Source organism: Alosa pseudoharengus, unplaced genomic scaffold, assembly GCF_046254945.1.
Source record: "Alosa pseudoharengus isolate Yale_2024_CS ecotype anadromous, Long Island Sound unplaced genomic scaffold, YU_APseudo_1.1 YU_APseudo_1.1_scf_18, whole genome shotgun sequence".
Classification (NCBI taxonomy): domain Eukaryota; kingdom Metazoa; phylum Chordata; class Actinopteri; order Clupeiformes; family Clupeidae; genus Alosa; species Alosa pseudoharengus.
The window spans coordinates 14,237,775-14,309,863 of NW_027468650.1; the positions used below are offsets into that span (position 1 = coordinate 14,237,775).

General features: G+C 40.1%; 2 protein-coding genes and 1 pseudogene across 2 annotated transcripts in view; all 3 read right to left on the reverse strand.

Moving 5' to 3' along the window:
• The window catches only part of LOC143130962 (myosin-7-like), a 17,121-nt gene extending 15,490 nt beyond the window's left edge, over nt 1-1,631 (reverse strand). The window contains exons 1-3 of the mRNA XM_076290295.1: nt 1,573-1,631; nt 1,247-1,293; nt 1-140 (exon numbers count right to left, since the gene is read on the reverse strand). The exon at nt 1-140 is cut by the window's left edge and continues 69 nt beyond it. Coding sequence (XP_076146410.1) covers nt 1-132 — 132 coding nt within the window. The 5' untranslated portion in view covers nt 133-140; nt 1,247-1,293; nt 1,573-1,631. The remainder of the gene's footprint in view (nt 141-1,246; nt 1,294-1,572) is intronic.
• A 7,371-nt stretch (nt 1,632-9,002) lies between these two features.
• On the reverse strand, nt 9,003-22,625 carry LOC143131855 (myosin-7-like; annotated as a pseudogene).
• A 13,100-nt stretch (nt 22,626-35,725) lies between these two features.
• Nucleotides 35,726-54,489, reverse strand: LOC143130972 (myosin-7-like). The gene is made up of 39 exons (XM_076290304.1): nt 54,473-54,489; nt 54,164-54,210; nt 51,350-51,558; nt 50,971-51,114; nt 50,675-50,831; nt 50,480-50,507; nt 50,288-50,390; nt 49,665-49,757; nt 49,509-49,572; nt 49,323-49,421; nt 49,106-49,209; nt 48,877-49,015; nt 48,668-48,786; nt 48,258-48,407; nt 48,009-48,179; nt 47,597-47,906; nt 47,434-47,501; nt 45,592-45,797; nt 45,374-45,497; nt 45,137-45,273; nt 44,686-44,941; nt 41,725-41,967; nt 41,443-41,619; nt 41,212-41,357; nt 41,021-41,111; nt 40,523-40,912; nt 40,283-40,409; nt 40,061-40,179; nt 39,779-39,975; nt 39,504-39,687; nt 39,252-39,417; nt 39,042-39,166; nt 38,610-38,918; nt 37,279-37,482; nt 36,880-37,176; nt 36,659-36,763; nt 36,478-36,573; nt 36,205-36,339; nt 35,726-35,898 (listed from the first exon to the last, which is right to left on the reverse strand). Exons 3-39 carry the CDS (start codon nt 51,548-51,550, stop codon nt 35,878-35,880), a joined length of 5,805 nt encoding a protein of 1,934 aa, XP_076146419.1. The 5' UTR covers nt 51,551-51,558; nt 54,164-54,210; nt 54,473-54,489; the 3' UTR covers nt 35,726-35,877.
• Nucleotides 54,490-72,089: the final 17,600 nt, after the last annotated feature.

Below are 72,089 nucleotides of genomic sequence, written 5' to 3' on the forward strand. Positions count from 1 at the left end.
AACCTCAGGGTCCACCACAAAGCAGGCCTTCTTAATGTCAAAGGGGCGAGTCTGGGCCTCCAGACGCTCCATGTCCGACTTCCTCAGAAAAGGAGCCGCCGCCCCAAACTCTGCCATCAACGCATCACCCATGATGAAGACTGCAATGTAAATTACATGAACTAATTAATTCCTGCACAGATAAAACATGAGACTTGGATGAATGAAAAACATGTTATAGCAACATGTAGAGCACTGACAAGACAAAAAGTTCAATTGTATACTAAGACTAGCATGTGACAGACAGACCATAAGTCCTAGGGCCTTATCGTACACCCAGCACAAAAATCGTACACAAAAATTGTTCTTATTCTACACTCAATTCATTGATGAATTGTTCGCCATGCGCTCCACTTAAATTAAACATTGCGCACAGGTGTATGTCAATTAATGATCCGAAAATGACCCACAATTGGTGAAGTTTGCCTGGTTTGAAATAAGATATTATAGTAAAAGTATGGTCATAATTGTTAAAATGGTAAAAACAAAATATACGTTGGGGCCACTATTGGACAAATCTTCAAGAACAATTTGATTTCCTCATTGTTATGCTGATGATGGCCAGATTTACTTGGCCCTATCCCCTAATGACTATGGTCCTCTTGAATCTCTTCCTCAGTGCAGTGTATTAAATTAACAAATGGATGTCTCATCATTTTTAAAATGGTCTCAAAACATAGAATAAACTCAAGTAATTATATTTTGTAAAAAGGAGGAAAGACTTAAGGTTGTCACTCTCTTTGACAGTGATCAAACACATGAAATCAATAACTAAATCAGATTTTTGCCACTTCAAAAACATTGCCAAACTGAGAGTTCTGATGTCAAAACATGATTTAGAAAAACTCATTCATGCATTTATCTCCAGCAGGGTTGATTACTGCAATGGCCTTTCAAAAAAGACCATCAAACTGTTTCAGGTGATGGAAATTCATTAGCTAGGTTTCTGAACTAAAAAATGGCCACATTATTCCAATACCTACAGTCTGTCCCTGCACTGGCTTCAAGTAGGCAACATAATTGCTTGTTTATAAACATCTAAATAGAGCTGGACAAAATAACCTATCAGACATGGTTCAGCAGTACAAACCATTCAGACTTCTTCAGGTTTCTGGAGAAATACTGTTGTATGCTTATGTGAAGCACATTGAATTGTCCCTGTGTATGAAGTGCCCTATATAAATAAGCTTCAGTCTGTAAATCTCACCTTGTTTGGGTCAAGCCTCGGTTGGTCTATTTCGCAGATGTCACTTGCTGTAAGTGAACAGACAAGAAGCAATCAGATCACCCAGTGTTACAGCAGCAGCACTGCAGGTACACTTTGAGTCCTTGAACAGAATGCTAACTGAGCAGATCCTGTAGTCAGACATGCCTCTGTATCCACTATATGTCTGTCTCTGACTGTACTCAGCCACTCAAATATCTGTCCATCATTCTATCTTGCTATTCTCTATCTATCTATCTATCTATCTATCTATCTATCTATCTATCCATCTGTTTGCTTCTCTCAGTAGCAGCAGATTGAATACTTACCTCTAGGTTGGTCTTTGCTGTATCTGCTGTCAAGGCCATGGTTGATTCACCCTTTTTGTAGGGGATGGTCCATCCCAATATGGACAGAGCATCAACTGACTCCCACCACACCAGAGTTTTGTTAAAGGAAAACTGGCCAAAAGGGTGGAGGCATGTAGCAACAATAGGCTTCTCTAGACAGGAGGGAGCTGGCACATGCAGGCACAGTGGGAGAGATTGGCAGAGCATCATCAGCACCTGAACCTGGTCCCTTATTTGGAGTTTGCTATTGTGAGATGCCCCTCTGACCTTGTCTTTGACTCTGTCTTTCAGTGTCCTCCTTGACGTCTCCCTGGCCATGTAGAAAATTCCAACCTGCTGATCCTTGTGCACTTCATTTTTACTGTCTACAACTTTGATGCTGTCTCTGGTCTGCTGTCCTTTCAGTACATCAAAGACATAGCATCGCCTATGAGCTAGACTTTATTAAATATATTTTATTTGATGCCATTTTAGAAAGCAGAAATTCATTTGGATCTCTCTTTTGTGGAGTTGTTATTATTAAACTATACATTGTATTTGTTCAGTGTGTTCTTGGAAATAACTTGCCATTGTGTAGAGGGCTAAGGACAATGGATGCTGACATAAAGTGATGCTTGATTTTTAGCTCTCAAACTTTTATTTGTGAATAGGAAATCATTATCTCTTGAGAACTAATTACGAACAAAAATCTGGCCTCACACCCTTAAACTTCTGCAAGTTTGGAAACTGGTCCAACAACAACAACCACAGCTGTCTTTTCAGTAGACCAAGCACTGCACTACTGTCATTGCATTGTTTCCTTGAGGACAAAGATAACCCTGTGAACTTCATCTCTCAGGTTCCTCCATCAACCGTAGATAGCCTTTGGATCATTCGTTAATGTTCCTTACCACCCTTATGAATTTGTACAGCAGCTGCTCTTTGGACTCAGAGGCCTGAGTGCACACACAACTGCTGATACTGTGTGTTATACAGATGGCACTGAAACACATACAACAATTATTTGAAAAATGAGTTAAGAAAACCTAATCCCTATTTTATTTGAAAATGAGATGAAGGAGAGTTTGGTCATTTTTAACTGATTCGCACACAAGGTGCTTACAGATCTACAAATGTAAGAGCTTTGTGCTTTTTTTCAAATGTAATATTACGATTATAAATGAAATGCAATCGGGCACACATGGAAAACATCCATTATACTACTGAAAACATTAGGGCCCTGTCTTGCCGATCTAAAACGCATGGTCACTAGCGATAAGCTTAAATACATTTAGGGGTGTGTCCAGACCACATTCAGGGTGGTTTTGTTAGGGGGCTTGGCGCAAAAATGAGGTTCTTATGTTTCTTAATCAGTTATGGGTGTGTTTTGGGCATAACATCCTTTAAATCAATAAAAATGACATCTGTCATTCCCTTTAACAGCAAGCAGCATAACTTTCAACAGCGCATCGGTATTTTGGTAGTCAGTGGCGCATTTGAAGGAATACACTTGCTCGTGAGATTGTATGAAACAGGTATACCACTAAACCATGCTTGACTAAAACCTGTTTGTGATTAGCAAAGTACAGTTATTATTATACTATACAGTTAATTACTTCACTATTGACTAACAAGGGGTTACCATCGAAAAAAGCAACCCTTACCCCAGTAATGCTCTACTGACTGACTAAAAAACCTATGGACATTTATCCTGCCGAGGAATTGCTGCTTACACCTCGTGACAGTGCGTCTTCAGCTGTGCTTCATATGCGCCTTTCGCTAGAGACTACTTTTTTATAGTGTAAGACAGGTAAAAGCTTTATGTCGGGATGAGAATAAGCTTTACACCGGATTTCTGATTGTCAAAATAGGGCCCTAAGTCTACTAGGTAGCTGGCTGCTGACTTCTCTAACCATATCCATTTAGAAACACTAGTTCAGCTGTTTGCACAAAAGAAGTCAAGGAGGTGTTGAGCCATAGGCATCTGAGTCTTACATTATCACTTGACTTGGGGTCAAGAAAACTGTCAAGACATGTTTACACACCAAAGAAAGTGTGAAGCCACAGTCAAGGTTCTGATAATGTGAGTGTGATGGCCTAAGAGTGAGAGCGATTTTTCTTCACCCACTGAGACATTTGAGGTCACAGGATACGCAACCTCTATTCTCCCAAATCCTTATTTAGATAGCTGTGGGATGTTAGACATGCCATTCCATCTCTTGTGTGACCCTTATGAGGATCAGTCAGCTGCCAAGAGTCCTTGAGCCATCACCACTACTGGTTGGGAGGTCATCACAACATCTTCCCTTGGAGGATTGATATCATTGGCATGAGAGGACTTGCTGTGGCAGGTGGCTACACAGACTCCCGTGACACCCTGCTCCAGCCCACTGGGATTAGATGTCTGGACTCTGAATGCATCATATAGTTTCCTTAAAGCAGCACTAAAGAAGATTTGCTCTCAGGGTCTCCCTAGTTGAGCAGTTCAATAATAAACAAGCTCAATATGTGTCAAAGTATGAGCATATCTGGCCATGGAGACTCTTAGGTATCTGTTGCTAAGAAGTGACTTTCAAGACTTAGTGCTGTCTAGTTTACCATGCACAGGCATGTTTCCTTCCCTTTGTCCTTGAGTACAAAGATAAACCTGTGAAATTCTTGCTAAATGTCAATGAGACAAATATTTAAATCCAATCTGCAACAGATGGTTTTGCACATCAAGGCATAGATGCATTTTTATTCTCCCTTTTATTCTTCTCGGCTTGTATAAAACCAGAATAGGGTTACATAATGGCATGCCATGGTCAATCTGAAGTTAAGAAAAAGTTTAAAGATCACAGCACTCCTCTGTCCATCACCTCCCACAGACATGGAGATGGGTATGGGTCTTCTCTGACCTGCCTCCATCCTGAGTGGATGTGTGTTTGTGTGTTGAGCTGTCTTGTGAAGTTAAGCACAACAGGTGTTACCTTGTGATCTTACAGAGTCTCAGTGGAGCAGTGCCAACAGACTCCTCCTCTGTGACCAGAGCCAGAGCATTCATTTCAGTACACAGGCATTTCAGTGTAGGATCAACCTAAGACAAGCACAAGGATGTGGAAAGATGTTATTGTTTTTACCCTGTACCCAGTGTTGGGAGTAATGAGTTACAAAAGTAATGTAATTACTGTAATATATTGCTGTTTCCGGTAACGCGGTAATGTAAGGCATTTCAAAAAAAAAATTGGGTAATATTTACTCGGTACAAACTTCAGTAACGCGCGTTACAATGCATTTTAACCCAAAGTCAAGCGCTTGTTTTGTTTTGATACATATTCACAAACACCACCGTGAGAACAACAGACGAGAAAAAATCCGCGCAAAATAGTAGAACGTATCTCCTGATACTGGTTGAAGATGACTGTGGCTGCAGCAGACTCAAAGTCGGACTCTATTTGAGGGATGGACATAAGCCTACGGTCATTATTTTTAGCTTGTCAGAGACAAGGATATGAAGAACATAATAGTTAGTGCACTTTGTGTGCGAAACCGAAAGATCTCACTATGCCTCGCGAAATAGCACAAGTCATTTAATGAAACATCTAAAGTGGTGCCACACTAATCTTTTTTATTCTTGATAAAACACAAACTATGTTCTTCTAGTGCATGACGGCTTTGAGCTGTGAACTTGAATTAAAGAGAATAAAGGGATAGAAATGCAGAAAAAGATTGTGTAGCCTGGCAGTGCCACCGCTCCCACCACGCGCATCACGCACTTTGGGTTCTCTCAATCTCCACCACGTAGTAGGCCTACTAGTAGAATGGAATTGGTGGGTCTTCAATAATTCGTTTCCCAAGCATTTAGGCTACATGAAGCACATGATATGCCAAGTCGACAAAAAATCCATTCAGATAGCTAGGTGGATACCAGGCTCATAATTCACTTTTATTTGCAAAACGAAATGTGAAGCAACATGTCATTGCATACTTTCCAAAGCAATAAAGGCTGCTTAAAACAACTTAACATTGTGCATATTATTGTTAATATTGTGCTATCAATGTAACTCAACAAACAAGGCTTGTAAACAAGAGCTGGCAAAAGGGCATTATGAGAACGTAAAGATCAATGCTCTTAAAGTGACCGTGCACCATTTATAAGAAAACAGCATTTCTTCAGAAATTAATGTTAAAAAACACACAGTAATGGTCTGTATAATAGGCCTTTTATTTTACTTTAGGTGTTTGAGTTACCATTTAAATGTCACTCACTCAAAGCCACTCACTTAGGCCACCGAAATGGCCAGTAGGCCACCATCTTGACATGTCTTTATTAAGCTTTGATTTACAATAGGCTCTCTATTGAGCAGGCCTAGGCCTTAAAGTTACAGTATTTATATCACAATTTACCAGACTTTGACCTTTTGTCGGTTTTTAACAAAATTTTGACTATGATTGTTCCTTGTTTTGCATCATGAGCACTGCGCCTATTGCATTCTTACTGTATGTTGTTAGCCTTAAGCCTAGCTCAGTCATTATGCTATACCACATCTCCCTCCATTGGAAGAGCAATGAGCTGCATTGAGCGTAATAAACTGCATTTAGAATGGCAAATCCATATTTCTAGATATTTTGGTGAAAGTAACTTAAAAGTAATGCAATAGTAGTGTAATGCCTTACAATTCAGAGACAGTAATATTATAATGTAACAAATTACTTTGAAATGACAGTAATAAGTAATGTATAGTACATTACGATTTTGAAGTAACTTGCCCAACACTGCCTGTACCAGATGGGTTCCCTTAATTTCCGGCCAGTGTAGTAGAAGTAGTGATAAAAAAATCACCTTAAATCATTAAAAATGCCTTAACTTACTATGTTTTTATACTGTTTTTAAATAATATTTTCTCTATTTCTATTTTTGTCATGCAGAAGAACCTTGTGGATGAGACTTTTTACAGCTTTGACAGCAAAACGGAAAGAGCCCAAATGGAAAATATCTCTGGTCCTTGAGGTGGACCCTCACAGTTCAGTGCCAATACAACAGGAGATCTCAAGGTGTAAAAGTAAGCATACTTTACTATGTTGAGTGTATCCTGTGATATAGAATTGTGATATCTTGATTTGACTTTGTTAATGATGTAATTTGTTTTATATTTATAGATTATGTCTTCAGTGTTTTCAAAATAGTATAACTATTTCTAAAGACCTTTCAACCTTTTATCACTTCAGTAGAGTTAGGATATCTCCTAACATTGTGATAGTTACTCCCAAGCAGACTTGGGATCCCCTTAAAATTGTGATATTTACACTACTGTGACAATTACTCCAAGTAAAGTATATAATTTCATGTAAAACTATTATGCTTGAATCAGTGGTTCAGTGTGAAAGATATACAGGGTAACACTTTATTTTAATGTGTCGCTGTTACAGTGTACCTACCTAATTAGGTACAGTGGTACAACCTGTGTAACAACATGTACTATCAGGTACTATCATTGTACTTGCATTATGTATTTGTGGGTACCTACATATAGTTGTTACATTGTAATACTGAGTGCTTTTACAAAACTTTGCCAATTTGCCTAAATTTTCATCAGAGGCAAAGAGCTGACCTAAGACCTGCTGGATGGGGTAAATCGGGTCATGATAGATTTGATATCTGGTCATGATAGATTTGATATACAAAGCATGCTTAGCTCCAGTCAAGGCCTCATTGTCTTCAGTGTACATGTAACAGCTGTGCTGCTACAACCTTGTTACTCTTTGATACAGTGGAATAAACTGGAACAGGTCTTGTCTTGGAACAGGTCTACTAATTCACATGTACTGTGTGGTGTAACAGCAGACACGTTTCAACACATCAATTACAGGATGCATATCATTGACAGGATGTATATATGTAGATGTAAGTACTTAACTGGTACACTTTATTTTTATGGGTTTATTCCACTGTATCAAAAGAGTAATAAATGTGTACCAACACAGTTGATACATGTACTACAGTATGTAGGGTAATGGCAGACATGTTCCAAGACACCAATGACACAACATACATGTAATATGTAATTGTAAGTACTTAACTGGTACACTTCATTTTAATGGGTTTATGCCACTGTATCAAAGAGCAATAAGTGTGTACCAACACAGTTGATATATGTACTATGTAGTGAATTAGTAGACTTGTTCCAAGACATCGAAGACATAACATACATGTCATATATACATGTAAGTAATTAACTGGTACACTTAATAGGTTTATTCCACTGTATCAAAGAGTAACAAGGTTGTAGCAGCACAGCTGTTACATGTACACTGAAGACAATGAGGCCTTGACTGGAGCTAAGAATGCTTTGTATATCAGATCTATCATGACCAGATTTACCCCATCCAGCAGGTCTCAGGTCAGCTCTTTGCCTCTGATGAAAATTTAGGCAAATTGGCAAAGTTTTGTAAAAGCACTCAGTATTACAATGTAACAATTATATGTAGGTACCCACAAATACATAATGCAAGTACAATGATAGTACCTGATAGTACATGTTGTTACACAGGTTGTACCACTGTACCTAATTAGGTAGCTACACTGTAACAGCGACACATTAAAATAAAGTGTTACCCAAGACTGCAATAGAACAGATTGATGAATTGATTATGATTTATCTATCTATGATAATACATCAGTAGTTCAGGTATTTCAGGGGTTGTCTACCAGTTGTCTGCACTGCAGTGCTCTGGTGGTCTGTGAAGGCATTGCAGGTGGTCCCTGACCATGTGTCCAACACTGCAGCTTTGCTGTGTGCAGGACATCACTATATGCACCTCACACCCCATAACAGTGGTCTGCAGGTTGCTTCTTACTCATGATGGCAGTTGAAAACACTTTTTTAAAATGTTATTTAATTTGGGACACTTGCACAGTTGAGTAGCTTAAGTTAGTGTTAACTGACATAAATTAATGAACCTCAAAATATTTTCAAAGAAGCAGGAGGGGGATCAAGTTTGGTTGATGTTAAGTGGCTGCAGCTTCAAGCTGGAAGAGATAATGTTTGGGGTTGATTGTTTCTTTGCCACTTGTTCCCGGTGAATGTAGTACTTTGTGCTGATTAAGTGCCATTTCAAGTCATGTACCTGTTTCAAGTCATCTGCCTAACCCTGTTAATCTGCTGGATGGGCGTATCAAATACTGCTGATTTGGTCCAAGCAGGCATGACTGTCAGTTTAATGGTGTTCATTATGGGCCAATTCTATTCATAGCATCATAAGAGAAGAAAGCCTCAGTTTAGTTTTTCCCCTTCTTCTATGTAGGCCTGTTATGAATGTATAGGTGGGGTCCTTGATGAATGTTACATGCAAGTATCTCATGAACATACAAACAACAGAAACACTTTTTAAGTAGTGAAAACTAAGACACAGCAAACAAGAACTTTTCAGACATGTCCATCATGAGAGCTTCACTCTTCATCGTGTCCTTTCTGTGATACAGCAAAAAAATATTGTCAGCAATACTGTATGTGACTAAATATTGGCAAGGGTCAAATGAACTACTATTAATCTATCAGCCACTTTCACATTTTACCAGCATTTGGTAAATTACATTTTTTGAACCCTGATGATTATGAATGATTTTAAACACTATTTGAGAGCCTAGTACTGCTAAACACTGCAAGTATAGTACAATGTATTATAATAATATACTGTATAACATATACCATATAATGATATACGGTATATCATTGTCATAACCAGTATATATATATATAACCAGTATATATATATATATATATATATATATATATATATATATATATATATATATGTTATGACAATGATATTTATGTGTTTATATTCAGTACAGTGGCAACTGTTGCTCTCACCTTGCCACCTGCATCACGGCTCTTGGCTCTCATCTTGTTGACCTGAGACTCAGCTATATCAGCTCTCTCCTCAGCCTCATCCAATTCATGCTGCAGCTTGCGGAACTTGCCCAGGTTGCTATTGGCCTGCTCTTTCTGACATGTGCACACAAATGAAGTGTATTTAGTTTATTGTTTATGTGCATGTTCGCAGGTAATGGATTAAAATGCGTTGAAAATGGATAAAACAAGGAAGAAAAGAAAAAGAAATTAATGAAATGAAAATGTTCACTTACAGCCTCCTCTGCTGCTCTCTTGTAGGACTTGACCTTCAGCTGCAGTTTGTCCAGCAGATCCTGAAGACGATGCAGATTCTTCTTGTCTTCCTCAGTCTACAGATGGGAGAGGTGGGTGAATTTTGTGTTAGCACTTAGCATTGTGTATTATAAATACAAAGTATTTTTGGTATGATATAATTCAGGGTTGGGTAAAATTTTTCTCCAGAGGGCCATAGAGTGTAGTTGTCACTACCGTTATTTAGTATGTATTTGATTAACATTTTTGCATGTTCTGGTTCTTTACCTTCATATAGCAATCAAATTAAAATGCAGCCTCAACTTTTAGCTTATTTACCATGCAGTCATTTTTCATTTTTATGTAGCCTGTATCACAGCTATGTGCAGTGTATCACAGCATGCTTTGCATTGAAATGTCAGTTAAGTTGTATTTGAGGATATCAATACGTTCTTGGGGAATTGGGGAATCTAACACTAATCACAAAACACTTTTTTCTTACACATCTATTTAAATGTCACTGATTGTTTTTCATAGACCTCTGAAGTTTGCCTACAAAAAAGAACCAAAATGGCCATCTTTGCCCATAATAGAGAATGGAGATCCAGTTGTTAATTGAAGCTAACTACCTATGGCAAGTTCCATTGCAAGTTAGCTCTGGGGTAGCAAAAATGTGTGCCGCCTTCACGTACCGGAGATCACAGTATCCACTCGAAGGCAGAGGACAAAAGTGTGTTCAGGAAAACGTCTGCATTTCAGACTTTTTCATCCCCGCGAGAGTTTAAAAGATGCAATAATTCAAAATCCCCGTGTTATTTTCCTATAGGAAAAATCGCCAGATACCGGATGTCAAAGATGGCTGCTTTTTTGTAGGCGAACTTCAGAGGTCTATTGCAAGCCATGTGCTATCGTTAAACCTGTCATTTAGGATAGTGAAGAATAGAAATGTTTATTTAGCATGATTTCAATCGTACAGTAGACCTCTGTCGGATTGAAGTTTAGCAATAGGTTGCATTTGCATACTTGCATACAGAATACAGTGTCACAGGGTATTGTTTTGGGGTTTTTCCCTGAAGGTGCCCTGGGGATTAAAATAGTGTGTGAGCTGGGTCCATGTTTTGCCCATGTCTGATACCTGATAGGTAAGCTCCTTGATGCGGCGCTCATATTTACGGATTCCTTTTACAGAATCACCGGCCTTCCGTTGCTCCATTTCCACCTCACTTTCCAGCTCTCTCACCTAAATGTTGACAATTAAAGCAAATCTTTAACAAATGGTGATATATCTACCTGTAATTATATTTAATTGAGCACTGATTATTAGAGAAAGCTCTTTAGCAAAAACGCAGCATTTACCCTGGACTCCAATTTCTGGATCTGCTTCTTGCCACCCTTCATGGCGATTTGTTCAGCTTCATCCAGAGGTGCTGCAGGTCCTTGATGGTCTGTTCCATGTTCTTCTTCATGCGCTCCAGGTGAGAACTGGTGTCCTGCTCCTTCTTCAGCTCCTCTGCCATCATGGCAGCATCAGTGATGGCCTTCTTGGCCTTTTCCTCAGCATTCCTGCACTCCTGCACAGCCTCCTCTACTTCATTCTGCAGCTGGGATGTATCACCCTCCAGCTTCTTCTTCTGGTTCAGCAGGCTGGTGTTCTATGTTGGAAAACAGAAATGTTCTGTGAAATGATCTGTGTCATATTATGAATAAATCTGAAAAAAAAAACTATATGTAAGATTTTACCTGAGAGTGCAGCAGCTGCACTCTCTCACTGACGTCCAGCAGCTCCTGTTCAGCCAGTTTCCGGCCTCTCTCAGTCTGCTCCACCAGGGACCTCAGCTCATCCAATTCAGCCTGCAGCAGATTGTTGCGTCTCTCCACAATAGCAATGTTCTCTTTGAGATCATCGTTACCACGTAGAGCGTCATCCAGTTGCAGTTGAGCATCCTGCAATGTACACATTTTAGAAATGTAAACATTTATTTTCTAGATTGCTAACATACAGCCTAATCTTGTTTCAATTAACTTTATTAACTGTTGTTTGAGTTTATTCAGCTAGCAATCCAAAAAGCTTGTTAACCTGAAGCAGAAATAAAAGACTGCACTTTTCAGATATGATTGTTGCATATGGTGTACTCTACTATTTAGATTTTTTAAAGAAACCTTTGATTAGCTGCACAAGTTTTTGAATGGAGAAGATGGAAAAATATATGAGGGAAATCTTTAGCAGGGAATGGGCAAAAAGTGATCCGCCCATCTAGATCTTCTTTCAGGGAGATCTAGTCTGGAACACCATAGATCATAACCGTTTCCCTCAGTCAAGAAAAATGTCAGGCCAGTCAGCTACGAGAGGGGAAGACAAAACCGAAACGTATTGTGATAAACAGAAGCAGCAACACCTACAAACATAAAAAAAAATGCAGTTGGAGAAATACAGAAATGTATTTACAGCAAAGGTAGACCCACATACATTGTTTCCTAACTGTCGAACAATGTTCTGTTTCCTAAAAGGCGAAAGTGATCTTTTGACACTCAATAGGAGCTCTGAGCTGCATTGTTTTACCTTCAAATGTCCATGGAGACCCTTGAGCTGCTTCTGGGCCTCAGATGCCTGCCTGTTGGCCTGGCTGAGCTGGATCTCCATCTCATTGAGGTCTCCCTCCATCTTCTTCTTCAGCCTGAGAGCCTCATTCCTGCTGCGAGTCTCAGACTCCAGGGAGCTCTGCAGGGTATCCACCACTCTCTGCTGGTTCCTCTTGGCCTGCTCCATCTCCTCATCCTTCTCAGTAAGTTTACGCTCAATGTCAGCTTTCACCTGATTGAACTCCAGCTGAGCTCCAGCTGAGCTCTGAGGATCTTACCCTCTTCATGTTCAAGGGAACCCTGTAGAGGAACATTATATAATCTACTTAGTTATATATTTCTGTAAACACAAGCACCCTATGCTATCTACGAATAAGGGAAACTCATTTTCTGATTTTGATCTTTAGAAATGTACCTCAGCTTCCTCTAGGGCAGTCTGGATCTCTGCCTTCTCTTGTTCAAGTGTCTTCCTGACCTTCTCAAGCTCATGAATGCTCTTTCCAGTCTCACCAAGTTGCTCGGTGAGATCAGAAATTTCCTCTGGAAAGCAGACCAAGATGTTAGTTGTATGAATTCAATTTAACAATCATATATGTTTTGTCTATTGAAAGGATCAAACAGACCTTGAAGATTTTTGTTCTCCCTTTTCATGGTCTCAAGGTGATCCAAAGATTCCTCATAGGAGTTCTTGAGTTTGAAGAGCTCAGTGCCAAGAGATCTGGACTCTTTCTGGGAGCTCTCCAGCTCAGTCTGGGACTCCTCATACTTCTGCTTCCACTCAGCCAAGACCTGTTAAAGCGAAAATCTTTAAGTGTATGTTTGAAAACCGTGTTAAGGCAGATTGGCAATGGTGTTTTGACCATTTGTTTTCTTACCTTATTAAAGTTCCTTTGTCTCTTGTCTAGAGCAGCAGCAGCAGCATTGGATCTCTCCACATCTACCATGAGATCTTCAATCTCATTCTGCAGTCTATGCTTAGTTTTCTCCAGGGAGTAGCATTTGGCATTGACAGCCTCCACAGCTTCCTCTGCATCTTGCAGACGCTGAGCAAGTTTTTTCCTGAGGAAAAATAAATTGAAAGTGAGTGATAAATGTACATGCCCAATTATTGATTTTAAACCATTCCTACAGTCAGTTCAGGGGTCCTCACTTGGCATCTTCCAGCTCTTCAGTCCTCTGGATGGCATCAGTTTCGTACTTGGTTCTCCACTCAGAGTTGGCCTTGGAGAGACTGCGCTGTAGCTCAGCCTTGACCTCCTGCTCCTCCTCATACTGCTCCCTCAGGAGGTCAGAGTCGTGGCGAGCAGACTGCACTGCATGGGCTAGTGCATTCTTGGCCTCTGGATAGGATCAGACACAAGTCCATTAGATATGTCATGGCTGTAGAGTAAAAATTGAAAGACTTTTCTGCAAGTCAGTTATGAATACCTTCACTTCCTCCTCAAGTTGCCTTTTGAGATCCTCAATCTGTTGTGTGTAGGACTGTTTGCCTCTTGTCAGTTGAGAAACAAGTGAGTCTTTCTCTTCCAGTTGTCTTGTAAGCTCACCTTGATGAACAGAATATTAATTTGTCAATGATAATGCTTCTTTTCTTCTTTTTTATGTATCAAATGACTAGTTCATACGGGAAACTCTGCTGGGAGTGACGCTGCTAATTGGTCGTGATGTTAACCAATCAGTCTCGTTTCTATTGCCGGGGTATTTTATATATCCGCGGTCCGATGTCAGACTCACAAAGTCATGAGATGACAGCTCTATATTGCTTCCTCCTCCCCAGCTCCACCTGTCTAGATCTGCTTAGGATAGGGGGGTCTTTTTGATTCCGACCTATGCTTGTTATATGTTCTCACGCAGCAGCATTCTTCGGCAAAAATTGTATTACTCCTTCAGCTTCTTTTATACAGCTCTGCAGCAGCAGTATCTTGAGCAGATCTAGGCCTCCATGACCAAGCATACCTTGTACTTACTTACATCAATAAATGCATTCACTTTCTATCTGTGAGTTTCTCGTCTGAAATTAATAAGTTGTTTTACCATTTTGACTTACCATTTTCAGTTTGAAGCTTGGCTTTCTGCATGGTGAAGTCATTGATAGAGCGCTGGCCTTCCTCAGCCTTTGTTCTGTATTCACTCATCTGGTCCTCCATTGTTCTGCACATCTTCTCCAAGTTTGTCTGACAAAATAATACAGAATGTTGTTCTCATGTACTATTACTAAACTGTTGTCAGTATAGAAAATTCAGTGGCTCCCACTGTACAGGTTCTTACTTCAGCCATTTTGTACAAACCTTTGTCTTGGCGACTTGCTCCATGTTGGAGACAACATCGTCCAACTCCAGACGGAGCTCACTCTTCTCCTTCTCAAGCTTTTGTTTCACTCTCTGAAGGTTGTCAATCTGCTCCCCAAGGTCAGCCACACTGTCTGCATGTTTCTTCCTCAATGTGGACGCAGTAGCCTCATGTTGCAGAGTGGACTCTTCGAGGTCTCTGCGCAGCTTCTGGAACTCAGCCTCCCTCTTCTTGTTCATCTCAATCTGGGCAGCAGTGGCACCTCCAGCCTCCTCCAGCCTCTCACTGATCTCCTCCAGCTCTCTGGCCAGGTCTGCCCTCTGCTTCTCTACTTTGGCTCGGGCAGCTCTCTCAGCCTCCAGCTCTTCCTCCAGCTCCTCAATGCGAGCCTAAGGAAAGTAAAATAGTAAGAATTATTATGACCGCCGCGCAGCGAAGCGGCGGTTATATAGGTTTAGTCAGATTTTTTTTTTTTTTTTTTTTCTTTTTCACATGCCCAAATTTCCGTCAATGTGTCCCGGGACACTGAAAGACCGGGGTACATGAAACTTGGTGGGCATGTAACCCCACATGGATAGCATGGAACCATCGTTTTTCGTTTTGATCTGTAGCCCCCCCGCTGGACTGGACCCCCCGAAAGGAGGGTAGGGCAGACACAGTTTTCTGTGAATATCTCGAAAACCGTAGGGTTTAGGAGGACCATTTTTTTTTGTATGTTGATCTCAAGGGGCCATGTCAACCCATTCCATAACCACTCATTTCATGTATAGCGCCACCTAGTTAAACACAAAAAAGTAAAAATGAGGTGTTGTAATTGAAGGTATCTGTGACCTAACATAGTCAAAACTGCACGAAATTGGAAGTGTAGGATCATTATGACACCCTCTGTATGCACGCCAAATTTTGTGGAATTCCGTTCATGGAGGGCCACACAATAAATGAATTTATGTTACTATACACCAACTGGCCTGTAGGTGGCCGGAGACAGTTTTCTGTGAATATCTCGAGAACCGTAGGGCCTAGGAGGTCCACCTTTTTTATGTATGTTGGTCTTAAGGGGGCATGTCAACCCATCCCATTACCACTTATTTCATGTATAGCGCCACCTAGGGAGGGTAGGGCAGACACAGTTCTCTGTGAATATCTTGAGAACTGTAGGGACTAGGATGACCATTTTTTTCCGTATGTTTGCCTCCAGGGGTCATGTTAACCCATTCCATGTGCACACATGTGCACAAACAGATACACACACACACACACATACATTCACAGTAATCCTACGTATGACACATACTCACACAGTAGACATATGTACGCTTGCATGCACAGGCACATACGCAGGCACACGCAGGCACACACACACACACACACCCACACACACACACACACTCACACACACTCACACCCACACATATAACATAAACATAACACAAACAATCAAGAATTTCTCAGAATTATGAACAGGCAAGATGGAGGTGGGGTTGTATAAAATTAATTTTACATGTGAAATCTATGAACTAATCATGTTTTGGTACTTGTTGTCTAGCAGATACCAGTGAGAATTGAGTGTGGATAATGCAATTTAGTGAGACAGTTAGAATCATATAGGCCTTTCAGCGTGATTTCTTTTTGTGGAAAAAATGTGCTGGACTGGGCGGCGGTCATATTTTGTACCGCTCTGCGGTACATCTAGTTTTAACTTTTTTTGTGAGAAATATACATTTATATTTTTCAACATTTTTTTTATGTTTTCTTTCCTGTTGATTTTTATTTTTCATTTACCTGCAGCTCCTTCAGTTTCTTCTGGAGCTGGGCAGCCATAGCTTGTTCATCTTCAATCTTGCTATTAAGTTGACTAATTTCAAAGTCTTTCCTGTGTTGAAACAGGCCAGTGAATATGACAATGGAATATATCTTTTCTCAGTATAATTATTATTTATTATGATGAGTGTCAGATTAGTGCACATACTTCTTCAGTCGCTCCTCAAGTTGCTGTTTGTCATTTTCCAAATCCATAAGTCCTTCCTGGGTCACCCTCAAGCTTCCTCTTAGCCCTCTCAAGATCCATCCTGAGTTTCTTTTCCTGTTCCAGGGACCCTTCCAGCTATTTAGGATGAAAAGGAATTGTGTAAGTGTCTTAACTCATTTCATGAAGTGAGACATATGTACCTGTTTGTATTGCCTACATCATCAACTTGCTGTTCCAGCTTGGTTTTGGCCTTAGTCAGAGTGTTGACTTTGTCTTCCTCACTCTGAAGGTCATCCAGCATTTGCTGGTGAGCCTCCTGCAGTGCTTTCTTCTCCTTGGTCAGCTTGGCAATGATTTCATCAAGAGCTGCCATCTCCTCAGTCAGGTTTTTAACCTAAAAGTAAAGTAGACCATTGACAAATGGTTACTTTATTACAGTACTTGACTTGACTACTTGAACCTTTTCCTTGGTGATTAGTACAATGTTCAGTTGTGCTTACCTTATTCTCAGTGGCATGTTTCTCTTTCTCAACTTCATCAATGTCCTTCTTGAGTTCAGAGCACTCATCCTCCAACTTCCTCTTCTTTGCAGTCAGCTCTGAATTCATCTCCTCTTCATCTTCCAGTCTCTCAGTCAGCTCCTTGGATTTGGCCTCGAGCTGAATCTTGTTCTTGATCAGACCTTCACATCGCTCCTCAGCATCACACAGATTGTCTTGCTCCTAGGATGAAGAAAATATTGTGCATTGATAGATTGAAGCTACAAATAAAAGTAGATATTACTGCTATATCTGACATATTACATGTGCTTTTGAATGTTAGTTACATTTACATTGGTACATCCTCAATGCAATTTGTCCTTCAATGACTCATAGATAGTTTCTGGTTATATCGTAGAATATACTCACAGTCTGGCATTGATGTTGGAGGTCATTCTTCTCTTGGAGAACAGAGACCATTTTCTCCTCCAGCTCTTTTCTACGGGCCTCAGATTTTGCATAGGCCTCCTTCAGCTTCAGGAATTCTTCCTTCATGTTGGCCATTTCTTTCTCAGCCTCAGCAGATTTCAGCAGAGGCTTGATCTTGAAGAACATCTTCATCCAGGGCCAATTCTTGACCCCCATGAATGCACGGACGTTCCACTGGATCACCAGTAGTGAGTCCCTATAATGTAATTAGTGCTTATATTGTTTTTTTCTCTGATGCTTCTTTTTAAGAGTATTTAACAACACAGTGAATCTGCCATTTCAAGTACTATCAAGTCAAATCATACTATCAAATCAAAAGTTTCACAAATTTGAAGACAGGTTTTATTTTCATGATGTGGAACACGATACCATTCTATGTTAAGAGACATGAAAACATATTATACATTCAAATCCGATCTAAAGAGGTGCATCTGGCCTGTTAACATCTGTCCATGGATAACAGATGCAAAATAGCTGTTTTGGCTAATTTTGGCGCATTTACATTATTATGTTCATTAATGTGCAAATAAATAAACCTCAAATAAATAAATTAAATAAAAAAATGTGGTATGTTTTTTTAATTAATATTGTAATGTAGAATAAGACAATATTAAAATAAATTTAAAACATATGTCTATTAGCATAATGTTGCCAAAATTGTATTGGTGTATTGATGTACAACTGCATGAGCACCTAGTATCACTGCTATTCTATGCCCTTTTTATTATTTTTAGAGGTTACTCTCACCTGCGTTCTACAATTTTCTGGAACTCAATCCTGGCAAGAAGTCCACGACTTCTAGCCTGGATACCAGTGATGATGAGAGCAAGACGGTCGTCTCTCATCTCCTCAAGGACACCCAGGAGACCAGCTTTGAAGAACACCTGATAAGAGTCAAAACAGGTAACGTATAACAGTCTATTATACATACAATTATAGCTGAAATCCTCATCTACCAAAACATATGACATACCGGAGTCTACCTGCCAATACAAGATCTTAGTTGAAACCCCTTAATACCTTAGTGTGCCCAAGCCTGTACTGCTCATGGTCAATGTCCAAGGAGCCCAGCAGTTTCTCTGCTGCCTTCTTGTTGTCAATGAACTGGCCCTCAGGAATGGCATTGGGGTTCAGGATACGGTATCTAAAATTCAAGAAATATCATTGTTGTATTGTTGTATTGCTAATTCGGCATGGCATCTACCTTAAAGGAACCATACTGTATGTAAGAAATGTATTTCAATTAATCATAAAATGGCCCTGATATGTCACTAGACATTAAGAAATCATGTTCATTTCAAATACTTATATCACTGACAACAGTAGTCCGGCCAGGATATTGTCATTTAAAAAGTGAAGTTGCAGCCCTCAACTGATGTTTATGTTGTGTTTTGTCATGTCATGTTGTTTTTTGGCCTGATGTGCCACCCTCCACCTATCTACTAATCACAAAGTCAGTAGTGTTTCGGCATCCGGGTTGGCAACCTCGAGTCAGGTGGAGGGGGAGGAGGTACACGGCTCTACAGTCATTTGAAAGTGATTGCAGTACCAGTTTTGGCCAGAATCTTACAGGTTCTTTTAAAGGAGAATCATTGCATTTTTAGGGAAAATGTGCCATATTGAGTTAGCTGTTATGTTTTTCTTCTGACCAATGCTGCCACTTCCGGTCAAGTTTGTTCTAGTTGATTGTCGAAAACAACACACATGTCAGTAAAAGCAATAAAAGCAATGGGCAATAAATGTTATACCTGAACTAACTACAGCAGTATTGTTGGTTACTATGTTTCTATTTAACAACAAGGAAATAATCCATGCATAGATAGACCAGTGTCTATTGAGATGAGAGCGTCTGCATGTGTGACGATTGTTGCCGGAAGTACCACCATTGTTTGGAAGAAAGACAGGGGTATGTGACAGATGGCATTGACACTAGTATTATATACTGTACTGTAGTTTCCTAATATTTACCCAGGTAAACAGGCACTAACTTTAGCTTTGAAACATCGCTATTTTACTTAGCCTGCTGTCATCCATCTAGCTAAAAGCCACCTCCGTCATATGCTACAATGCTGCCATGTTCTGAACGTCTGCATTTTACACCTTGGATGCAATGTGACAGTTCATTTAAACTTCACAACGAGTTCGGCGAATTAATATGTGTGATTAACAAGTGTGATACGGCCAAAAAAATTGATCTACTTCATAGGTGTGCAAATAACATATGGTTAATGGTCGTTCTAAATTACGTAGGACAATGGGAAATTCAACCAAGCAATGGAATAAAAATACTTCTAACAACAAAATGCTAGAATTCTCTCTTCAAAGCAATGTTGTCCCCACCTCTGTTTAAAATCTCCGGATTTCAGGATCCTGTTGGGGAAGCCCTTTCTGCAGATCCTGATGCCTTCTAGCACACCGTTACAGCGCAGCTGGTGCATGACCAGAGGATTCTCCATGGCCCCAGGAGTCTTGGTCTCGTTGGGGATGATGCAGCGAACAATTTCCTGCCAGCTTCCTGTGACAAATCAAATATTTAATTCAGTAATTACATCCCTTAACGTATCTCTGTATGAGTATTTGAGAAAGTGAAAGCAGGCCTACTCACATCAGTAGCAATCAGCTCATCAGCATCACAAATAGAGGCTACTTGTGTCTCTCCTTGGGAGATGAACGCGTAGTCATAGGGGTTGGAGGTGATCAACAACATCTCTGCAGAAAGCCAGACCACAGGTCAAATAATGCTGCTGTAACTGAGATAAGGAAACACCTTAAGTAAGCACTTATTACACAGTGACTGGAGATATACAGTATGTGCATTTCTCACCCAACAGCTCTGGTTTCCTTTGGGATAGGATCTGGTAGAAGATGTGGTAGTCTCTCTCAGCCTTGAGCTGATAAGTGACACGGGACTTCTCCAGCAGATCTGGGGAATTGAAGAGTAATTATAACTTTCAAGCCATACCTTCAGTCTTCACAGATAATCGAATTTATATGAAAGGAATACTTACAAGTCTCAATATCTGCTGAGGACAGCTTGCCACTCACACCGAAATGGATACGGATGAATTTACCCTAGCATGAGTGACACATACAAATTAAACATTGCAGTGACAGAAGAGTGGACTCTGAGTTGATAACGAGTTGAAAATCAATAGAAGACTTACAAATCGGGAGGAGTTGTCATTTCTGATGGTCTTGGCGTTACCAAAAGCCTCCAGAGCAGGGTTACACTGGATGATTTGATCTTCCAGGGTGCCCTGGGAAAACACAATATATCAACTCATCTTTCTAATGCTAGGTCTTGGAGACTAACTTTGCCCCACCCACCTAGCATCGCCGTTCGTTTTCATTTTACTAAGATACTAGTTTTGCTCCTTTCATTGTGTTTATGTTTCCCCTTAATCACAAGGACGGTGTATCAATCAGCAATGAGAGGGGATGACATTAGTTTGAAAATAGAAAGTGGCTGTGGTAAAAGGTAGTGTCAATACCTGCAACCATCAATAAATTAAGTTCGAAGAATATGCACATTTATACAGTAAAGGTAAATGCATTATTTCCTGACTGCCGATGCGATTTATTATCAGTTTGCAAAGGTTAGATGAAGTAAGAAGTAACATTTGGAATGACTTATCAATGTGATTGGTTAGGCTGGACCAATGATTTTAGTTGATGAAGTTAATGTAAAGTCTACACCCATTAGGATGATAGGGTTGGAAAAATTGCCAAATTGTGAGTACCCAGACTTTCTTCACAAAGTGAGTGAGTCTGGTGAAATTAGGTTACTTGGAGACACATCCCAAGTGGAAATGATGTCCAGCACACAGTGAGGTGATTTACCTTTTTCTCCTGAGAGGGGTCCTTCTTTCCAGGGGTTGCTGCAATGCTAGCAAAGTACTGGATGACTCTTTTGGTGTTCACAGTCTTTCCGGCACCAGATTCTCCACTGTTGATGAAAACAAAGGTTCACTCTCTCATCAACAAGGTTAGCAAGAAATTTAGAACCAAAGACTGGATTATACTCACGTGATAAGGACAGACTGGTTCTCTCTGTCTGTGTAATGCAAGCATTAAAATTAATATAAAACCAAGAAACATTTTATATTCATGAATATTTTAAAGCAGCATGATGTACAGTATTTATACCCCATGTCATCAATGTTCAACATACTGCATACCCATTTAGTGCTGCTAAGGTGGTTGCTTTAACAGAAGATCTTTACCTGATAGCATGTACTGGTAAGCATTGTCAGAGATGGAGAAGATGTGAGGAGGAGCTTCACTCCTCTTTTTGCCTCTGTAAGCAACAACAACTTCCTGATTGTACACTGGCAACCACTTGTAGGGATTGACGGTGACACAGAACAACCCAGAGTAGGTCTGTTCAAATAAACATTCAATTGATTATTACCAATATTACCAATTAATACCAGTAAAAATATGAGGCATCAGAATAAGTTTACAGTAAGAAATATATCATAAGATAAGCTTGGTCAGTTGTTTTTGCTACTATGGGATAGAACTTTATTCCTACATTATACTCACATAGATCATCCAGGCTGCATAACGCTCTTTGAGGTTAAACAGCACAGCAGGCTCATGAAGGAAGGTGAACATCGCCATGTCCTCAATTTTATCGAACTTTGGCGGGTTCTGTTGGTGGCAATCTACATCTTTTACAGTGACAGTCTGTGAGATAGAAACAAAATCAGTGTCTTTGGAGAATTCCCTCCTCTGTCTTTGTGTAGCATATTTTTATTGTTAATCTAAGCAGCTAAACTGAAATATAGTCTGAAAATAGTAAAAAAGTATGACAAAATTGCATTTACACAGTAATGGGTATGGGTACATATAGTGAGTTGTGATATTGAAAAAACATATCTATATAAAATACTAGTAATTCAGTAAATAAAACATTACTTTTCCAAACTCAGTCTCAACAGTGACTTTGTCACCATCTCTGCTCTGGACCATTCCCTTCACGTATTCAACCTCAGGGTCCACCACGAAGCAGGCCCTCTTAATGTCAAAGGGCCGAGTCTGGGCCTCCAGACGCTCCATATCCGACTTCCTCAGAAAAGGAGCCGCTGCCCCAAACTCTTCCATCAAAGCATCACCCATGGTGAAGTCTGCAATGTGAAGTACATGAACTAATTACATGTAAGTCCTGCACAGATAAAACATGAGACCTTAAGGATGAATAATACGATAATAGCAACACATATAGAGGACTAACAAAACAGAAAATAAATAAAAAAATAATTTGATCCTAAGGCTATGTTTAGACTAGGCGTCTTTTTTGAAGCTACCAGCATGAGTTTTACATTATAATCCTATGGAGTAGACCATGTTTTCAAAAAGGTTCTCACCACTTTTTAAAACACTGATGCTGGCATTTTTTTCTGCAGCACAGTGTCTTGTTAAAGTAAAAAAAAGTTCAACTTCTCAGGAAAAAATCACCCTTTTCGACAGCTGACTAATCACAAGCTGAATGATGAGACGTTCGTAACATGCAGAAATGGAAACAGTAGCAGTGAAGAAACTTGTTACGATGGACTTGGAGCATAATGAGCTATTTGACCTGATAATTAAACTGTATCACCATTACATATTAAAGGAATTATCTGGAGTAAAATGCACTTTAGATCAATTTACGTATGATTGGGAGTATATACGTTGAGTTGACATCAAAATCATGTCATTCGGATGTGTTTTCGTTCGATTTTACCGTTTTTAGTCAAAACTCGTTAGCCTGGAAGTGACCAGGGCAAGTCATTTTGCCGCTACAAAACGCTATTTTTATACCTCTTCTACAGTTCCAAACAACATTACACTTACGTGGTAGTGAGTAGAGGGTCACTAAAGCCAAACCAAAGTATCCCGAGGTCTTTATGTGGTCGGATAGAGAGTCCAGAATGAATTTCATCAAGCCAGTAGCTTTCCGGAAATGTTGCTGCTGCAGCTGGCGTCTTTAGGGGAAAGTCCGTAGGAGTCGATTGCCGAGTGTGGAGTCACACGCTCTGGAAATTCACAATTTCGTCGCCGTTTTAAAAAAAAAAAAAAAAAACATAGTCCAGTCCATACAACTTCATTTCAATTTCGAAAGAAATACTGGACTATGTTTTTTTTTTTTTAAAAACGGCAATGAAATTGTGAATTTACTCCACACTCGGCAATCGACTCCTACGGGCTTTCCCCTAAAGACGCCAGCTGCAGCAGCAACATTTCCGGAAAGCTACTGGCTTGATGAAATTCATTCTGGACTCTCTATCCGACCACATAAAGACCTCGGGATACTTTGGTTTGGCTTTAGTGACCCTCTACTCACTACCACGTAAGTGTAATGTTGTTTGGAACTGTAGAAGAGGTATAAAAATAGCGTTTTGTAGCGGCAAAATGACTTGCCCTGGTCACTTCCAGGCTAACGAGTTTTGACTAAAAACGGTAAAATCGAACGAAAACACATCCGAATGACATGATTTTGATGTCAACTCAACGTATGTACTCATAATCATCTGTAAATCGATCTCCGGATAATTCCTTTAATTTATGGATTCAAACTGGACTGGTCCCAAACTTACTGGTCAGCGTGGTGTGTGAGTGTTGTTGATTTTTTTTTTTAAGTTAAGGTTTGAAATGGTTTGAACACTGGGTTGGATTTACAGGTATAGCTTAATCAATTAGTTAAAATGATATCTACAACAGAGGAGCTTCTTTGCTAACATTAGCAACTGTACATCAACACCAACGTCCTTGACCTGTGGTGTTTCCCAGGGACCGATCTTGGGGCCACTGCTATTTATTGTTTACATGGTCCCACTTCAAGAACAATTTGAATCTCTTGAATCTCTTTGTCAGTGTAATGACCAAATGAACAACTAGATGTCAACAAAAATAAACTGAAGTAACTTTATTTGGTAAAAAGGAGGAAAGTCTTAGGGTTGTCACTCTTCTTGTCAGTTGTCTTAATAGCCACATTAAAGCAATAACTAAAACCAAAAACCATTGGCAAAATGACTGATGTCAAAACATGATTTAGAAAAACTCATTCATGCATATATCTTCAGTAGAGTTGATTTGATACAATATGCAGCAGCAGGCAGCATATGCTTTTCTCACAAAAAAGAACTGACCACATTACTCCAGTACCTGCTTCCAGTAAGTCACAGAATTGACTTTAAAGCACTACAGCTTGTTTATATAATTATATCAGACATACACTTCTTGGTAAAACCCACTGTTAGAACTATAGATGGTACAGCAGCCTTTACCTGCTATGCGGTTCAGCTCTGGAACCAACTTATGGATGACATCCATATAACTCTATTTGATGTACTTTACTTTTTATTTAATTTTTTTTAAATTGCCCTTTTATGCTTTTTTTATTCTTTGTTTTTGTTTATATAAAGCACATTGAATTACCCGATAACACTTTATGGTAAGGGTATATGAATTTGCATGAATTTATGCTTAATAAATCATAAATCATAATAATGTACTGGTACCCCTCATACCAAATGCTTTAGTTGGTGTGTTGTTCATGCATGAGGTCATGAATGAGAGACTATGAACTCATGTAAATTCCTGATGATTCATAAGATATAAAGGAATGAAGTAATGCATAGATCATGAATTAATTCATGCATGAATTCATGATAATTAATTGTACCCTTACAGTAAAGTGTTGCTGACTATTGTTTTGTGATATTTTCACTCTGTAAATTTCACCTTGTCTGGGTTAAGCCTCAGATGTTCTGTTACGCAGATATGATGTCACTTGCTGTAAGTGAACAGACAAGAAGCAATCAGATCACACAGTGTTACAGCAGTTGTGCTGCATGTACATTTTGAGTCCTTGCATAGAATGCTAACTAAACTGATCTATAGGTCTGTCTTTGATTGTAGTCAGCCTCAGCCATGTCAATTTAGCTATCATTCTTGCTATCCTCATCCATCCAACTCTCTATGTATCTATTCAGCTGTTGGTCTAGTCTTCTCTGTAGCAGCAAATTGACTACTTACATCCGGGTTGGTCTTCACTGTATCTGCCCCCAATGCCAAGGCCATGGTTGATTCGTCCTTTTTATGTGGGGTGGTCCATCCCAATATGGTCGTGAGGATCAAATGACTCTGATCTAGACAGGAGGGAGCAGGCGCTGTGGGGGAGAATGGCAGAGCATTATCAACACCAGAACTTGGGTCCCTAATTTGGAGTTTGCTATTGTGAGATCTGACCCTGCCTCTCTGACCCTGTCTCCGACTGTTTTTCAGTGTCCTCCTTGACGTGTCCTTGGCCATATAGAAAATCCCAACCTACTGATCCATCCATGTGCACTTCATCTTCTCTATATCACTCATGCTGTCTGTCAAGCACATTGCATCGTTTTTTTGATTGGAACCCTTTCAGTGAGGTCTGTATTAAGTTTTTTAATTGTGCCTATGTAGTTAGAAAACAGCAATTCATCTGGATCTGTCCGTTGTGGATTTTTATTTTTTAAACAAATTTTATTTGTTTACTGGTTGTTTGAAAATAACGAATGCCTTTGTGTATAGAGCCAATGACAATTGATACTGACATAAACTGCTGCTTGATTTTTCATCCCTACCAAGCTTTTATTTATGGATAGGAAACTAGTCCAATAGACAACCACATCTGTCTTTTTTAGGAGACCAAACACTGTACTACTGGCACTGGTATTGTTTCCTTGAGGACAAAGATAAACCTGTGAATTTCATCTCAGGTTCCTCCATCAACTTCAGATGGCCTTTGAAGCACTTGTCAATGTACCTTCACACCCTTATGAATTTGTACAGCAGCTGCTCTTTGGAATCAGAGTCTGAGTGCACACAGAACTGCTGCTACAGTGTGTTACAAATACAAATGGTACTAAAACACATAAGCCAATTAAATTGCAAAAAAAACGCTTGACCACAGAACTTTTGCCCTTGATAGTTACACATGCACAGTAGGTGCTTACAGATCTACAAATGTAAAAGCATTGTGTCTATGTTGAAATGTAATATTAACTCCATAAATAAAAGGCTATATGTACTGTATCTCAAATGAAATGTAAATTGTGCATACAGGGAGATCATCAATTATATTACTGAAGATATTAAGTCTATAGGGTAGCTGGCTGCTGACCTCTCTAACCATCATATCCATGTAGAAACACTAGTTCAGCTGTTTGCACCAAGAAGAAGTCAAGGAGGTGTTGAGCCAAAGGCATCTGAGTCTTACATTATCACTTGACTTGGGGTCAAGAAAACTGTCAAGACATATTTACACACCAAAGAAAGTGTGAAGCTACACACAGGGTTCCGACAATGTGACTGTGAAGGCCTAAGAGTGAGGGTGAATGAGGGTGACACCTTCTGTAAGACATTTGAGGTCACAAGATCCTTAATTAGATAACTGTGAGATGTTGGACATACCATTCCATCTCCTGTGTGACCCTTATGGGGACCCTCAGCTGTCTAGAGTCCTTGAGCAATCACCACCACTGCCGGGATGACGTCCCTTCTTCTAAAGGATGGGTATTATTGGCATGGAAGGACTTACTGTGGCAGGTGGCTACACCGACTCCCGTGACACCCTGCTGAAGCCCATCGGGAGGTGTCTTGACTGAATACATCATATAGTTTCCTTGTGTATGCATGAGCTTGTTTCTCTATCCATGTACACATGAACTCACTGAGCCATGGAAGAGGGACAGAGAAGTCGAAATCCTGTGGGACTTTTACCGTTTTGTTTGCTAAGGACCATGAACAGATGTGGCATGGCCATAATAAGTTCAGTGTTGTTGGATTTACTCAGTACATGTAACTAATTTATTCATTGTATATACTCTGATCATGGAGGCGTATTAAACACTGTCTTTCTTTATTTTATTAGGTTTGTTTCATGGTCTCCTATTGTAAAACCCCTCCAAAGAACTACAGCACTACCATTCAAGCAAGTGAACTTGGCTTTCAACGTTATCACGCCGGCTCAGTTGCTGATGTTGCATACAGACAGAGGCACAGACACAGATGACACTGCACACCAGAGAACAAGAATACACAGACACAGAGCAAAGTGGTAAGAAGACATTGTATGAAAAATAAAATGAAAATTAGAAACATGATAAAAAAACAGTTATGAAGCAGTGGAATGGGTCAGGAGGAGGAGGGGAAAGCTATTCTGAATAGATGTGTTTTAAGCATGGTTATGAAGGTGGAGAGTGAGTAGGGCGTTGCAGTAATCTAACCTTGAGGTGATGAAGGCATGAATGAGAGTCTCGGCAGCAGATGGGGTGACGGAGAGAGGGACGGAGTTTAGAAATGCGTTTTACAGTAAGTGGAAGAAGGCTGTTTTGGTGATGTGTTTGATGTGTGATTTAAAGGAGTGGATAGAATCGACTATTACGCCAAGGTTTCTTAGCTCAGCAGAAGTGGTGGTGAAGAAACCAGGAATGGCTAGCTGTGAATGTGCCAGTTTTTTCAGTATATGAGGGGTGGAAATAAGGATGGCTTCTGTCTTGTCTTGGTTGAGTTTTAGAAAGTTCTGTGTCATCCAGCTATTGATGGTGTTTAGATTATTGACAATATTTTCCCTATGAGTTTTCCCTGTCCCTGTGAAAAGTCTTTTCATCTACCGGTAATATGTCAACACAATGAAAAATGTATTTTGAACCTGGCTTTATCCAATATACAGATTTTTTTTTTCAATTTATGCAAATCAGCACATATTTAATTACATCAAGCCTAATTTGCATATTCAAACATTAAATTACATTAAACTTGTAATCAGGGCTTTCAACCAGAAATTTTCCCCAATTGGTTTGTTCCGATCAGAAACAGTATTTTAACGTTTCCGGTTTTTCGGTTCAACCCTAAAATTGACGTTCCTGAACCGGTTAGAACAAAAAAATAAAGTTCCTGAACCTGTTAATAACGTTCCATGTCTGCTGCTGGACATACAAATAAGTAGGCTGATCATTAGGACTTTCCTTAAGCCTCTATCCTGTCATCAAACATTAAAAAAGCACTATAGGCTACATTATATAAGCGGCATAACTGTAATTCTGACGTGCCTACATTTTTTTCAGTATTATACATGAATTAAGACAAGGAACACTTCTGCCATGTTGTTCATTGGCAAACAACTGAACACATATCCATTATACTTCTTACATAGCCCAATTGGTGCAAATGACAAATAGGGCAGGCTACATAGCTGTCAATTGAGAACTTCAATTGACCAAACCTGGTCAGGGCCCAATCAGTGCATTTGTTTCTCTTATGTCATCAAACAATACAAAACCACAAAGAATTACAGAAGCATTACTGTAGTTCTTACATTCATCCAAATGCCTATGCAACTCACATACAGTACCCTCCAGAATTATTGGCACCTCTGCTAAAGTTGACTAAAAAGAGGAATATAAAATCATCTTTTGGAAATTGATCTTAATGTCTTAATGTAAGTACTCAACTGGGGAAGTTTCATAGTGAGATCTGCTAGTTATAGTAATTTGTTTTACCCTATTCACCTGTAGTGCCTTGCCTTATATTCAACACATTGAACAAGAAAGGCTTAATATCGAGAATTGCCCAAAGGATATCACCAGGCACCCTCTCTAATCTTATTGAGTTTAGCCCTAAGCAACAAGAAACAGCAAAAAAAAAAAAAAAACTTTAACCGACAAAACCAGGTTCAACTGAATTATGGCATTTGGCTGCCGAACTAATTTAGACTCATGGGTCTGTTGCTGTCCCTCAAGTTGCTAAGAAAGTGCCTTGCAAGTCATAGTGCTGTCTTGTTTACCATGCACATGCATGTTTCCTTCCCTTTGTCCTTGAGTACAAAGATAAACCTGTGAAATTCTTGCTAAATGTCAATGAGACTGAGAAATATTTAAATCCAATCTGCAGGAGATGGTCATGCACATAAAACAGACATCAAGGCATAGATTTCCTCCATTTTATTCTTCTCTGCTTCTTGGGTTCCAATTTATAAGACCAGGAGAGAAAAGGGAATGTTGTGGTGCCGACTATGTTGACTATGTATTTTTTCAGTATTTACTATTTGTATGATACGCTTCAATGACATTTGGTTATTGCTGAAAAGTAAAAGACTGATTTGAACAATCTAAGAAGGAGGTTTAGGACTACGTAATGGCATGCCATGGTCAAATCTGAGGTTAAGAATGGGGATGGGTATGGATGGTCTCTCTGACGTGCCTCCATCCTGAATGGATGTGTGGTTTATGTGTCTGTGTGTGTGTCTGTGTGTGTGTGTGTGTGTGTGTGTGTGTGTGTGTGTGTGTGTGTGTGTGTGTGTGTTGAGCTGTGTTGTGAAGTGAAGCACAACAGGTGTTACCTTGTCATCTCCTTAGAGAATCTCAGGATAGCAGCAGCCAACAGACTCCTCCCCAGTGAACGGAGTTAGAGCATTCATTTTAGTAGACAGGCATTTCAGTGTAGGATCAAGACAAGCACAAGGACGTGGAAAGATTCTTATTGTTTTTACCCCGTACTAGCTGGGTTCACTTAATTTAAGGTCAGTGTACAACAAAGATATTCCTATCTTACACTCAAATATTTCGCCATGCACTTTTATTAAGCCTTGCGCCCAGGGGTGTGGCAATAGGTTTGGTCTGGCGCATAATCCAAAATTCGCTATCTTATACCCTCTAAAAATCATAGTATTTTTATAGGAATAATAAATAAAATAGGATTTTATTTCAGTCTTTCGAACACTATTGGGGTAAGTGTTGCTTTTTTCAGGCTATGTTTTCGATGGTAACCCCTTGTCAGTCAATAGTGAAAGTAATTTACTGTGTAGAACTGTTTTGTCATTGACTATGAGACCACGGTGAAGTTAGTTTCACTTTGCCAATGACTTCAAATAATAGACGAGTGCAGATGTGTGTAGGCTATACTCTTGTAGGTTTTAGTAAAACATGGTTTAGTGGAATACCTGTTCCATACGGTTTCGCGTGCAAGCAGATTCCTTCAAATGTGCCGCTGACTATCAAAATACCAATGCGCTGTTGAAGTTGCATGCGCTGCTTGGTGTTAAAGGGAATAACAGATGTCATTCTCATTGGTTTCAAGGATGTTACGCCCAAAACACACCCATGACTGATCAAGAAAACTTTTTTCGCCAAGCATCGGACATTTGATAACAAAAGCACCCCGAATGTGGACTGAACACACCCCTAAATGTATTTAAGCTATTCGCAACTTCACACTGTAAACAGTATATGACATATAGTGCAGTATGGACAGTAGTATACAGTTAAGCAAGTGGCATGGTTCACAGTAGGGATATGTGCAGTGTATTAATGAAATTATAAGAGCAGAATAAGTATGGATTTACAGTATGGACAATAAAGACAGATATGTATGGTATGTTTACAGTATGTACATTTGTAATATAAATAGTATGCTAGGGTAGGGTAGGGTAGCGCCGCCACCTCATGGTTGTCCCTGTCAAGTGGTCCATTGTCGTGGTGCAGCTCAACAGGCAAGGGGGCGTTTGTGGGGTGTGTGTATGTGTTTGTGTGTGTGTGTGTGGGGGGGATATAGACAGATATGCACAGATATGTGCAGTGTATTAGCAGTAACAATATAAGAGTATTAAAAATAAGTGTATGTGCAGTATTAACAGTATAGACAGGTACAGTTGACTATGGAGTATAGTCTGCAGTGATACATAATGGCATGCCATGGTCAAATTTGAGGTTAAGATTTCAAGATCGCAGCAGTCCTCTGTCCATCACCTCCCACAGACACAGAGATGGGTATAGATGACCTCTCTGACCTACTTCCATACTGAGTGGATGTGTAGTGTTTGTGTGTGTGCGCGTGCGTGCGTATGTGTGTGTTGAGCTGTGTTGTGAAATGAAGCACAACAGGTGTCACCTTGTCATCTCCTTATAGAATCTCAGTGGTGCAGCAGCCAACAGACTCCTCATCTGTGACCAAAGCCCGCGCACACACAGGGTTTGTGTGCTGTAAGTGGGATAATAGACCTCTGAAGTTTGCCAACAAAAAGGACCTAAAGCTGCCCTCTTTGCCCATATAAGGAGATTCTGGAGCTAACCAAAGATAACCAATTATTGCAAGTTGCACTGCAAGTTAGCTCACATGTAGCAAAAATCAAAGTTCCATGTCTTAACATACTGAAGATCACAAAACCCACTTGAAATCAGACAAAAGTTTGTAGGCCAAAATGTCTGCATTTCAGACTTCTTCTCCACAAGAGTTTAATAAGTGTGATTATTTAAAATCTCAATAAAATCGCAAGTTCTCTAGTGATGTTCATGGACTACAGTGTCTGAGATAGAACAAATTAGTTAGGCCCTGTTTTATTGCACTGCCTTGTAGCCCTCTCTTGGGAGTATCCTCTGGCAATAGAGACTTATAGGCCTTTTGCTGTCCCTCAAGCTAAGAAAGTGACTTGCAAGCCTTAGTGCTGTCTTGTTTACCATGCACATGCATATCTCCTTCCCTTTGTCCTTGAGTACAAAGATAACCCTGTGAAATTCTTGCTAAATGTCAGTGAGACTGAGAAATATTTTAATCTTATCTGCAAAAGATCTATGGTCTTGCAAATAAAACAGACATCAAGGCAAAGATGCATTTGTATTTTCCCTTTTATTCTTCTAGGCTTCTTGGGCTACAACTTATAAGACCAGGAGAGAAACATTGAAAAATTAGTGTGTGTGTGTGTGTCTGCGTGTGTGTTGAGCTGTGATGTGAAGTGAAGCACAACAGGTGTTACCTTGTCATCTCCTTAGAGAATTTCAGGGTAGCAGCAGCCAACAAACTCCTCCTCTGGGACCAGAGCCAGAACATTCATTTCAGTGCACAGTCATGTCAGTGTAGGATCAGCCTAAGACAAGCACAAGGACGTGGAAAGATTCTTATTGTTTTGTACCCTGTGCTAGATGGGTTTGCTTAATTTAAGGTCAGATTAGTAGAAGTAGTGATAAAAAATCACCTTACATCGTTAAAAATGCCTAAACTTAAACGATATGTATTTAACTATATTTTAAATTCTATGTATTTATACTATTTCTCTCTTTCCCACTTTGTCACATAGAAGAACCTTGTAGATGAGCCTTTTTACAGCTTTGACAGTAAAACTGAAAGAGCCCAAATGGAAGATTTCTCTGGTCCCTGAGGACCCTCGCAGTTCAGTGCCAATACAACAGGAGATCTCAAGGTATACAAGTAAGCAGACTTTACTATGTTGAGCTTGTGCTGTGATGTAATTCTTGATCTGGCTTTGTTAATGAGTTTGTTAATTTGTTTCTATTCATAGTTTATGTATTGTGTCGGTGTTTTCAAAATAGTACAAATGTATAACTATTTCTAAAGACCTTTCACCCTTTTATCACTTCAGTAGAGTTAGGATATCTCCTAACATTGTCATAGCTGCTCCCAAGCAGACTTGAGGAATGAATGCATATTCATGATTGAATGTATGGATATTTAAGAATGGATAAATGAATGTATATTTATAACTGAATGCATAGATGTTTTAATGGAAGTAGGAATGAGTGTTCATGAATAGAATTCATGAAGGATGGCTTTTTTAAGTATAGAGAATGGTAATTTGGAATTTGCCCAAATGTTTACTGTATATTTGTCCTTTAATTGTTTTAACTTTGTGCTTGTTGTGTGTATTTGTTGTAACTCTTGCTGCAATTTCCCGGTGTCCAAAACAAATGTCTCCTTTGGGAGACTAATAAAGCAAGGCTGTGCTCTGGTGGTCTGCGAAGGCATTGCAGCCAGGTGGTCCCTGACCATGTATCCAACACTGCACTATTACTGTGGGCAGGGCATCATTATGTGCACCTCACACCCCATAACAGTGGTCCACAGGTTGCTTCTTAGTCATGATGGTGGTTGAAACTCCACTCAAGGTCCCTACACATAAAATGAAGCAAAATAAAACAAGTTTATTACAGAAGACTAAAAGAACACTTACCAACTGTCCCCCTACCAGCTTCTCTCGGTATAAGGCATTACCTTCCGGTAGTGATGCGCGGGTCAGGGTTTTTTATATCCCGCGCCCACCTGACCTATTTTGGAGATCCAATCGGCCCCGCCCAACCCGACAATATTGTAACGTCGGTGCCTTCTGGACTGACTGCTTGCCTCCCAGAATGCAATGTGTGTGAATGCTGGATTGTGTAATGTCGGTTTTAGTGAGTGTAATTATGTTTACCTTGTCACGTTTGTGTTAGCTTGTGTAGTCTTTCTTTAGGTTGTACCTCATGTGTTTTACCCGGTGTATTGTATGTGACTACCCTGTTCGTGTATCGTGCTTGTTTTATGGACTTCCCTTGTGTTTCCTGTGTAATGGTGTCTTGGTGTATGTGTGAATCCCGCTTCCGCTAATAAACCTTTGATTGGACAACTGTGAGTCTCATCAATCGTTACATTGGTGTCAGAAGTGACTTTTGAACATGGCCTCCGCCCAGCGAGAGAAGCTGAGAGCGGGAGACCTCACTACTGGGTGGAGGCCCACGCAAGTGGATCCGGTGAGAGCCCTTGTAAGGGCTACTATAAAACTTGTAGAGGCCTTCTCCTTCTGTCGGAGCCATTGGAGGAGAGCAGCCATCGTCTGGGCCTGGCTACGGGAGGAGTGCTCGCTGGCTGAGAAGGACTCCGTGGGACCGGGAGAGCGGCCTGAGGAAGCGGCCTCGGATGAGGAGGAGGAGACGCGGCGAGAAGACCTGGAGCCCCTGCCCCCGCCGGATGGCTTTAGGCTGGAGTTGGCAGTGGCCCTGGCTGCGAAGCGGGAGCAGAGCCAAGGGAAAGCAGCGAGGAAGAGGTTCCTTGACGACGGTCGGTTGTCGGTTTGGGGCAGCAAACTTACGACGGTTGGGCAGCTTCAGCAGAAGGGCCTTCTGAAATGCTGAACTTTAATAGAACAATTGGGTGCGTGTGAGAGGCACTGTGCTGTGTGGGCGCCCGTTCTAGTTGGCCTGTTGGCCGGCGCCAGAGCAAGAAAAAAAAAAAAGGTTCGCTGTGTTGTGTTGATAGTCAGAAGAGGAGGGGTCAAGCCTTCGTCGCGACCATGACTGAGTGGAGCTGGCCGGGAGCAACGGAGGACAGCTCTGCGAGGAGGCAGCGCGAGGAGGGACGCTGAAACCGGTAGCTGACGGCCTAAGAGCTCAGCGTGTCCACCTGCAGCGGAGCGACTCGTCATACCATCATCAAAGAAGAACACAAATCTGCAATCTGATTTTTTACAAATCTGCAATCTGATTGGAATATTATTGAACATGCTTTTATTGATCTTAAACTGTTACTTAATCCTAGAAAGACAAAGTATATCTTATTTTCTAGGTTGTATATCTTATTTTCTAGGTCCTCCTTCACCTGTTGGTGCTATTTTAACCTTAAACGGAACTCCAATTGAAAGAGTTTTAAATTATAAATATTTGGGCATCTGGATAAATAATTTGTTGTCTTTTAAGTATCACATACTAATTAGAGCTAATTAGAAAACTGAAATGTAAATTATCCTTTCTTTACCGGAACAGAGCTTGTTTTACTTTAAATTGTAGAAAACAACTTGTTCAGTCCATGTTTTTATCTGTTATGGATTATGGTGATTATCTACATACATACGGTGATGGGTTTAGAACTCATCACTGTGTTTTATATGAAAAGGTTTGCCTTCATTACCTACAAGAAGAGAGCAACATTGCTTGATTTTTATTTCTAAAACTTTACTTGGTATGTTACCTCATTATTTGACTAGTTTGGTTTCCATTCGATCTTGCAATCTGCAGACTCGTTCACAAAATGTCCTAACCTTTACTGTTCCTCATGGTAGAACGGAATTGGGAAAAACAGCGTTTGAATTGTATGGCGCCAAAAATAGAATGATTTACAACTAGTGCTGAAACTGGAAACTTTGGTTTCCTTGAAATGTTTAAAAACCTTCCCGGTGTTGTGCAGCCTGTTTGTATGTGTGAACTATGATTGTTGGTTTATATTGTTGTTTTATATTGTGTATGTAATCAGGGTGTCATTGGAAAAGAGAGCTTGCTCTCAACTGACCCTCCCTGAATAAATAAAGGTGAAGAAGAAGAAGAAAACCCTTAGTTTAGTTTTACCCCTTCTTCTATGTAGGTCTGTTGTGAATGTATAGGTGGGGTCCTTGATGAATGTTACATGCATGTATCTTATGAACATACAAACAACAGAAACACTTTTTAAGTGATTGTATTGGAATGCATTCCATACTAAAAACTAATGCACAGCAAACAATAACTTTTCAGACATGTCCATCATGGGAGCTTCACTCTTCATCATGTCCATCATGAGAGCTTCACTCTTCATCATGTCCATCATGAGAGCTTCACTCTTCATCATGTCCTTTCTGTGATACAGCAAAAAAATATTGTCAGCAATACAGTATGTGGCTAAATATGATTGTCAGGGATCTGAAATGAACTTCTATTAATCTACCAACCACTTTCACGTTTTACCAGCATTTCACTGGTGGCTAGGGCCAATTTCGAGCCCAAATGATAAGTGAATAAATTCAGGTTTAAAATCAATCATTTTAATCAGCCTAGTACTGCTAAACGCTGCATATAGCACAATGTAATATAATAATATGTACTGGTCATGACAATGATAGTAATGTATTCGTATTCAATACAGTGGCAACTATTGCTCTCACCTTGCCACCTGTATCACGGCTCTTGGTTCTCATTTTGTTGACTTGAGACTCAGCTATATCAGCTCTCTCCTCAGCCTCATCCAGCTCATGCTGCAGCTTGCGGAACTTGCCCAGGTTGCTATTGGCCTGCTCTTCCTGAAATGTGCACACAAATTAAGTGTATTAAGTTTATTGCTAATGTGCATCTTCAGCAGTTAATAGATTAAAAGACTTTGATAATAGATAAAACAGGGAAGAGAAGAAAAAACGAAGGAGAAGAAGATGTTCACTTACAGCCTCCTCTGATGTTCTCTTGTAGGACTTGACCTTCAGCTGCAGTTTGTCCACCAGATCCTGAAGACGGCTCAAATTCTTTTTGTCCTCCTCAGTCTACAGATGAGAGAGGTGAGTGAATTTTAGCATTTAGCATTATGTATTATAAAAAGTATTTTTGGTATGGTATAATTTAATATACCTGATAGGTGAGCTCCTTGATGCGACGCTCATATTTACGGATTCCTTTGACAGAATCACTGGCCTTCCGTTGCTCTATTTCCACCTCACTTTCCAGCTCTCTCACCTAAATGTAGACAAATAAAGCGAATACTGAACACATGTTGATATGTCTACCTGTAATCATATCTAGTTGAGCACTGATTATTAGAAAAAGCTCTTTAGCAAAAACGCAGCATTCACCCTGGACTCCAATTTCTGGATCTGCTTCTTGCCACCTTTCATGGCGATTTGTTCAGCTTCATCCAGACGGTGCTGCAGGTCCTTGATGGTCTGCTCCATGTTCTTCTTCATGCGCTCCAGGTGAGAACTGGTGTCCTGCTCCTTCTTCAGCTCCTCTGCCATCATGGCAGCATCAGTGATGGCCTTCTTGGCCTTTTCCTCAGCATTCCTGCACTCCTGCACAGCCTCCTCTACTTCATTCTGCAGCTGGGATGTATCACCCTCCAGCTTCTTCTTCTGGTTCAGCAGGCTGGTGTTCTATGGGAAAATACAGAAATGTTCAAGATGATGTGGGTCACATTGTAAAAATAATCTGTGTTGTATGAATAAATCTGAAAACCACCATGTTTAGGATTTTACCTGAGAGTGCAGCAGCTGCACCCTCTCACTGACGTCCAGCAGCTCCTGTTCAGCCAGTTTCCGGCCTCTCTCAGTCTGCTCCACTATGGACCTGAGCTCATCCAGTTCAGCCTGCATCAGATTGCTGCGTCTCTCTACAATAGCAGTGTTCTCTTTGAGATCATCATTACTACGTAGAGCGTCATCCAGCTGCAGTTGGGCATCCTGCAATGTACACATGTTAAGAATGTAAACATGTATTTTCTAGATTGCTAATAATACAGCCTAACCTTGTTGCAATTAACTATTGTTTGAGTGTATTAGATAGATAGATATATAGATAGATAGATATATAGATAGATAGATACATACATACATACATACATACATACTTTATTGATCCCCAAGGGGAAATTCAAGGTCTCAGTAGCATACAGATATCACACACAACATGCACTAACAGCAGAAAAAGTAATACAAGTATGTAATATAAAAAACACAACTAAGCAATAAGGACAGTAGAAGATAAAGAATATACTAAAATACAAATTATACTAAATAACACTTAATCTAAATCAAGTCTAAAACAGTATCCACATAGTGTGCTTAGGGGGGATAAAGCATGAGGCGCTTGCAATGACTGAGGCAGGGACTGAGCCTGTGATTCTCTGTGCATAGTAAGGTAAGGTGCTCTGTGAGAGTGAGTGTCATGGTGATCGTGCAAATGAGTAAGTCCAACAGTGCAAGAATAAAGTCTAAAGACCAGCATAAAATAAATATGGACATGTAAGAGAGTAGACAAGGTAATATAAAAAATAAAAAAAAAACTATAGAAAAACTATATCAGTGCAAGAATGGGTTGACGTAATAGGGTTACAGCCATTATACAACTATTGATTATAAAGCATTAAATATTGAGTATAAGTATAAGTGTGGCCACAATCTGGCTGTGGGATGGATGGAGGGGTTGTGCATATGTGCTAATATAGCATGCAAACAGTGAAGCAGTAAGACAGTGATAAAAAGTGGCTAGTGGACAGACAGTACACAAACACAAACATGGAGAGGGTGGAGAGGCAGACAGACTATGCAGAGAAGTCTATCTCTCCTCTGCCCTTAAGTGAAGCTATTCAGGTAGCTATTCAAAAAGATAGTTAACCTAGAGCAGAAATAAAAAGCCAAGTTGCACTTTTCAGACAAGATGGATGTATGGGGTATACGGTAATGTATGGATTAGTGCTACTGGTGAATATTAGGAATATTATTTAGGAATGCACTCCTATAAGACCTATGCAGGTAGTGATCTCTTGATAGTCAATGGGATTATGGAGCTCTGTGCTGCATTGTTTTACCTTCATATGTCCATGGAGACCCTTGAGCTGCTTCTGGGCCTCAGCTGCCTGCCTGTTGGCCTGGCTGAGCTGGATCTCCATCTCATTGAGGTCTCCCTCCATCTTCTTCTTCACCCTGAGAGCCTCATTCCTGCTGCGAGTCTCAGACTCCAGGGAGCTCTGAAGGGTATCCACCACTCTCTGCTGGTTCCTCTTGGCTTGCTCCATTTCCTCATCCTTCTCAGCAAGTTTACGCTCAATGTCAGCTTTGACCTGATTAAACTCCAGCTGAGCTCTGAGGATCTTACCCTCTTCATGTTCAAGGGTACCCTGTGGAGATATAAGAACATGATAATCTACTTAGTTATATATTTCTGTAAACACAAGCATCCTATGCTATTTTGGAATGAGGGAAATTAGATTTTTGATTATCTTTGATATTTATGAATGTACCTCAGCTTCCTCTAGGGCAGTCTGTATTTCTGCCTTCTCTTGCTCAAGTGTCTTCCTGACCTTCTCAAGCTCGTGAATGTTCTTTCCAGTCTCACCAAGTTGCTCAGTGAGATCAGAAATTTCCTCTGGAAAGTAAACAAAGATTAGTTAGTTGTGTGATGTCATTTTAACAGTCATATAAGTTTTGTCTTAAGGGAGGATCGAACAGACCTTGGAGGTTTTTGTTTTCCCTCTTCATGGTTTCAAGGTGATCTAAAGATTCCTCATAAGAGTTCTTCAGTTTGAAGAGCTCAGTGCCAAGAGATCTGGACTCTTTCTGGGAACTCTCCAGTTCAGTCTGGGACTCCTCAAACTTTTGCTTCCACTCAGACAAGACCTGTTAAGTCAAAAATCTTTAAATGCATGTCTGAAAATCATGATAAGGCATAATGGCAATAGTGTTTTTACCATCTATTTTCTTACCTTATCAAAGTTTCTTTGTCTCTTGTCTAGAGCAGCAGCAGCAGCATTGGATCTCTCCACATCTACCATGAGATCTTCAATCTCATTCTGCAGTCTATGCTTAGTTTTCTCCAGGGAGGAGCATTTGGCATTGACAGCCTCCACAGCTTCCTCTGCATCTTGCAGACGCTGAGCAAGTTTTTTCCTGAGGAAAAAATTAAATTAAATTGACATGTGCATGCCATATCTAATTATTGATTTTAAACAATTCATACAATCAGTTTAGGGGGCCTTACTTGGCATCTTCCAGCTCCTCAGTCCTCTGGATGGCATCAGTCTCGTACTTGGTTCTCCACTGAGCCACCTCAGAGTTGGCCTTGGAGAGACTGCGCTGCAGCTCAGCCTTGGCCTCCTGCTCCTCCTCATACTGCTCCCTCAGGAGGTCAGCATCATGGCGAGAAGACTGCACTGCATGGGCTAGTGCATTCTTGGCCTGTGGATAGGATCAGATGTAAGTCCAAAATAAATGTCTGTAGAGTAACAACTGAAAGACTTTTCTGCAAGTCAGTGATGAATACCTTCACTTCCTCCTCAAGTTGTCTCTTGAGATCCTCAACCTGCTGCGTGTAGGACTGTTTGCCTCTTGTCAGTTGAGAAACAAGTGAGTCTTTCTCTTCCAGCTGTCTTGTAAGCTCACCTTGATGAACAGAATATACATTTTTCAATGATAATGCTTCTTACCTTCTTTTTTTCTTACTACGTGTATCAAATGAATAAGTTGTTTTACCATTTTGACTTACCATTTTCAGTTTGAAGCTTGGCTTTCTGCATAGAGAAGTCATTGATAGAGCGCTGGCCCTCCTCAGCCTTTGTTCTGTATTCAGTCATCTGGTCCTCCAATGTTCTGCACATCTTCTCCAGATTTGTCTGACAAAATAATAATGTTGTTCTCATGTACTATTTCTTGAAAACTGTTGTCAGTATAGAGAATTCAGTGAGACCCATTATACATGTTCTTCTTTTAGCCATTTTGTACAAACCTTGGCCTTGGAGACCTGCTCCATGTTGGAGACCACATCGTCCAGCTCCAGACGGAGCTCACTCTTCTCCTTCTCAAGCTTTTGTTTCACTCTCTGAAGGTTGTCAATCTGCTCCCCGAGGTCAGCCACACTGTCTGCATGCTTCTTCCTCAGTGTGGAGGCAGTGGCTTCATGTTGCAGAGTGGACTCTTCAAGGTCTCTGCGCAGCTTCTGGAACTCAGCCTCCCTCTTCTTGTTCATCTCAATCTGGGCAGCAGTGGCACCTCCAGCCTCCTCCAGCCTCTCACTGATCTCCTCCAGCTCTCTGGACAGGTCTGCCCTCTGCTTCTCTACTTTGGCTCGGGCAGCTCTCTCAGCCTCCAGCTCTTCCTCCAGCTCCTCAATGCGAGCCTAAGGAAAGTAAAATAGTATGATTTTTGAACTTTTTCTTGTGAGAAACAAACATTTTTTACGTTTTTTTATGGGGTTTTTTCTTATCAATGTTTATTTTTGTTTTACCTGCAGCTCCTTCAGTTTCTTCTGGAGCTGGGCACTCATAGCTTGTTCATCTTCAATCTTGCTATTAAGTTGACTGATCTCAAAGTCTTTCCTGTGTTAAAACAAGCCAATGAAAAATATAAATGGAATTAATATATATCTTCTCTGTATAATTATTATTTATTGTAGATGAGTGTCTGATTTGTACATACTTCTTTATCCTCTCTTCAAGCTGCTGTTTGTCATTCTCCAAGTCCATAAGACTTTCTTGGGTCAACTTTAAGTCACCCTCAAGCTTCCTCTTAGCTCTCTCAAGATCCATCCTAAGTTTCTTTTCCTGTTCCAGGGACCCTTCAAGCTGTTTAGGATGAAAAAAAAGAATTGTGTAAGGGTCTTCATTCATTTAATCCAGTGGGATGTAGGTTCCTTTTTTTATTGCTTACATCATCAACTTGCTGTTCCAACTTGGTTTTGGCCTTAGTCAGAGTGTTGACTTTGTCCTCCTCACTCTGAAGGTCATCCAGCGTTTGCTGGTGAGCCTCCTGCAATGCTTTCTTTTCCTTAGTCAGCTTGGCAATGATTTCATCAAGAGCTGCCATCTCCTCAGTCAGGTTTTTAACCTAAAGGTAAAGTAGCCAAACAATTACTTGATTACTTGATTACTTGACTTAATTGCTTAACTAACATTTTCCATGGCGATTAGAAAGATTTTCAGTCCTGCTGACCTTATTCTCAGTGGCATGTTTCTCTTTCTCTACTTTAGCTAGAGTGAGCTCCAGATCATCAATGTCCTTCTTGAGCTCAGAGCATTCATCCTCCAACTTCCTCTTCTTTGCAGTCAGCTCTGAATTCATCTCCTCTTCATCTTCCAGTCTCTCAGCCAGCTCCTTGGATTTGGCCTCAAGCTGGATTTTGCTCTTGATCAGACCTTCACATCGCTCCTCAGCATCACAGAGACTGTCTTGTTCCTAAAATGAAGAAAAGATTTCAGATTGATAGATTGAAGCTACAAATAAAAGTAGATATGACTACTATATCTGACAGATTTGCATGTGCTTTTGAATATTAGTTAAATTCAAATAGGTAGACAGTGGTGGACGAAGTACACAAATCCTGTACTTGAGTGAAAGTAGAGATACACATGGTGAAATGTTACTCCAGTTTAAGTAGTAGTCCTCCTTTTACATTTCCAATTGAGTGGAAGTACAAAAGTACTTGCCTTCAAATGTACTTAAGTATCGAAAGTAAAAGTCCTGAAATGTATCATGACTAATACAGTTGCATTTACTATTGTTAAAATGATTTGGCACAGACATAGGCATTCATTGAGTCTTTCTCCTTGATTCAAGGACAAAATCAACTAAGAATTGTTGTATGTAGAAACAACTAAAAACAAACTAATGTGATATCTTATCTTAGATACTTCAAAGTACCGTATTTTCCGGACTATAAGTCGCACTGGACTATAAGCATTTATTTAGAAATGTATTTCACAAACATCAAGACCAAGAACAGACTATGTAACTGGACACATAGAGGCCAAAAAGATTGAGAATTCTATCAGGAATCTTAATTAAGACGAAGGAGTAAATGGGGGCAAGCTGAGGCGAGCCGGGTGATAACGAAGGCAGCCAACGTGGGCCTGACGGTAATTGTAAAGCAATTTACAAAAAGATTCACTGAATAAAAATGATGATGTGGTACATGAAATTTTGGCTAAAAATGTGGAGAATGCAATGCAATCAAGCATTTTGGGCATTATGTCGACGCACAAGCCGGCAGCAGAGCAAATGATTGGCAGGCTACCCCCAGAGAGAGGGAGAGAGAAAAAAAGAGCTTGTGAACTTTCAACAACACTATACTAAGGAAGCTACCCTTATTTTAGACTGTTCACATGTAACCAGTATGCACTAAATCTAATCTGGAAAGGCAAGTCATTCAACTAGCACACAGAATAGGGTGACCAGAAGTTTCGTGTCCTGAGTCCCCACAAAAGCCTGTCGGGACATTGAAATGTCCTAGTTTACACCAGTCAATATTAAAGTGTGGTCTTATTATAGCCCGATCATTAACTAAACCCATGTAGAAAGACTATAGCTTAAAGCATCGGGTGTATGATTTCGATAATGTATGTGTGTGTGTGTGTCAGTCAATCGGTTTGCATAATCTTTGCAGCGAACCTTACAGTATATCTCTGTAAACATTGTTGCAATGTCTCGGCATATCTGCCTCGTTTTAAAGGTTAGGACAATGCTGAAGAAAAAGTCATTATTCTCAAAATAACCTATGGCTGAGTTTTGTTTTCAAATGTTTTCATGCATATCTGGATAAACGGGTGAGGAATGTTTAGGAGACAGACTATCGTAAATCCTCAAATAATGGCCGGCATTAATGCATCTCGGCAACAATTGTGTTTAAATGTAGGCTACTGCTTTAGCCTCTGCCAAGCTCAGAAGGGGGCGGCAAGTGACGGGTAGCTTGAGAACGACGTGTTGGAAACCTAGTGTAACAATGTAAAATATTAAGAAGAGCTCTTTTATTTCATTGAGCTAAATCGAAACAATGTTAATTGGCAATGGCAATTATTACCCTGGCTTGTAGGCTATTTGGGGGCCGGCCTTTATTTATAAATATAATCCCGGCTATAATTTGAGGATTTACGGTATGCATGCATGTTTTAGGCATAGTGCAAGCCCTAATCTCTGACTGAAAGTACGCAGAATGTGTGCATTTACATAACAATATTTAATACATTATCCCGGTGGTGACACCCCCAAACCCCCTCTAACTTTTGGGCTTAAGTATGAAAAAATGTCTGACCTGGCTGTCGCAAGTTCACCAAGCTCCCAATCTCATTCCACAAGCCTCATGTCAATTCATACTGACTAACATTTAAAAACATGTTAAATTACGCTATATATATTTTGATAACTAAGTCGCACCTGACTATAAGTCGCAGGACCAGCCAAACTATAAAAAAAAAGTGTGACTCGTAGTCCGGAAAATACAGTACATAAAAAAGCGACTTAAGTACGCTGCCCTACAAAGGCAAAAGGCAGTAACTGACCTGAGTGTCAAACTGAGAAAAATGACTTTAAAGTTTTTTGTTTTGTCTACACAAATGTATTATAGGTAGAGCAATGAAAATCTGGTGAATTGTTGCCCTGATGAAGAAATGTGTGTATATAAAAAAAACTTGTGCTCAAAGTTGACCTTTGACCCTTTTTTGTCAGATACTGTACTCTGCCTTTGTATTATGTACTAAAAATAAGGAGTCGTGCAAAGGCAAAAGGCAGTAACTGACATATAATCAATATTTGCTACCAAAGGCAGAGTATGGTAGCTGTACTTGTACATCGAAGAACAAAGCCAAAGAACAGTAACTGCAGTTGTGGCTCTCTGCCATGGTTGCTTGTATGGTTTTGGGAGTTACGGTGAACATAACCCTCTATTTTTTTTTAAAAACAGTCAAAGTGAGTATAGATATTTATCCACATGATAAAGGAAGTCTTTAATATCCCAAAAATGACATTAACTCATTTTCGACCAAAAATGCAGTTACTGCCTTTTGCCTTTGTAGGGCAGTACTGTAATTGAGTAAATGTACTCAAGTAATGTCCGCCACTGTAGGTAGATATTTCACTGACTAATAAATAGTCGCTGGTTAAATTGTTTAGTATACTCACAGTCTGGACTTGAAGAGACAGGTCATTCTTCTCTTGGAGAATAGAAACCATTTTCTCCTCCAGCTCTTTTCTACGAGCCTCAGATTTTGCATAGGCCTCCTTCAACTTCAGGAATTCTTCCTTCATGTTTGCCATCTCTTTCTCAGACTCAGCAGATTTCAAAAGGGGCTTGATCTTGAAGTACATCTTCATCCAGGGCCAATTCTTGACACCCATAAATGCACGGACGTTCCACTGGATCACCAGCAGTGCATCCCTGTAATATAATTTGTGCTGAAATGGGTCTTTATCGGTCAACAATAAATACAAAACATATGGTTATTAATGCAAAGTTGCCAAGAAACTGTATCTGTGTATGGTATTGGAGAACTCTAATGTGTACAAATATATGAGCACCTAGTGCCACTGATATTCTATACCATTTGCTATTGTTTTTAGAGGTTATTCTCACCTGCGTTCTACAATTTTCTGGTACTCAATCCTGGCAAGAAGTCCACGGCTTCTAGACTGGATACCAGTGATGATGAGAGCGAGACGGTCGTCTCTCATCTCCTCAAGGACACCCAGGAGACCAGCTTTGAAGAACACCTGATAAGAGTCAAAACAGGTAACAGTCTAATTTACTATACAAGTATAGCTGAAATCCTCATCTACCAAAACATAGGGGGGACATTATACTATAAAGCACCTTAGTGTGTCCGAATCTGTACTGCTCATGGTCAATATCCAGGGATCCCAGCAGTTTTTCTGCTCCTTTCTTGTTGTCAATGAACTGTCCGTCAGGGATAGCTGCAGGATTCAGGATACGGTATCTGAAGCGGTTAAAATAGTCCTGATATAGACATATTCTCTCAATATTGTTGTAAGAAATGTATAATAATTAGGACAAAAAATAACAGATTGTACCTCTGTTTAAAGTCTGCATACTGGATCCTGTTGGGAAAGCCCTTTCTGCAGATCCTGATGCCTTCCAGCACACCGTTACAGCGCAGCTGGTGCATGACCAGAGGATTCTCCATGGCCCCAGGAGTCTTGGTCTCGTTGGGGATGATGCAGCGCACAAAGTGGGGGTGAGTTGACCTCAAGTTGGTCATCAGCTTGTTCAGATTCTCCTGTTGTTTATACATTTAAATAAAAAAAATCAGTAGGACTGCACAGAATCCCAGTTGGCCCATTGATCTATATACTTAAAAGAAAGATACAGTATGTGGTACCAGAGCTAGTGAGCGGAGCGCGAGCAAGCGAGGAGCGGAACGGATGGAATTTTGTTGGAGCGCGGAGCGCTTTTTAATTTAGAGGCCGGAGCAGCCACTCTGTTCCGCTCCAATTTTGCTCCGATACTGCTCACACCCCGAGTCTGAGGCTAAATATTTTAGAAAGTAAACTGATACAAGTCATACAAGTGTACTATTCCTGCAAAACAACTACCATAAATCCTCAAAATATAGCCGGAATTCTATTTATAGCCGGGCCTCGGAAAATAGCCGGGGCCGTGGTCGATTCGGACAAATAAAGGCCGGCCCCCAAATACAAGCCGGGGTTATAATTGCCTACCAGTAGGGCTATCAGTCCACGAGCAATAGAATACATTGTTTTGATTTAACTCAATGAAATAAGAGCTCTTCTTAATACAGTATTTTATATTGTTGGTTTGTTTAATACTGTTGCCAATAAAAAGTCGTTGTCCTACACCATGGCTCCAACACATCGCTCTCAAGCTCAGTCGCTTGCCGCCCCCTTCTGAGCTTCCCAGAGGCTGAAGCAGTAGGTTACTACATTTAAACACAATTGTTGCCGCGACTCGAGGCATTCCAGCCTACGAATTTAATAAAAAGTAAATCATGCATAATTAAAAAATAACTCAATTTAGGCTACTTGGCTACGCAATAAGGTTTCCATTACAGCACAGCGCACGTTCAGTAAATGAATGGAAGCGGCTGCCTTGTCTTGCAATAAACAGCGGTTGGAAATCCTGACACGTACATGAAACGTAATAGTGAACCATCAAGTACCCCCCAGGTTTCAGTGTCCATCAGTCCCAACATTTAGCAATATAATCAAACAGTCCAAAAGTAAATTAAATCCCAAACCAAACCTTAAATCTTCTGATTTTGATAGCCTACCGGTATGCCGCTCTAAACAAAACGCATGTCTCACAATAAAATGCACGTAAGAAATAAAGACCTGCCTCGAATACAATCCTGCCCCACATAAAGGCCTGCTTTGCGCAGCCTAAGTAAATAAAAGACCCCGGCCATAGCCTAATTTGAGGATTTATGGTAGATACTAACAATGTAGAGCAAGAACAACCATGTGATTCATTTTGGAATCTAAGAAGACACATTTTGCGGAAACATAAGAGTGTGCTATGGGAACACACGCAGAGCAAAGAAATACTTTGTTCGTTGTTGCACTTGTCTATGTTTTAAAATAAATGTTCTATGAGTAAACTACAGTGTATTGCCGTTGCTCTTAGTTCTTCGGTTAGTAATTCGGCTTGTAGATTATTTCTCCCTCTTTTAAATTGGAGCGAGCGTGGAGGGAATTTACTAGAGCGGGAGGATTTTTAAGTGGAGCAGGGAGCAAAATTGAGCGGAGCGACCTGATGCGAATTTGAGCGGAGGAGTGACAGAGTGAACAGCCAACTGAGCGAGGAGCGGGATATTCGCACCGCTCATCTCGCTCACTAGCTCTGTGTGGTACTATATGCCTACACTTTAGTATGTTAATTTAACCTGTCACACTTACCCTGTGAAGGGCAGATACAGTCTGGAAAGAAGAACCCTTCTTCTTCTTGCCACCACCAGACTCAGCGGCTATTAAAATATCATATGTCCATCAGCTCTTCTCATAAACATGATGATAATTCATTCATGTCACAGGATTAGTTTGTAAGATATTTACAGAATACCTGATTCAGCACCGGCATAGTTGGCAAAGAGAGCAACCAACATCTTAAGATTTGACTTCTGAAAGAGTCCGACCACGGTCTCATTGAGAGGGTCTTTGTTCTTCACCAGCCAGTTGCCAATGTTATAATCAACAGTGCCAGCATAGTGAACCAGGGAGAAATGGGCCTCTGGTCTCCCCTTGATAATCCTTGGCTTCTGGAAGCAGGCATTTTTGCCCAAGTGGTTGTCATAAAGCTTAGCTTTGAATGTTGCATCACTGGCCTTGGGGAACATGCACTCCTCTTCAAGGATGGACATGATACCCATGGGCTAGGGAGGAAAGAATAAGAAGAACAAATAATAAAAAAGTGGTTTTCCATGTACTGATCTATGCCTTCAAAGAGTAATGTGAGTAAATAAAGTGTCACTCACTTTCTCAATGAGCTCAATGCAAGCGGCCAAGTCCATGCCAAAGTCAATGAACACCCACACAATGCCCTCTTTCTTGTACTCCTCTTGCTCCAGCACAAACATGTGGTGGTTGAAGAACTGCTGCAGCTTCTCATTAGTGAAGTTGATGCACAGTTGCTCAAAGGTGTTGAACTGAAAGACAATAAGGATTTTGTCAATATTATATATTTTGCTTAAAATGATAGTGTTTGTCTTAGCTTTAAGACTCACATCAAAGATCTCAAATCCAGCAATATCCAGCACACCAATGTAGTGCTGGCGAGGCTGTTTGGTGTCCAAGGTCAGGTTGATTTTGACAACCATCCAGTTGAACATCTTCTCATACACTGACTTGGACAGGGCTCCAATAGAGTAGTACACCTAAAAATGAAGGGGAAATGAATAACAAGGAAAATGCCAATGGATGAGGTGTAGCAGCTGTAATAATGATAGTATGGAACACTTACTGTAACTTGTTAAACAAGCATGGGTTTATAACAGCCCCATAATTTAATAGGTACAGTATACAGTACCTTGTACATAACACATTAGTGACTCAGTGTAGTTAACTACTATCAATATGTATAATACGTATAATACTATAATGTCACAAGATCTCTGATTCTGAATTCTGATATTACCTGATTCTCATTCTGACCCTTGGTGACCCACTCGTTTCCTACTTTGACCCTTGGGTGACACAGACCCTTGATGAGGTCAGCAGAGTTCAGACCCATGAGGTAAGCGACTTTGTCGGCATCTGGAGTGGAAACCTCACAGTTACACCTCTCTACCCATATTTAACCGTAACATGTGGGTATTACATCCAACATGAAAAATGAATACACACCCTCAGTGCCATCAGCTTCTGCCTGCTCCTCTCTCTGCTTCTGCTTGAACTTCATGTTGCCATAGTGCATGATGGCACCAACCATCTTGTAAATACCGTTCTTCTCCTCTTGAGTAAAGCCCAGCACATCAAAGGCATCCTGTAACAAGTAAAATATTGCATCCAGTAACTACATCTCCCAACGTACCTCTGTATAAGTATATGAGAAAGTGAAAGCAGGCCGACTCACATCAGTAGCCACCAGCTCATCAGCATCAACAATAGAGGCTACTTGTGTCTGTCCTTGGGAGATGAACGCGTAGTCATAGGGGTTGGAGGTGATCAGCAACATCTCTGAAGAAAGTGAGACCATAGTTTAAGTAACACTACTGTAACTGAGCTTAGGAAACTGAGCTTATTTCATATTCATGCACACAAATGCCTGGAGATATACATGCATTTCTCACCCAACAGCTCCGGTTTCTGTTGGGACAGGATCTGGTAGAAGATGTGGTAGTCTCTCTCAGCCTTGAGCTGAAAAGTGACACGGGACTTCTCCAGCAGATCTGGGGAATTGAAGAGTAATTATAACTTTAAAGCCATACCTTTGGTCTCCACAGGTGAAGAAGATCAAAAAGGGCTTATTTACTTACAGGTCTCAATATCTGCTGATGACAGCTTGCCGCTCACACCGAAGTGGATACGGATGAATTTACCCTAGCATGAGTGACAAATAAAAATGAAACATGGCAGTGATAGAAGCGTGGAATTTGAGTTGATAACGAGTTGAAAACCAATCGAGGGCTTACGAATCGGGAGGAGTTGTCATTTCTGATGGTCTTGGCGTTACCAAAAGCCTCCAGAGCAGGGTTACACTGGATGATTTGATCTTCCAGGGTGCCCTGGGAAAATATAACACAAATATCAACTCACCTTTCAAATGCTAGGTCTTAGAGACTGGCCCCACCAACCTAGTATCTCCGCTCATTTACATTTTACTGAGATACTAGTTTGGCTTCTTTCAATGTGTTTATGTTTCCCTCAGCCACCATGATGGCAGGTCAATGAACGATGAGAGGGGATGACGTTAATTTTGAAATCAAAAGTAAAAGGTAAAAGCCATACCTACAAACAGTTTGAAGAATATGTAAAGTAAATACATTATTTCCTCACTGCCAATGTGGTTTATTAGCAGTTTGTAGAGGTTAGGCAAAGTAGGAAAAATAACGTAAGGAATCACTGATCAATGTGATTTCAAAGTTAGCGTAAAATCTACGTCTATTACGATGCTAAAGTAATAGCCATTTCATCACATTTCACAATTGTGAGTGCCCAGACTCCCATAACAAAGTGAGTGGGTCTGGTGAAATTAGGTTACTTGGAGATGCCTCAGAAGTGGAAATTATGACCAGTACACATTGCGGTGATTTACCTTTTTCTCCTGAGAGGGGTCCTTCTTTCCAGAGGCTGCAATGCTAGCAAAGTACTGGATGACTCTTTTGGTGTTCACAGTCTTTCCGGCACCAGATTCTCCACTGTTGGTGGAAACGAAAGTATGTAAAGGTTCACTCCTTCATCGACAAGTTAACAAGAAATTTAGAATCAAAGACTGAATTATACTCACGTGATAAGGACAGACTGGTTTTCTCTGTCTGTGTAATGTACAAGTATGACATGTTAATATAAAACCAAGAACATATGTTATATTCATGATTCATATTAATTTTAATATTTTAATAATAAATTGTTGATGATCAATTTTCAATATACTGCATACCCATTGAGTGCTAAGGCAGTTACTTTAACAGAAGATCTTTACCTGCCAGCATGTACTGGTAAGCATTATCAGAGATGGAGAAGATGTGGGGTGGGGCTTCTGTTCTTTTTTTGCCTCTGTAAGCAGCGACAACGGACTTGTCGTACACTGGCAAAAACTTGTAGGGATTGACGGTGACACAGAACAACCCAGAGTAGGTCTATACAAATGAATATACAATTGATTACGACCGATGTCAACAAATGAGGCAACAGAGTAAGTCTATAAAAATAAATATATTGTACGTTTGGACATTTTGGTTTTGCAACTATGGGACAGAGCCGGATGTTTGTACTCACGTAGATCATCCAGGCTGCATAACGCTCTTTGAGGTTAAACAGCACAGCAGGCTCATGCAGGAAGGTGAACATCGCCATGTCCTCAATTTTGTCATACTTTGGTGGGTTCTGTTGGTGGCAATCGTCTTCTTTCACAGTGACAGTCTGTGTGATAGAAACTAAATCAGTCTTTTTGGAGAATTCTGTCATTCATCTCTGTGTAACATAAATCTAAGCAGCTCAACACAAATCTAGTCTGAAAAACCTAAGTAAGTAAGTAAGTGAGCTTGAAATGAAAAAGAATAGCTAAATTGAAAAATATATAAGAATGCAAGTGATTCAGTAAGGTCAGTAGGTAAAAACTCTGAAATAGGTTTAAAGTGTATTTGCTATTTATCACCTTATCAAACTCAGTAAGAACAGTGACTTTGTCACCGTCTCTGCTTTGGACGACGCCCTTCACATATTCAACCTCGGGGTCCACCACGAAGCAGGCCCTCTTAATGTCAAAGGGGCGAGTCTGGGCCTCCAGACGCTCCATGTCCGACTTCCTCAGAAAAGAAGCCGCCGCCCCAAACTCTGCCATCAACGCATCACCCATGGTGAAGACTGCAATGTATAAATGATATGAACTAATTAATTCCTACACAGATAAAACGTGAGACTTTATGGGTGAATAACATGTTATAGCAACATGTAGAGCACTGACAAGTCAAAAAAGTTTAATTTGATATACTAAGACTAGCATGTGACAGACAGACCATAAGTCCTAGGGGCCTATCATACACCCGGCGCAAAGCGCAGCGCAATAATTGTTCTCATCTTACACCCAATTCATTGATAATTTTTTCGCCATGTGCTCCACTTTAATTAAACATTGTGCACAGGTGTGTGTCAATTAAAGAAACAATGTGGTCTAGCTATGATCCAAGAATCCCTGTCTTACACCCTCTAAGAATTAATACGCCACTGACCAATAGAAACCTGGTCTAAAGCAAAAGGTGCATATAAAGCACAGTTGAAGACGCACTGTTGTAAGATGTAAGCAGCCCTTAGCAAGAAGTCCCAGAGCTCGTCTGCAGGATAAATATCTAGGATTTTTCTAACATTATCGGAATAAGTGTCGCTTTTTTTCAGGCTACTTTTTCGATTGTAACCCCTTTGCCAGTCAATCGTGAAAGTAAATAACTGTGTTATGTAGAACTGTTTTGTTGTTGCCTATGACACCACGGTGAAGTTAGTTTCACTTTGCCTATGAGTTTGAATAATATGCGAGTGCAAATCCATGTAGGCTATACTCTGCTAGTCACACACAGGTTTTAGTAATGCAAGGTTTGGTGGAATCCCTGCGTTGCATACATCGTCTCGCGTGCAAGCAGATTCCTTCAAATGCGCTGACTGTCCTGACGTTTGATGTTGCACTGCCTGCTGTTAAAGGGAATGACAAATGTCACTCTCATTGGTTTAAAGGATAGTATGCCAAAAACACACCCATGACTGATTAAAAAACATAAGAACAACCCTTTTGAACAATGCGCCTGGCCTATGATCACAAAATCACGCCGTTTAATTAACGAATGTGGACTGGACACACCTTAAACTTTGCGTCTCTGACCAGGCATTTCCAATCGCTAAAATAGACCCCCTACTTTTAAGATACTGAGGTGAGTGTTGTTCAGTTGTTTTAAGTTAAGATTTGAAATGTATTAAGTGGATCAGGAGAATCAGATTGGTGAAGTTTGCCTGGTTTGAAATGAGATATAGTAAAAGTATAATTGTTAAAATGGTCAAAAATATACACCAGTAGGTTTTATGTATCTTAGTTTCACCAGGAAGAGTTAGTTATTGGAACATACTCAGACATACAGACATTGGCTTTGATGTCAGAGTTTAGCTTGATAGACTACAAAATGGAATGGTAACTCTTCCAAATGTGGCTTAGACACTAATAGTCTCATGTCTTTCACCTCATAGTCAGCATAGGTGCTTAACATTTTAAATGCTGTCTGGCACATTTCCTAAGTTCCTTATAATGGCTCTTCTAAAGCCCCTTCTCAATAACAATAGTCTGGATGCCTCCATGCTAAACAATTACAGACCCATATCCAATCTACAGTTGTTGTCAAAATTATTGAAAACAGTATTTAATCAACTAACAACCTTCCTAATGTCAAATGGGTATTTTGAATACCTTCAGTCAGGTTTTCAGGCAAATAACCACTGAAACAGCTCATATTAAAGTTTTAAATGTCAAACTCTTCTATACAGATGCAGGCAATATCAGTCCTAGTGTTATTGTACCTTAGTGCAGCCTTTGACACTGTTGATCACAACATATTGCTACACAGAATAGGACACTGGGTTGGATTTACAGGTAAAGTTATCAATTGACTCAAATTATACCTACAACAGAGGAGCTTTTTTTTTACACTGGCAACTGTACCTCAACACCGTCTTTGACCTGTGGTGTTCCCCAGGGGTCTATTTTGGGCCACTAGTGGACAAATCTTCAAGAACAATTTGATTTCCTCATAGTTATGCTGATGACGACAAAATTTACTTGGCCCTATCCCCTAATGACTATGGTCCTCTTGAATCTCTTCCTCCCTTATCAAATTAACAAATGGATGTCTCATCATTTTCAAAATGGTCTCAAAACATAGATTAAACTTAAGTAATTATAATATTGTAAAAAGGAGGAAAGACTTAGGGTTGCCACTCTCCTTGAAAGTGATCAAACACATGAAATCAATAAATAAATAAATCTGATTTTTGCCACTTCAAAAACATTGCCAAACTGAGAGTTCTGATGTCAAAACATGATTAAGAAAAACTCATTCATGCATGTATCTCCAGCAGGGTTGATTATTGCAATGGCCTTTATTAAAAGTCCATCAAACTGTTTCAAGTGATACAAAATACATTAGCTAGGGTTCTCACAAAAAATTGGCCACATTATTCTAATACCTACAGTCTGTCCCTGCACTGGCTTCCAGTAAGTAAAATAATTGCTTCTTTATAAATCACTAAGTCGAATGGGGAAACAATTATCTATCAGACATGGTTCAGCAGTACACACCTTTCAGACCTCTCAGGTTTCTAGAGAAATACCTATTTGAATAAACCACTGTTGTATGTGCTTATGTAAAGCACATTGAATTACCCCTGTGTATGAAATGCCCTATATAAATAAGCTTCAGTCTGTAAATCTCACCTTGTTTGGGTCAAGCCTCTGTTGGTCTATTTCGCAGATGTCACTTGCTGTAAGTGAACAGACAAGAAGCAATCAGATCACACAGTGTTACAGCAGCAGTGCTGCAGGTACAATATGAGTCCTTTCACAGAATGCTAACTGAACAGATCCATGTGTCTGTCTCTGACTGTAGTCAGCCACTCAAATGTCTGCCCATCCATTTAGTTATCATTCTTGCTATCCTCCTCCATCTAACTCTCTCTCTCTCTATCTATCTAATTATCCATGTGTTTGTCTGCTTCTCTCAGTACCAGTAGATTGATTACTTACCTCAAGGTTGGTCTTTGCTGTATCTGCGGTCAAGGCCACGGTTGATTCACCCTTTTTGTAGGGGATGGTCCATCCCAATATGGACAGAGCATCAACTGACTCCCACCACACCAGAGTTTTGTTAAAGGAAAACTGGCCAAAAGGGTGGAGGCAACAATAGGCTTCTCTAGACAGGAGGGAGCAGGCACATGCAGGCACAGTGGGAGAGATTGGCAGAGCATCATCAGCACCTGAACTTGGTCCCTAATTTGGAGTTTGCTATTGTGAGATGCCCCTCTGACTTTGTCTTTGACTCTGTCTTTCAGTGTCCTCCTTGACGTCTCCCTGGCCATGTAGAAAATTCCAACCTGCTGATCCATGTGCACTTCATATTTAATGTCTACATCACTCATGCTGTCTCTGATTAGCTGTCTTTTCAGTACATCAAAGACATAGCATCGTTTTGGAAGCCTATGAGCGTGGTCTTATATTATATATTAATACTTTGCCAATGCCTATGCCATTTTATAAAACAGAAAATTCCTCTGGATCTCTCTTTTGTGGAGTTGTTATTATTAAACTATACATTGTATTTGTTCACTGTTTCTTTGGAAATTATTATTGTCATTGTGTAGAGAGCCAAGGACAATGGATGCTGACATAAACTGATGCTTAATTTTTTGAACTTTCAAACTTTTGTTTGTGGATAGGACATCATTATCTCTTGAGGACCAATAACAAACAAAAATCTTGCCTCTTACCCCCTAAACTTCTGCCATTTGAAAACGGATCCAACAACAACCACAGCTGTCTTCAGTAGACCAAGAACTGCACTACTGTCATTGCATTGTTTCCTTGAGGACAAAGATAACCCTGTGAACTTCATCTCTCAGGTTCCTCCATCAACCGTAGATAGCCTTTGGATCATCCGTCCGTGTACCTTCCCACCCTTATGAATTTGTACAGCAGCTGCTCTTTGGACTCAGAGGCCTGAGTGCACACACCAACTGCTGTTGTGTGTTATACAGATGGCACTGAAACACATACAACAATTATTTGCCAAATTAATTTAGAACAAATACATAATCCATGTGTCTATGTCTATGTGTCTATGTCCCAACCTTGTGTCTATGTCCCAAAAGACTGCTGATAACTGAAATAAATGTATGATCTTGTGTCCTACTGAAATCATTAAGACTACAGGGTAGCTGGCCGCTGACCTCTCTAACCATATCCATCTAGAAACACTAGTTCAGCTGTTTGCACAAAAGAAGTCAAGGAGGTGTTGAGCCATAGGCATCTGAGTCTTACATTATCACTTGACTTGGGGTCAAGAAAACTGTTAAGACATGTTTACACACCAAAGAAAGTGTGAAGCCACCCACAAGGTTCCGTTAATGTGACTGGGATGTCCTAAGAGTGAGGGTGATTTTTCTTCACCCACTGAGACATTTGAGGTCACAGGATACGCAACCTCTATTCCCCCAAATCCTTATTTAGATAGCTGTGGGATGTTAGACATACCATTCCATCTCTTGTGTGACCCTTATGGGGATCAGTCTCAGCTGCCAAGAGTCCTTGAGCCATCACCACTACTGCCGGTAGGTCATCACAACATCTTCTCTTGGAGGATTGATATTATTGGCATGGGCGGACCTGCTGTGGCAGGTGGCTACACAGACTCCTGTGACACCCTGCTCAAGCCCACCGGGATAAGATGTCTGGACTCTGAATGTATCATATAGTTTCCTTAAAGCAGCACTAAAGAAGATTTGCTCTTGGGGTCCCCCTACAGTTGAGAAGCGCAATATTAAACAAGCTAAATATGCGTCTTTGGCAACAAAGTATGAACATAACTCCGATACAATCAGGGCTTTGAACCAGATTTTTTTCCCAATTGGTTCGTTCCGGACAGAAACAGTATTTTAACGTTTCCGGTTTTCGGTTCAACCTTAAAATTGACGTTCCTGAACCGGTTAGAACAAGTCTCTATTTTATAATCAAAAAAGCACTTAAGGCTATATTATGTAAGCGGCATAACTGTAATTCTGACATGCCTAATTTTTTTTTTGTATTATACATGAATTAAGACAAGGAACATTTCTTAAGTCATATTGCACAGAAATCTTGTCAAAGAATGAAAAAAATAACAGTATTAAAACCAGTTAACATTATTTTAGATAAACAATTCTGTTCATACATTTTTTTAAAGTTTCTGGTTTTGTTTCTGTTCCTAACAAAACATCAAAAGTTTCTGTTTTCGTTGTCGTTCCGTGAACCGGCTCAAAGCCTTCTTCCATAGGAACACACCAACAGCAGTCTGTAGAAACAGAGATTGCAGGGATTGTCTTTGGAGTGTCCTCTGGCCATGGAGACTCATGTCTCTGTTGCTAAGAAAGTGACTTTCAAGACTAAGTGTTGTCTTGTTTACCATTGAAAGTAATTGTGGAGAATAATTACTTAATATTGATCTTAGACTGGCGAACTTCAGGAAAAACTCAGGAATCAGGTTTATTATGTTACAAGCTGAGAGAGAGTACAAAAAAGGTCTATGGTCTATGTAGGCCTATCCCAGGCCTGAGGCCTAGGTTGGCCTGTAGCCAACTTATCCTCTCTTCCACTACATCCTTAGTCCAAGTCTAGAAAATCTCAATCTGACAAACATTTCAGTTTAGTTACTTTTAAATGCTTTAAACAAAGAACAAAATGGCGCCAAGAACAATCCCACTTGGTTGGCTCTCCACTTGGTATCAGACACACCTACTCACACCCACTTCACACCTATATGAATAGCATGAGGAGAGATATCTTATATATCAGAAATATCACTTATAGAATGTTCCAAACATTCTCACAATCACATCATTAAAATCCTTGTAATGAGACTATCAGAATGATACCAGACATGAATACATTTACATTTCATGATACATGGATACATTATATCAAGGTAGCATCCTTTGTCTTGTGTAAGTGATAGGCCTTAAACCAGCACATTAGCATTCCATTGGGGGAGGGGATGGGGTCTTTGTTTAAAACCATGAAGGGTTACATGGCTAACTAAAAGTAGTCTTGAAGTTAAATTATTATCCATTTTAACCATACATTTATTGCTATCAATTCCCCCTTTTCAAGTCTGAATGACTTGAATTTTAAAATAAGATTCCATAACATGAGCCTTCTTGAACAATTTTACACATTTTTCTTTGTTGTTTTTTTTTTTTTTTTTTTATAAAGTCCATAATCAATCCATAATCAATGTAAGTGTGTGCGTGAGCAAGGAAAGCAGCGTTCAGCATACATCCTTTCTTGCGTTTCTCTTCCGTTGAAGAAGGGTCCTCTTATGAAACTTGAATGTGTCTGCATTGTTTCAGTGTAAGTGTATGCGAGTGCAAAGGGTGTGCATGCAGGCCGCGTTCGGCGTGCACCCTTGTGTCAGTCCAAACAGTCCATTAACAATGGGCCATGAGTGTCTTTGATGATGCGGAGTGCGAGGCTGCTTTCGGCACCCCCTTTCGTTGCTTTCAGTCAGTCCAGTTTTGTTGCTTCTGGAATCATGGCAGTTGGTTCTGCCACAGGTTCCGTTGGACCTGTGGTTCCTGAGTCTCGTCCAGTTTCGTCTCATGACATGGCCTAGCCCCGACCGCTGCTGCTGGCTGTACCTGAGCCCAGGGCAGAGTTGTCTGGTCCATCAATCTCGTCCAGTGGCATGGCCTGGTCTCCACGGCTGCTGCTCTGGCGTGGTAGCTGAGCCTGGTTGGTGGAGCCATTCGCCATCTTGAAAGGATCTTCTGATATGTTTGCTTAGTGGTAGTCGAAGACAAAGGCATGTCACACCTCCCTTTGTCCCTTCTGGCATGAAAGAGATTCTGGAGAGTGGATTCACAACAACTTTGAGAGACATTAGCATGAGTGTAAACAGAGTCAAACAGTGTCTCGTGAATGCAGATTCACAAGTCAACAAAAGTATGCTAATGTATTCAGTTTCTCAATTGGAGACAGTCACACCTATGGGTCTTCTAACATAGCAGGGCTATTTATCTCCAAACAGAGACTACACATTTGCATCTATTGGCAAAGGCCAATATAAAGAAAATAAATAAACTTTTGGTTAAGTTTAGATGTTAAAAAGGAAAAAAATCCACAGACTCACGTGGGTAGGGTACCCCTGCATGTCTTTTAAAGAGATTTTGCATTAGAAGTGAGGGTCAGTAAAACAAAACAGTAGGCATTTAAAAAAATGACCATTTGAGCAATAAAACCAGTAAACTTAGATGGTATTTCAAGTCAATACCATCTATCTCCCCCTTTTTATAGTTTCTTAACTATAACAGATCGTGATCCCAATATGAATGAAGAAAAGAAAATACACCACTAAAAAAACAAAAAAAACAAATAAAAAGTAATTTCAAACATAAATAAACTCAAGTTGTGGGTATGAATCCATTCAATTGAACATTTGCCCACATCAAACAAGGCGTAAACATGTAGCAAACATTTCCCATTGGCATACAAGCAAAAATAAAAATATGATAAAAGATAAAAGATGTCCCTCAAATGAAAGAAAGAAAATGGTTGAAATCAACAATGGTTTCCCATTATCACTCCTCTTAGGTTCATATCTCCCCAGTGAAGTTCCTTTTGTGTCCATGGGGGAGAAGCTGGGGGGTTGGTTATAGTATACAGTGATGCTAGAACAAAGGCAGTGAGATAAGATAGCAAAAGGTGGGAAAACTTTTGACCCAAGAAAACAAAGAAGGACTTGAAACAAAAAATGGAAACAAACACATATAAAGAAATAAACAAATTTCACACACACAGGGCCGGCCCACACGCGCATTCATTCATACTGGACACACAGACACACACAGCTCCATGGAGCTGGAGGACAACTTTAAACGGGCTGCAGGAAGAATTTCCTGCTTAAAAAAACAAAAGAAGTTTAGTCAAGCCTTTTCAGTTAGCTCATATTAGCTCACAAAGACATCTAGACGCCCCTAGCGGCAGCTAGTTAGCTCAGGCGTACTTAAAAGAGGCCTAACCATGCTCTCTTGAGCTTATGCTGTTTGAGCTTGCTGTTTGCACACTTGAAAAAGATTACGACAAAAATCCTGGATTCAGATGTAAAACAAAACACCACATCTATTCAAAAACAAAACAAGACTAGTGTTAGCTTAACACTTTGGATTCTAGCCGCTCATACGCTCTTGGTGATAAAAACAAAAAACAGCAGCGCCAAGTTCTGTCTAATATTCTGTTTTGGTAGTGAAGGAATAACAATGTTCTGTAAACAAAGAGGGGCATAAGCTACGTAACTTCTTAGGACCTGTCCTCCCTAAAACCGCGAAAAATAGATCGCCCACGAACCACCGTGTTTAATACTGAGCTGCCTAGCAAACTCGCTAATCTATTTACTCTTTATATCCAATAAAGAGGCTCCCTTATCTGGATTGGGCTTCATAGAAGCCAATGTCATCCAAAACATATGAGGCCATTTACAAAATATGGATGAATTCGTCTTGTGCGACGTTTTGCCAAAATCGGGGAAGCACAAATTTATGTCCACTATTAAATTACGGTTTTGCCAAAATATTGCCAAAATCGGGGAAGCACAATTTTGTGTCCACTATTAAGTTACGGTTTTGCCAAAATGTCTACTCACTCAGAATGCCTTTTCCGATATCTTAACGCCGTCCCAAACTGTGGTTAGCAGGAACCGCCCGGGTTTACAGATCCACCTTCGTTCATCACCAAAGAAGAAATGCAGATAAAAAGCGTCCTTACTTGGGAGCTGTCACCAGAGCGATGAGAAAAAGAAAAAAGAAAAAAAAAACTGCGGCATCTTAGAATCAGCGACAAAAGTATATTATCTCTGCGGTTGGAACCTCCATGAAAGTAATTGTGGTGAATAATTACTTAATATTGAGATTTTTAGACTTGGACTAAGGATGTAGCGGAAGAGAGGATAAGTTGGCTACAGGCCAACCTAGGCCTTTCAGGCCTGGGCTAGGCCTACATAGACCATAGACCTTTTTTTGTACTCTCTCTCAGCTTGTAACAGAATAAACCTGATTCCTGAGTTTTTCCTGAAGTTCGCCAGTCTAAGATCAATATTAAGTAATTATTCACCACAATTACTTTCACCATGCACATGCATGTTTCCTTCCCTTTGTCCTTGAGTACAAAGATAACCCTGTGAAATTATTGCTAAATGTCAATGAGACAAATATTTAAATCCAACCTGCAACAGATGGTTTTGCACATCAAGGCATAGATGCATTTTTATTCTCCCTTTTATTCTCCTAGGCTTGTTACTGTATAAGACCAGAATAGGGCTACATAATGGCATGCCATGGTCAAATTTGAGGTTAAGAAAAAGTAAATCACAGCACTCCTCTGTCCATCACCTCCCAAAGACATGGAGATGGTTATGGATCCTCTCTGGCCTACCTCCATCCTGAATGTGTGTGTGTGTGTGTGTGTGTGTTGAGCTGTCTTGTGAAGTAAAGCACAACAGGTGTTACCTTGTGATCTTACAGTCTCAGTGGAGCAGCAGCCAACAGACTCCTCCCCAGTGCCCAGAGCGGGGACATTCATTTCAGTACACAGGCATTTCAGTGTAGGATCAGCCTAAGACAAGCAAAAGAACGTGGAAAGATTCTTATTGTTTTGTACTTCGTGCTAGATGGGTTCATTATATTTAGGGTCAATGTAGCAGAACTAATGATAAAAACACAATAATTAAAAATGCCGTAACTTAATATGTTTGTATCTATACTTTTTTTTAAATACTATGTATTAATACTATTTTTTTCTTTCTTCATTTGTCATGCAGAAGAACTTTGTGGATAACACTTTTTACTAGCCTGGTTGACATCAGACCCTTCTCAACTGAGAGTGGCAGAGCAAATCCCAAATTTGCCGGAAGTTCGTCTGGGTTTCCCAAGCTAACTTTTTACAGCTTTGACAGCAAAATAGAAAGAGCTCAAATGGAAGATTTCTCTGGTCCTTGAGGTGGGCCCTCACAGTTCATTGTCAATACAACAAATCTCAAGGTGTAAAAGTAAGTAGGCTTTACTATGTTGAGCGTATGCTGTGATATAGCATTGTGATATCTTGATTTGACTTTGTTAATGATGTAATTTGTTTATGGTCATAGTTTATGTCTTCAGTGTTTTCAAAATAGTCAAATGTATGACTATTTCTAAAGACCTTTCACCCTTTTATCACTTCAGAAGAGTTAGGATACAGTATCTCCTAACATTGTGATAGTAACTCCCAAGCAGACTTGGGATGTCCTAAAAATAGTGATATTTCGACTACTGTGACAGTTACTTCAAGTAAAGTTTATACTTTCATGTAAAAATCGTATGCTTGAACTAGTGGTTCAGTGCAAAAGATATAATTTCAGTAGCCTAAATTAGTGTTAACTGACATGAATGAATGAACCTCAAAATATTTCCACTGGTGGTTTCAAAGAAGCAGGAGGGGGATCAAGTTTGGTTGACGTTAAGTGGCTGCAGCTTTAGGTTGGAAGAGATAATGTTGGGGGTTGATTGTTTCTTTGCCACTTGTCCCCGGTGAATGTAGTACTTTGTGCTGATTAAGTGGCATTTCAAGTCATATGTCTGTATTAGGCATATAATTCAATTAAACCTAGCTGGTGTATTTTCTGGGATTATGGAAGTCTGTTAACTCAGACCTGTTAATCTGCTGGATGGGAGTATCAAATACTGCTGATTTGGTCCCAGCAGGCATGACTGTCAGTTTAATGGAGTTCATTATGGGCCAATTCTATTCATAGCATCATCAGGGAAGAATGCCTCAGTTTAGTTTTCCCCCTTCTTCTATGTAGGCCTGCTGTAAATGTATAGGTGGGTCCTTGATGAATGAGACATGCAAGTATCTCATGAACATACAGACAACAGAAAAACGTTTTAAGTGTGTGTATTGAAATGCATTCCATACTGAAAACTAAGACATGGCAAACAAGAACTTTTCAGACAAGTCCATCATGAGAGCTTCACTCTTCATTGTGTCCTTTCTGTGATACAGCAAAACAATATTGTCAGCAATATGATTGACAAGGGTCAAATTAACTACTATTAATCTATCAGCCACATTCACATTTTACCAGCATTTGGTAAATTTCAGTTTTTGAACCCTGATGATTATGATTGATTTTAAACACTATTTGAGAGCCTAGTACTGCTAAGCACCGCAAGTATAGTACAGTGTATTATAACAATATGACAATGATACTAATGTAGTTATATTCAGTACAGTGGCAACTTGCCACCTGCATCACGGCTCTTGGATCTCATCTTGTTGACCTGAGACTCAGCTATATCAGCTCTCTCCTCAGCCTCATCCAGCTCATGCTGCAGCTTGCGGAACTTGCCCAGGTTGCTATTGGCCTGCTCTTCCTGAAATGCGCACACAAATTAAGTGTATTATGTTCATTGTTCATGTGCATATTCAGCAGTTAATGGATTAAAATATGTATGTTGATAATGGATAAAACAAGGAAGAGCATGAAAAACTAATGAAATGAAAATGTTCACTTACAGCCTCCTCTGCTGCTCTCTTGTCTTGTCTTGACCTTCAGCTGCAGTTTGTCCACCAGATCCTGAAGACGATGCAGATTCTTCTTGTCTTCCTCAGTCTACAGATGGGAGAGGTGGGTGAATTTTGTGGGAGCATTTTGCATTGTGTGTTATAAATACAAAGAATTTTTGGTATGATATTACGGAAGCGTATTGCATTCATGACAAATAAAATAAAAATGCACCCTGTTTGTCTGAATTAATGACTTGGCACATCCTGTTTTTCTGAATTGTTGAGTTAACTATCTCATCAATACAGAAAAACAGCCCTGTTTCTCTGAATTAACAAGTTATTCTGATTTTCTGAATTAACGAGAAAATTATCTCGTTAATTCAGAAAAACAGAGCTGTGACTTGCATGAGATAAGCTTATAGATACCTGGACTAGGTGTTTTAATGTTTGTTTTAGGTGTTTGGTTTGGCTGTCAAACCCTCCGCAGCAAACTGAAAAAGTCCGATTTAACTTGGGTTTTATCAAAGAATGTCTGTGGAGATGCATAAATATAGAACACTGCTAGATTCTAAATCACATTCAGTATTTTGTGTTTTAGCTAGCAGCTAGCAGTAGCTAGTTATAGGGATGTTGGCTGTGATGCCTAGCCTACAATGCAGCCTGCATAGGCTACCGATCATTTTGATCATCACCTCTGTTGCTGTTTGCTTGGCCGTCTTTACAACTGTTTTTCTGAATTAACGAGATAATTTTTTTCTTGTTAATTCAGAAAATCAGAATAACTCGTTAATTCAGAGAAACAGGGCTGTTTTTCTGTATTGATGAGATAGTTAACTCAACAATTCAGAAAAACAGGATGTGCTAAGTCATTAATTCAGACAAACAGGGTGCTTTTTTTTTTTATTGCATGGATGCAATACGCTTCCGTATGATATAATTCAGGGGTGGGCAACATTTTTCTCCAGAGGGTCATACTCAAAAGACGAAAGAGAAAATGCATTGTGCTGTTAATTGATACTACATGATTTGAGTATGCCTATATCCTACCTAGCCTATTGCAAGCCCATTTGAAGGTTTTGTACGTTTTATGAGAAAATTTATCAGAAAATATTTACCTTCATATAGCAATCAAATTAAAATGCAGCATCAACTTTTAGCTTGTTTACCATAATTTTTCTTATTTATGTAGCCTGTATCACAGCTATTTTAGCATATATCACATCATATATCATTGTAACACAGTGAAGGTGAAGATTGCTGAAGAAACACATTGCATTTTCTTACTTACACAATGTATCAATTTGTGGCATAACTTAGCATGCTTTGCATGAAATGTCAGTTACTGTAAGTTGTATTTGAGGATATCAATAGTCTTGGGTAGTAGGGGGGGGTGTTAATACCAAATACCACAATAGCCCTGATTTCCTGATGCAACAAGATGTTTTAAGCACTCCTGTGTAATTTTTTTGAAATTTTCTTCCAAACCCCCCCCCCCCCCCCCCCAAAATTACTTTTTTAACCCTGAAAATGCGTGTTTTTTTATCATGTTGGACCATTTAATGATCTCACATGTGTCATGTTATATCGTAAGAGTACTTTGCACAATGAAAAGTCTAATGTCAAGGTCATATTGTAGGTGAAAGGTCACCGAAATGCCTTTTTCCCCCAAAAAATCAATAACATTCCCACACTTTATCAAATCATGATTCTCGTCGAAATGTGTCACAGTACTGGCAGAAAAATTTAAGTGTCATACAACTTAAGATATTTTGTTTCTAAAAAACAGTCTCGTGTGGCTTTTATTCAGTGACAAAACCCACATTCACCATAATTGAAGATTGGCATGTCCAGTACTGACGAACAAATTAACAATGGCGATTTGTATTCATGGAACAAGGTCAAAATCCAAGAAGGAACTTGAAGATGTGGCCTATATGGAAGAATCTGACCTCCCTCATGGTGTCTTGCCCCGTAAGAAGGATATCATTGAATGCATGATGTATCTTCTTCGCCCTGCAAGGGCCAGTAAAGTCCTGCGTCTATGGCAGCAAAGATTCTCACCTCTGTTTTAAAAGACCACTGGTTGTTCTGCAACATATACACCATTGGGGAGCAATACATTGCCAGCAGAATTGAAGCCCTTTACGGCTCCTACACACAGCTGCGTGCGTTGCGTTGCTGGAGACGCATCCCATTCACTTTACATGGGCTTACGTCATCCGTTGCCGAACTGACTTGTGGGTCTGTTGTGTCGCGTTTCTCCCGTCGCTCGCATTGAGAAGTTCAGCTGTTGCTACACCGACAGACGGCACCGGCCAATCAAGCCAATCGACGGACGGCACCAACCAATTAAATTACGGTTATACTTCAAGTAATTTGCATAGCTACCGTCGGGAACACCCACTTGATGGAACGCAACTGTGTGTAGAAGCCGTTATACCCGCTTTCTCGCCAATTTGAATTGGCCACAGTCCAAACAAAGTGAGAAATGGAAAACTGACATGAAGGAGTACAATGGGGATATGGAAAATCTGTTGACATTTTTTGTGAGAACAAATCGACACGAGTGTCCCAAGAAAACCTTTTTGGGATCAAGATGGGGGATGAGAAATGGCAGTTCTTGCATTCCATGCGTAATGGTCGCAAAGGTTACTGTGAGGAGTAGGTTGATAGAAAGTGGGAGCGAACAATGGAACGAAAGAATGTCGAGGGAAAAGGCCCTGCAGGCCATGCAGAACAAGGAAGAGGAACGGAAGAGGGCTGATACAGCATTGGTTGGGACAACATACGAAGAAGCTATGGGGGAGGCAACCATAGAGACCACCACTGAATCTACTGATAGTATCTCAGAGCAGGTAAATACAGCAGATGATACCAGAGACTTTCTAATGAGGAGACACAGCACTCAAAAAATCCTCCATAGAAATGCATGGGGCTAGTTTGTAACGCCAACATGGCCGTTGTCTACACATATCCCACCCCTTCCTCGGCAAAACGTTGACATGTGAATACATTGAGCCAATCATGTGGTGTGATGTGAATACATTGAGCCAATCATATGGTGTGTTGTGAAGACATCGTGCCAATCATGTGTTGTGAACTCGCCGCTGGAGCAAGGTTGGTGTCGTGAAGCCTTGCGCACCCGCATTTCTACCGAATAGGATGCCCAATGAGTGCCCAAAAAGCGTTGCAATATGGCCGCCGAGTGGAGGGACTTGCCTAAAAGGACTTTGATGATACATACAACCCTGCAACTGAGCAACTCCAGTCCAAAAGGAGAAAAGTACACGTTGCCACGGACACTGACAGCAATGACAGTGATAGAGAAGTTATCAGCATTTGCGTAAATCTGCTCGTAAAACATCTCCACTGCTCAAGCTGAAGTGAACCATGCAGAACATTATGACTGAGGTCAACTTTGTTTTACATTGTGCATTGTAATGATCTCTGCTTAATGTTTCTTATTGAATGTAATTCTGGATCATTTTGGGTGACCTTTGACCTTTAATATGACCTTGAAGTAGGATATTTTATAATGCAAACTATTATCATGGCATGACATACCACATGAAAGACCATCAAAGGGCCCATAATGAACATTTCTCTACATTGAACTTAACAAAATGTTAGAATATTGTGTGTTTTTTTGCAAAAAATAGGCATTTTGAGCCATTTTTGTGACCTTTGACCTAAAATATGACCTTGACACTATACCCTTTGTAGTGCAAAGTGCTCTTACGGCATTGCATGCCACATGAAATACCTTTAAAGGACCCAGCATGAACATAAATCCACTATGTACTTTGAAAGTTGGCAAAAAACACACATTTTCAGGGTTTGAAAAAGTAATTTTCAGGGTGGGGGGGGGGGGGGTTCGGGCTTGATTTGAAATTTTTTCACATCAATGTATTCCCAAGACATGGGAGCATTAGAAAATCTGGGCTAAAGTTGAATCTGAACATTTTCATGAAATAACAACACCCCCCCCCCCCCCCCCTATGGGTAGGGCTGGGACAGTGCGTCGACGTAATCGATGACATCGACGCAAAAAATACGTCGACGCAAATTATGAGCATGCAAGCATAACGTGTGCTGCTAAATATTTTTAATTTTACACCTTCAGTGTTTTCCATACGTTGACTAATCTGTGGCTGGGTACAACGAAATCAAAACCGGCCACCACACATTGATGTTCTATGTTGTAGGCCTACTATTTAAATTAAAGATAAGATAAAGTAATTTCATTGAGCTGCACTTTTTACTCACACAGCCTTTCCTCGCCCCGCCCACTCTCTCTCGTAACGAGCCCGCTGCTCCTCCTCTGCATGTGCATTTAACAAAATATTCACGATTGTTGAAGGATTGTTGTTGCCACATAGAAGCACTGCATAACATAGTGGGCTAAATTGCTATTAAATCCGCTTAGCATCGTGACCATGCTGCGCAAATTTGCAGCATTAAAACTGCTGCATTAAAGTTAAAGTAAACTCTGCTAAGGTCTTATCACAACATAGTACATTGAGGAGACTAAACTAAGTTAAGTTACAGTATGCAACAAGCAGTATCTCAAAGCTAACGTTAGAATACTGTTTGGATGTCAAGTTTAGCATGCTTACTTGCAGCTGCTTATTCATTACTAATGCGGGCTCATTTTATTGACTGAATGTTTGCAAAATCCCGATGTAAATGGAAAAATGTTTTCCAAGACTCAAAAGTGCTTGTCCAAAGGAGAAGTACGAACCGTTATTTGAACTAACTACGTTATGAATTGCATCCACACATTAGCAGCCTTTTAACTGTGTTAATGTTAATTGCAAGGATTCCCACACGAACGTTTTAAAATGACAGGCACTCAATTAGACATACACTACTGAACTTTATTGACTGCTACCTCTGACTAAGAATGCATTACTTTGCACTTGTATAGTCTTTTATTTTGGAATCTTAAGAGCAATAAACATATATTGCAATGTTAAAGAATTGTTTTTTTTTTCATTCAGATGTGTAAATAAACATGTATAAGTTGCTATTAGTGAATTAATGGGGAGATAATCGAATCGGACTGAAAAAATGAATCGTTAGATTAATCGATGCATCGAAAAAATAATCGCTAGATTAATCGTTTAAAAAATAATCGTTTATCCCAGCCCTAGTCTTGGGGAATTGATCTAACACTCATCACAATATCTTCTTACATGATTTTTTGATGATTAAAATCGTACACCCTCTGTCGGATTGAAGTTTATAGCAATAGGTTGCACTTGCACACTTGCATACAGAATACAGTGTCACAGGGTATTGTTTTGGGTTTTTTTCCCTCAAGGTGCCCCGGGGATTTAAATAGTGTGTGAGCTATATCAATGTGTTGCCCATGTGTAATATAATTTAATATACTGGTACCTGATAGGTGAGCTCCTTGATGCGGTGCTCATATTTACGGATTCCTTTGACAGAATCAAAGGCCTTCCGTTGCTCTATTTCCACCTCACTTTCCAACTCTCTCACCTAAATGTAGACAAATAAAACAAATGTTGAACAAATGGTGATACGTCTACCTGTAATAACAACCTGCTGATCCATGTGCACTTCATCTCAACTTCGTCCACATCGCTGTCTCTCAAGCACATTGCATCGTTTTTTTGATGGGAACCCTTTCAGTGAGGTCTGTATTGTTTTTTAATTGTGCCTATGTAGTTAGAAAACAGAAATTCATCTGGGTCTGTCCATTGTGGTTTTTAAACTGTACATTTTATTTGTTTTTTTACTGGTTGTCTGAAAATGAATGCCGTTGTGTACAGTATAGAGCCAATGACAATGGATACTGACATAAACTGATGCTTGATTTTCCATCCCTCCAAACTTTTGTTTATGGATAGGAAACTAGTCCAATAGACAACCATCTGTCTTTTTTAAGGAGCCTAAGTACTGTGCTATTGGCACTGCATTGTTTCCTTGAGGACAAAGATAACCCTGTGAATTGCATCTCAGGTTCCTCCATCAACTGCAGATGGCCTTTGAAGCACTTGTCAATGTACCTTCACACCCTTATGAATGTACAGCAGCTGCTCTTTGGACTCAGAGTCTGAGTGCACATACAACTGCTGCTACTGTGTGTTACAAATACTAATGGTACTGAAACACATAAGCTAATTAAATTGCAAAATGATTTAAGAATAGACACCTAATCCATATTCTATTTGAAAATGAGATGAAGAAGCCCTGGTTTTGGCCATTTTGACCTGATTCACTTGACCACAAAACATTTGCCCTTGATAGTTACACATGAACACCAGGTGCTTACAGATCTACCAATGTAAAAGCAATGTGCCTATGTTGAAATGTAATATTAATTCCATAAATAAGAGACTAGGTATCTGAAATGAAATGTAAATTGTGCATACAGGGAGATAATCCATTATATTACTGAAGATATTAAGTCTACAGGGTAGCTGGCCGCTGACCTCTCTAACCATATCCATCTAGAAACACTAGTTCAGCGGTTTGCACAAAAGAAGACAAGGAGGTGTTGAGCCAAAGGCATCTGAGTCTTACATTATCACTTGGCTTGGGATCAAGAAAACTGTCAAGACATGTTTACAGACCAAAGAAAGTGTGAAGCTACACACAGGGTTCCGATAACTGTGACTGTGAAGGCCTAAGAGTGAAGGTGATTTTTCTTCACCTTCTGTAAGACATTTGAGGTCACAGGATCCTTAATTAGATAAGTGTGAGATGTTGGACATGCCATTCCATCTCCTGTGTGACCCTTATGGGGACCCTCAGCTGTCTAGAGTCCTTGAGCAATCACCACCACTACCGGGTTGACGTCCTTTTTCTAAAGGATAGGTATTATTGGCATGGAAGGACTTGCTGTGGCAGGTGGCTACACAGACTCCCGTGACACCCTGCTCAAGCCCATCGGGAGGTGTCTTGACTGAATGCATCATATAGTTTCCTTGTATATGCATGAGCTTGTTTCTCTATCCATGTACACATGAACTCACTGAGCCATGGAAGAGGGACAGAGACGTGGTAATCCTGTGGGACATTAACAGTGTTGCTTGCTAAGGACAATGAACAGATGTGGCATGGCCATAATAAGTTCAGTGTTGTTGGATTTACTCAGTACATGTAACTAATCTATTAGTTGTTTATACACTGCTCATGGATGTGTATTAAGCTTTGCCTTTCTTTATTTTATTAGGTTTGTTTCATGGTCCTCTATTGTGAAACCCCTCCAAAGAACCACAGCCCTACCATTCAAGCAAGTGAACTTGGCTTTCAATTTTATCACGCCAGCTCTGTTGCTGATGACACTGCACACCAGAGAACAAAAAATACACAGACACAGGGCAAAGTGGTAAGAAGACATTGTATGAAAAATAAAATGAAAATTAGAAACATGATAAAAACAGTTATGAAGCAGTCGAATGGGTCAGGAGGAGGAGGGGAAAGCTATTCTGAATAGATGTGTTTTAAGCATGGTTTTGAAGTTGGAGAGTGTTGTACAAATATGCAACGCTAGTGGCATTCCAGACATTAGGGACTGCCACACTGAAAGCCCTGTCACCCATGGAGGCTAGGAGGTGGGGGTTAGGGTTAGGAGATTTGAAAGATAGGGAGGGGCCAGATTTTGGAGAGATTTGTGTACAAGGAGAATGATTTTGTATTGGATGCGGTATTGAACTGGGAGCCAGTGTAGTTGCTGAAGGATGGGATCCCATGGCCTAGTACAGATTAGCACCCTAGCAGTAGAGTTTTGTATATATTGTAGGCTGTTTAATTCTCACCTGCAGTGCCTCGCCTTACAGTATATTCAACACATTGAACAAGAAAGGCTTAATTTTGAGAATTGCTCAAGGGATATCACCAGGCACCCTCTCTAATCTTATTGAGTTACCCCTTTGCAACAAGAAACAGCAAAAAAAAAACAAAAAAAAACTTTAGCAGACAAAACCAGGTTCACTTAAATTATGGAATTTGGCCAAAGAGTATAGAAGTTACTTCTATACCCTTTGATTTGGCTGCTGGACTAATTTAGACTCATGGGTCTGTTGCTGTTCCTCAAGTTGCTAAGAAAGTGCCTTGCAAGTCATAGTGTTGTCTTGTTTAACATGCACATGCATGTTTCCTTTCCTTTGTCCTTGAGTACAAAGATAACCCTGTGAAATTCTTGCTAAATGTCAATGAGACTGAGAAATATTTAAATCTAATCTGCAACAGATGGTCTTGCACATAAAACATACATCAAGGCGTAGATTTTTTTTTTATTCTCCTAGGCTTCTTGGGTTACAACAGTTTCAGTATTTACTATTTTATTATACGCTTCTATGAAATTTGGTTATTGCTGAAAAGTAAAATATTGATTTGAACAATCTAAGACGGAGGTTTAGGACTACATAATGGAATGCCATGGTCAAATCTGAGGTTAAGAATTGGGGTGGGTATGGATGGCCTCTCTGATGTGCCTCCATCCTGAATAGATAGTGTGTGTGTGTGTGTGCGTGCGCGCGCGCACGTGTGTGTGTGTTGAGCTGTGTTGTGAAGTGAAGCACAACAGGTGTTACCTTGTCATCTCCTTATAGAATCTCAGGGTAGCAGCAGCCAACAGACTCCTCCTATGGGACCAGAGCCAGAACATTCATTTCAGTGCACAGGCATGTCAGTGTAGGATCAGCCTGGGATACAAGACAAGCACAAGGACGTGGAAAGATTCTTATTGTTTTTTTTTAATCTATAATATTTATACTATTTTTCTCTTTCCCACTTTGTCATACAGAAGAACCTTGTGGATGAGCCTTTTTACAGCTTTGACAGTAAAACTGAAAGTGCTCAAATGGAAGATTTCTCTGGTCCTTGAGGTGGACCCTCGCAGTTCAATCTTCAGTGCCAATAGGTATAAAAGTAAGCAGACTTTACTTTGTTGAGCATGTGATGTAATTCTTGATTTGGCTTTGTTAATTGAGTTCAGTAATTTGACCATATTCATAGTTTATGTCTTCAGTGTTTTCAAAATAGTACAATAATAATAGTACCCTAATTGTAATAGTACCCTTTTATCTCTTCAGTAGAGTTAAAA

Coding starts and splice junctions, on each gene's coding strand:
- LOC143130972 (XM_076290304.1), bottom strand. CDS start 51,550: ATGGGTGATGCGTTGATGGCAGAGTTTGGGGCGGCGGCTTCTTTTCTG. Junction 50,832..50,970: donor ATGCAGCCTGGATGATCTAC/GTGAGTACAAAC, acceptor TCATTTGTATAG/ACCTACTCTGGGTTGTTCTG. Junction 39,688..39,778: donor GAGGAGCTGGAAGATGCCAA/GTAAGGCCCCCT, acceptor TTTTTTCCTCAG/GAAAAAACTTGCTCAGCGTC.